The sequence below is a fragment of the Protopterus annectens genome, chromosome 3.part0 (assembly GCF_019279795.1).
Source record: "Protopterus annectens isolate FY-2018-M chromosome 3.part0, PAN1.0, whole genome shotgun sequence".
Classification (NCBI taxonomy): Eukaryota; Metazoa; Chordata; order Ceratodontiformes; family Protopteridae; genus Protopterus; species Protopterus annectens.
In genome coordinates, this window is record NC_056731.1 from 1009836875 (window position 1) to 1009908963 (window position 72089).

Below are 72089 nucleotides of genomic sequence, written 5' to 3' on the forward strand. Positions count from 1 at the left end.
AGATGTTGTTGGCAACATGCCAGCCAATGGGGTACCTACCAACAATACACACTCTCACTCACTACAGGGTTCCAATCCATACATGGACATCGCATTGTCCCTGTGGACACATACATGGTACTGCCATGCACACGTTATGTCCTAGGACACTGTCCCAATGTCACCTCCAATCCCCCTAGCTGTTATGTCCCGCCAACCTGGTTGGTATGTGTCTCTGCAGCAGCCCACTGAATTAACTGCTAGCCTATTCATGGACGTTGTGTACGTTGACCACCACACTACCGCATCTATCACACTACACATGGGTGGTACTGCATTGCACATGTGGGACTGCATTCGTACACCCATGACTGGACCATTCAGTATGGCACTGGGGCACATCCTCACATCCGTGGTTCACACAGTCATTGATGACCTCCATGCCTTTACTGGCACCCTTGTTGGGCCTCTGTTTGCTACAGCATGCCACATCCACATGCTGGCCACCTGTCATACCATCGCATGGGTGGTTGGTGTGGTACAGAGGGTAACAGATCAGACATTATCCCCACATTGCCCTTCAGCACCATTCCACATTCTGGTATTGCCAATGTACACATCCAGCATCACATCATACCCTGTGTCTCAGGATGTTAGGCTATATGACTCCTGGTCAGGTCACACAGTGGTGCAAGCATATCATGCTACCTACTACATGTCAGGTACATGTGGCATTACACAGTCATCAGTCATGTGGCCCCTGAAGTTCACTATTTGCTTACATACACAACATGCTGTCACAGAGTACTGTCCATGCCTACATATCCCACATCTACATACCTGGCAGCATTCGACCTCCACCAGCTCATACTACTAACAACCATACAGGTGTCGGTGTGGCAGATATATCGTGTAGATGTCATTGCATCGGATACATCACACATGGTGCATACACATCACCTTTGCATAGCGGCAGTCATCCACTGGGTATCACATGGGTATTGTCCCCATACATGCATATCACATTGTACATGGTTGCTGTACACACACATGCCCCACATGGTGCTGTGGTTGCTATATTCCACTGTGGCGTGGGTACACATCTGCAGGGCCACACATATCTGTACTGTGTGTGTTGCTGGTACATCGGTAGCCTTTGTACCTGTGCCATACACACATCTACACACGGGCATGGTTACAATAACACATTCGTGGTGTACCTTCCACAACGGCTACAACTTTACATGCCACGGTATAGTCATGCCGTGATGTATACCAGGCTCAGACAGTTTACATATGCAGATGACAGACGGGGAACACATCTGAACTCATCTGCATACCACTTACACAGGGGTGTCATCTACTCTGACATGGGCCATGTCCTCCGCATTAGTGATGCATGTAGTACTCCTACATGGCGTTTGCAGTGGGCAGGGTGAATGAAGCACTCCTACATATGTGCACACATGCCACGTTGCTTAGCCTGGGCTTCTGTGTTACCTCCGCAGACTAGACACACACCATGCTGTGGAACGTAGGTCCTGTGCACATCCCACAGGGACACACTGTGGCACTGGTCATGTGATAGCTCCCTTGCTGATAGGGTGACACATAGACATGGTACCACCACAGTGGCAGTACTGTGTAGACATGCAGTTGACATCCACCTCTGCTGTTCAGTGGACACTACCATGGGGAGGTGACACTACTGTGTACATTGCACATGTGTTTACACATGGACCGGCCGGATGTCATTGTTGCACACATTGCACCTGCTACAGATCGTTTGGACATGGTTACTTGGTGTTCCTTCCATTCCGGGTGGCTATTCTGCTACTACTCTGTCCCATATGTGCAGGCCATACATATCCTGTTAGTGTACATAACAGTAGGCCATACCTCCATTATGCATGCTATGCCTGTGATACTGTGTATGATGTCTGAACATATCCATCATGACAGCTTTACATTACACATACTTGACATAGTAACCCCTACTGCGAGGCATACGTGCACGTCGTGCGCACATTACGTATGACATCGACGGTATATGCCCAAACACATGTGTGCTGTGACAGTATACATACATGTTCTATCCCCTGCTGTGGCACTTCCTTGTTGGACATCCACTGCCAGCATCGGCGTGGGTGGTGGCATTGTTCTGTGTTTTGCCCCCCTATGGCAACCCTTGGCTTATCCCGGTTGTGTACATGATGTCCCACTGCTGTGCACACGGTGTCCACAGTCGTTGGTATGCTCAGCGGGTTAGCACTACATAACCACCTTTCACCACTGCCTGCTTTATGGACAGGTATCTTTACTTGCAAACACCATTCACATACAGTGCAGCTTCGTCATACATATCATGCGTTACACACCAGTACATCTCGTGGGTTCTACATACCTTTCCTGTATTGACTTCCGTATTCCGTTCGAGTCTTGCTAGATACTTGATTCTCACTCTAGCCGTTTGTTTGGATTTGTTCGGTATGAACATACAGTTTGAATATCCTAGGAGTCTTCCTTATATCCATCGTCACCTGCGACATGTGGGTTCATGACACCAATAGCTGTTCCTCGGTGTGTACTTATGCACATATCACCTGTGCATCTCCTCCATTCGTACAGTATGCGTCGGAACTTGGGCATGGTTCATTCCTCGGCTGGGCGTTGGTTCTTTGCACTACCTTCGTGGGGATGGTATGTATTGTGTTATTTTATGTGTGACTGAAGCCGCTATGTGTGGCGTCAGGTACATTTCGCTGTGGTGTTAGCCGTGGATTGTGTGTGTTGGGTATGGTATTATGTTCAACATGTGGGTGTCCCTGTCCTAGCGGCGTCTGTCGATGGCGTTTTGCATTCGGATGTGTAACATAGCTCTTGTATTCCTTTACACAACGGATGCAGGTATGCATTTGCTGCTGATAGTGTTTCCCACGCGAGATGTTGCGGTTATGCCGCTGTCATTGACTGCCTGTATGTTTTTGCTGCTATTGCGGCTTGTATCCCTTTGATATGTGCGATGGTGTATATCGGTGGATGTGGGTGACGGGTACGGGTTGTGGGCCTTGCATTTATACATACACGGAATGCTTGTGTGTGTGCTCCATCCCTGCCTGGGGAGCTGCAAGTTACCTGTCTGTTCTAGGAGTGTAGGTTTTGTGGATGTCGTCTGGTGTCGGTATCACCTGCATGTGTGCTTCCTGCATGTATTCCTCCGTCACATCGGTAGTATATCTGCGGCTGTTCGTACGTGCTGACTATCCGTTGGCATTTTGTCACGGATATTTACGGTCAATGTGGTCCTGTACTTGGGACGGCCTGTGTGATACCGGTTGCCACCTATTCAGGTGGCGATTGCTTGTTTAACACTCGTTGAACACACAGCGGTGTTTACGGGACGATACGTGGCCACGATCGGTGCCGAGGTAGCACATGCGTATTTACGCGGTACATGACTATTGCTGTGCAATGTTGCTGACGTATCGTTTTGAAATTAACATATCGGTGCCATACATCCGGTCATGGTTTGTACATGCGTCCTTTGCATCTCATGTTGGCTATACTCCTGTGGTACATTCTGGGACATTTTCGCTTTGCATCATTTTACGTCGCCACGCGCCTAGCCAGGGAGGAGCTCTCAGTACTACTTTGTGGGTACTGCTGTACATACGCCTGTGGTTCCTATACTGTATGCCTACACATGTTATTCCACTCCGCCTGTCACATGTCACCTACATACACATTTTACAGTGGCACACACATTACACTCGCACAGCGGAACACACGACACCCTCACCTCACACATACACATACTGCTGTCGCAGGGACGGTTGAACACAGTACCTACGTTGCCCGCATCACCGGCGGCGGTGTCTACCTCCGCACTCATATCCTAAGAATATTACCCGCACATGTCCTGTTACTGTACCGTGGCCTGGCGATCATCCCGACTCGCGAATATGCATTTAGGTAGGTTGACCTTTCCATGGGTGGCGTTCCCTGTTCTGTCCACCCTCCCGGATACTCGGGTTGTCGTTCACTATGTTTACTAAGTAGAGATTTCGCGTCTTACTTCTCTGTCACCTTGCATCCCTGTGATTCCCTGTTTTACCTGTTGTACTTTCTATCTGTGTATGTGTACATATATTTCTACATGTGTAATGATATCTAGCTCCATATCTGTGTATGCACATATGTACATATGTATATACCTTGCGGCGAACGTGGCAGCATACGGCTACGCCGTCTGCTGTAGGACCTGCGTACGGTTGAGGTGTTGGCGTTCCATGCTCCGCTGGCTCTTGGGTCTGCAGTGTTTGGGTGCTACCTATGTTGGAGTCACACATAGGACCGCCCATACGGTACACATTACGGGCGGCCATGTTTGTGTGTCGTCCATTTCACTGTGTGTGCAGGTAGGGAGGTGTCAGTCCATGGGGCCTACGCTGTCAGAGTATGTGCTATACGTTCCCTCTTTGCCAAGGCATAGGCATATTGGGTACGCCTCCGTCTGCCTACTGGGGCTGGCACAGTGTGGTCATGGCGCTGAACGTTCTGTGCCTGTGCTTGCCTTGGCAGTTGTGGCGGGCTTGGCGGCCCTACACCATTATGTCCCTGCAGCAGCTGTTTCCGCAGGATCATATTATGTAGCATTGCACATACTATGAATATGTGGGCACATGTGCCTGGAGAGTACTGCAGGGCTCCACCGGATGTATCCAAGCAGCGGAACCGTGATTTCAACATCCCAAACACACGCTCTATGATTATTCTGGTTTGTGTGTGTGCCTCATTATGGCGATCTTGCATATGTGTGTGTGCATTTCTGATGGGTGTCATCATTCACGGCTCCAGTGCATAGCCAGCATCCCCCACAAGGTGTCCTTGTGTGATGTCCCCCCTGGCGAATACCTGATACAGCTGTGAGGCATGCCAGATATGGGAGTCATGGTAGCTTCCAGGGCTGCCAGCACAAACATCCATGATAATGCCCTGCGCATTGCACACGACCTGGCAATTGATGGAGGGGAATCCCTTGCGGTTTATGTAGCGTCTACCCTGCTCCCCGGGTGGTGACTTGATTTCTATGTGCGTACAGTCTATCGCACCCAGTACCTCCGGGTATTCTGCCACACGGTGGAAGTGGCGCATATTGCTAGCCAACTCCTCCTGAGATCTGGGGAAGTATATATACTCATGGGCATGTAGTAACATGGCATCCAGAAACTGGTGTAGTACCCTGGATGCTGATGCCTGTGAGATGCCCATTATATCCCCGGTTGGCCTTTGAAAGGTACCTATTGCCAGTATTCGCAAGCTTACACATACCTTTGTGTCCACTGGGATGGGCTCCCCTCTGTTGTCTCTTGTTCTCAGGTGTGGCCGGCACAGCTCCACTATTTGCTGTAATGTGTCCCTGTCCACCCTGTAACGCTCTACTATCTCCAGGTCTTGAAGCCCCTGGTAGGTTACCGTTGGTCTGAACACTCTCCTTCTCCTCTGAGGTCTACGGTAGTTGTCGGCACTCTCCTCCGCAACTCCGTCTGTCTCTGACACATGCCGATGCATCATGGCCACGGCGGCACCCAGCATATACATTTTAAAAGTTCCCCGTGTGTTTACACCCTAAAGTGCGGCGTTTGGGAATACGCGCTGTGTGTTGTGTGCATTCACACTTTATACTGTTGTGCTCTACACCCGGTGATGTCATTGGGTGTGTCTGTGCGGCCGTATCTGTGGATTATTTTCCGTGTTTTACCGTTGGCACTGCAACGCTGTTGCCTTTGGTGTTACATTACACTTGCCTGCAATGGTTTAGCTTTACACCTTACCTTACTGTTTCTGCACGTTGCACCTACTATTGCCTGTAGTGCATCCTGCAGGCACATGGCATATCATGCATTTTGTCTGCCGCCGCCGTTATGGTACCTCTCTACTTGGCTGTGCTGTATCGGTTCTTTGCTCATTGCAATTCTGCTACATCCCCTACTTTCTTTGCATTCATATGCCTCCCCTTTCCCGTTTTGAGGGATTCTGCATGCAGAGTTGTCAGCTGCCGCCGATTGCCCTTCATGGGTTGATTGGTGTGGATTGATCATTACGACTCAAAATTACACTGCTTCCGCATTTCCTCATATTCTCCGCATCACCTTCCTGTATCCGTGGTTGTTGATGGGGCAGCCGTCACATGACTGGGTTGGGGGACGTGTTCATCATCGTGCACATGCATCTGTGCGCGCATTGTGTACTCTCAGCGCATCTATTTCCTCACGCGCCGGTCCTGCTGCTGTGATGTGCATTGTACAGCCCATGTTTACTAGGCTCCAATGTGCTTCCTCCTACAGTGGCACACCCCTCTGCGATTGACATGTATTCCCTCTAGGCCACTCCTCGGTGTATTACCGCTGCGCCATTTGGTACAGCCTTACGCCGGCGGGGGTTTTGCAATTCAGTATTATCTGCCTCATTTGCATGGCATTGACTAGTAATACATGGTTATGGCGCCAGACACTGCCACCACTCCTTGGCAACCCTTGGGCTGTGGTTGTGGCTTTCCATGCATACTATGGTATCTTGTGGCTGTGAAGCTGATATGTATTATACTGCTCTTTTATGACATTGTCATATTATTTCATTGTTCCGCACCTTCCGCGGACATGTCCTGGGGTTCTGCTGTGGTTTCTGCGTACATACCATTTATGTCATTATTTACATTTTCTACATGTTTTCTTTTGACATTCTCGGTGTCTTTCGCCATTGGCATGTTGCACCAGTATGACACCTGACGTTGACAGCCTTCCGTTACTCATATGTCTTGTTTGGATATATGTAAACCGTTTTTTTTGGTTTACATTGCCGTGCCCTTATGCTATGCCTGCGCCACTTCGTGAATCGCTACATGCCTTCATTTGCATGGTGCAACACCTCACATGGGGTGTTTAACATACCTACGCCGGAGGCGGCGCAACTCCGGCACACGCCGGTGGTGCACGAGGAATTGGAGCGTATCTGAATCGCTTGGCGGCCATGTCTGGCGTTGTGGCGCCTACGCCATGCGTGCGCCTGGCGCAAGGTTCATGAATCCCGGGGTATGTCTCAGTGACTGCACAGATGTCAACATTCTCTAGGGTGAGGAATGCTTAAAGGAAGTTGAGTTTTTTGTTTAGATTCCTGGCATTAAGCTGTAGCACCTTTAGATTTTATTGGTTCTGATTTGTTATGTCAGAAGTACTTTTAGTTTGGCATTGCCTAAAAAAAGGCTATAGCTAACATTTGAAAAATTAGAGCCGAGAGATCCAGGCCATCCCGGGAAAAGCAGGATGGTCTGTTGACCATCTCCTTCCATGCTGACAAATCTTGTGCCCCTTAGAATGACACCAGGAACTGAGCCAATTATTAAAGTCAGTCCGATTCAGTTCATATTGTGGCATCATCCTTGGAGAAGGTAAAATACTGCTCAGTGCTAGACTCATACCAGCCTGGGACACATATTCCAAGAGCTCTGTGATGTCTCTCTTTATACAGTCTAGGGAGGTACGTCTCAGGTCATTTACATTCACATGGACTATGACTGAGTCATACTGTTATTTTTGTTACAATGGCCTGAGCGCATGGAGTAATGGGCAGATCCTAGCCCTGATAAGTAACTGACCATGACTTTCTTTTTATGCAGCCTAATGAGAGGGGCATCAGTGTGTCTCACAATGGAGTCTTCAATGATCAGAATGTTCTATTGTATAGTGGCTTGCCTTATGGGCTCAGAAGTAGAGGCTCCATAAGATATGGCTGTATGTGTTGAGGTGGATGTTATTTTGAAAGTGTGCATTCAGGGTTGCTAAGGGTATTTGTTATGTATACTTTATCTAGGAGTCTTTGTGGTTTAGGAAGGTTGCATACATTTAAGTGTCTCAGCATATGTGGATCTACATGTCTGCTTTGAACTGTGTGTGATCGGTACAGCGTGTGCTTTACTGACAACCTTATTGACATTAGGAGTGCATTTATGTGATAGCTTTGGCTGGGAGTGCTACAGAATCCTGAAAGCCCAAAATCCTGAAAACTCAAAATCCTGAAAACACACAGGATACCAACACTTACTATATCTATATTCCAGCACATGTACATACAGAAACAAATAAAACACAAACTATATTACTCTTCTCCAAGTATAAGCAGGGGGCAAGCCCCCCTGCATCCCCCATGTTGGGGGCTGTGCTCCCTACACCCCCTGGTACTTAAATATATCAACTCCGAGATTGTACTTAGTGTACTGAAGTGCAATCACAGAGTTAATTAAGTAGCAGGGTGTGCAGAGGAGCTTGCCCCCTGCATATAGTTGAAGGGTAATATGTTTCTGTATGTGCTTGTGCTGGAATATAGTAAGTGTTGGTATCCTGTATTTTTTTCAGGATTTTTACTTTTCAGGAGTTTGAGTTTTCAGGATTTTGGTCTCAGGATTTTGGTCTTCAGGATTTTGGTCTTTCAGGATTCTGCCAACGGTCCCCTTTGCCTCCAGTATAAATATATTTGGCACATACCTTATCATTTTTTCCCCATGCTGTTAACAAAGATAGCGGAAAAGTTCATATCCATGGCAACAAGCCTTTTTTTATTAATTATAATGTTGTAGAGGGAATATAAAGTAATATCAGGAGTATCTGTCTACTTTGCAACTCAGATGGCAGTGCTTGTCACTGCAAACTAGTTGTCTTGTGTGCAACTATGTATTCTTAAAATTTCAAGAGGGCTTTTACAGGAAAAATGCCACATCAAGGTGTCTGTATCTATGCATGGAACTGCCAAACACTTAAGGGAAAACTACTAACTAATCCTTGATGACTTATGGATAAAGTATTTAGGAAGATATTCTAAAGTTGGTTTGGACAGCATCTAATCAAGCACTACATACTGAAGAGAAAGAATTAGCTGTGTGAATAATGATAAAAAGAGGGCATTCACCTGATTAGCTACTACCTTCCTGCTACTAGATGGGTCTCACTGTAGCTTCATGCTGCTGGCATACAATGCCCCTTTTTTGTATGAAAACAATCAACTGCTTCAACTTACTAGTCTACGTTTTACACTCCCACAAATATACTGATTCATAAATATGCCAGGCCTCCTAATTGCACTACAAAGTATATCCCATTTTTGACTCAATACAAGTCTGTGTATGCATGTGCATGTCTGTGTGTGTGTGTGTGTGTGTGTGTGTGTGTGTGTGTGTGTGTGTGTGTGTGTGTGTGTGTGTGTGTCTGTGTGTCTGTGTGTCTGTGTGTGTGTGTGTGTGTGTGTGTGTGTGTGTGTGTGTGTGTGTGTGTGTGTGTGCATGTGTCATGCAGATGTCCCTTATTCCTTTATAATGATCAGAACAGACTCTCCCCCAGATTCACTAATCTTCCGTGCAGGACTAGCATAGTCCTACATGGAAGTGCCCGTGTAGGAGGGGGGTGGTAGCATGCCATGCATATTAATGAAGATGCGCTGCCCTACCTCAGGGCACGGGGCATGTCTCAGAGCAGAGCTCTCCGAATAAACACTCTCTTGCAATGTTGAACAGCAGAAAGTGGAAATAAATGACCAAGACCGCTCATAGGTATCCACATATCCCCACCAACAGTCCCCCATGTGTACAACAGCAACAGGACATAAAAATTAAAAGAAGAAACCCCTTTATTGTTTTTTAAAACAACGAGGCCAGCTAACCATAGGTGCATTGGTGTGCCCATTGCTTTGCTATGATTAAAGCAGCTTAAAAGGCTGAAGAGGATAACAAGGAAGATATATGCAAATAAAGCAGTGGGCAGAGCATTCGCCTAACGGGCAGGCATTCCCAGTTCAAGTCCCACTGCAGCACAGTGTATTTTACATAGCAAAGCATGGTATAACCATTATTTTATTGCAAAGCCCACTAAATAACATATATTTATGAACTGGAGTACTGCAGGAAATGCACATGTGAAGAGTCAGTATCATAATGAATAAGGCAGCAGTAGGCAGGTGTAAGCACAGATAAGCAGTAGTAAGCATATGTAAGCACAGATAAGCAGTAGTAAGCATTTGTAAGCACTAGTAAGTGTGTTTAAGTGCATTTGCGTGGGGGTAAGCACTGCCTACACAGATTAAGCAAAGGAGAAGCTTACTGAGTGTAAGAAACTATGACCGGAAGTTAGCAGTGCTTCCCTCCTCGCAAACCCACACAAACCCGCATACAACTGCTTTAAAGTGCCTTAATCACTCTGTATCCAACGGCCGGTGTTCTGCTCAGCAACAACATAAACAGCTTCTACAATGCTTTAACCCAGGACCATGCACACCATACACAAAATGATTTTCCACTAAGCCATGCCAGATATGCATAAATTTTATGTTTTCAGAAACATAACATCCAGCCTAGTCATGCAACAGTACAGAGACTGTATACCTACATCTAGATGTATGTGTGTGTGTAAATATATTACTATCTATATATGTAGTTACATATATATATATATATATATATATATATATATATATATATATATATATATATATATATATATATATATATATATATATATATATATATATATATCCAGAAATATATACATATATATACAAATATACGAACATATATACATGCAAATGCAGACATCTACACATATATATGTCAACACCTATATGTCCACATACACACAGCAAGTTACATATATGTACGCAGATATATATCTCTGTAGGTATATACGGACATAGTTATAAATATGTAAGCAAATATATATATACCCATATAGGTATATATGGCCAGACATCTGTAGATAGCAATGGTAGATCAACAGAAACATATATGTCTACATGCACCATTAATGGGGTTGAGAGGCCCCAAACAATATATGTCTCGTGCAAACTGGCATACCCACCCCCAGCCAAACACATCGGCTCTTCAATACACTACTAAGTTCATTTTATTGTAAGTGTTTCATTTAAATAAGGATTTAAATTAGTCTTATTTTATGTTTCATATGTTTATATCACATTCCCCTCTCCCCCACCCACGAGGCGGGCTGACCAGTACAGGCCCATCCAACCCAGGCCATCCTTGACCCATACATTCATTACCATTCATTACACACAGTTCCAATCCTCCCCTGCTGCACACATGCAGTCACCATCCCTTCTCTGGTTACTGGCCTGTAGCTACCACACCACCACACATTGCCCACCCTCCACTCCTCCCCCCCTCGGGACTCATCCTGTATGTTGTCCCGACCCATGTATTCTAGTTCTGCCACACACTGTAGTCCATGCAAATAGCCATGCGTACCTTTGCAGCCATGGCTTTAGAAGAAAGTATAATACCCAATTTTTGGGTTGTCCCGCATGGAATTAATGTTTCCCTGGTAATAACAATAGACTTCACGTGTGACTTTGTTTCCACTAACGGCTTTATTTGTAGGTATCGCAAAGCATACGTGGCACACAAGGTTGCCCAGTATGCACACATAACCTAATAGGAATGTCTAATTCAAGTACACAGGAAACATACACGGATTTAAGCCTGTTTGTACAGGGGTACGTACTGCCTACACAGGTTAAGCACTTTAGAAGCTAACTGAGTTTAAGACACTGCAACCGGAAGTTAGCAATGCTTACCTCTGTGCAAACCAGCGCAAACCTGCTTACAACTGCTTTAAAGGGCCTTAAGCACTCTATATCCAATGGCTGGTGTTCTGCCTAGCAACAAAATAAACAACTCCTGCAAGTCTCGCACCCAGGACCCTGCATACCATAGGCAATGTGATTAACCACTAACCCACCACAGATATACAAAACCCTGACATTTCCACAAACATAGTATCCAGCAATACCAGTCAACATTACACATAACTAAATAGATATATACCTCTCCCTCTCTGTAGTACATATGTATCCATATATAGGTATACATATATATATATAAACACCCACATATAGATATATACATATGCAGACAATCATACATCCACATGTCTTTATTTATACAGCTATATATATATATATATATATATATACACACACACACACACACACACACACACACACACACACACACACACACACACACACACACACACATATATATGTGTGTGTGTGTGTGTGTGTGTGTGTGTGTGTGTGTGTGTGTGTGTGTGTGTGTTTGTGTCCATGTATGCTATGCACATGTGTGATTGTGGGGTTGTTCATTCATCTCAATACACACAGATATATATATCTATGATATGATACAGCACATAATAATGACATATAATCACAGGCACTGCCAATGGGGGTGAGTGGCCCAATCAACATACGTGTAACACGTACCATTACCCCCCAGCCAAACAGGTGAAACATACAAACAAACACACAAAGTAAACCATCCACTGCTCCCCAAACCGCAGGCAGAATACAGCCAGTAGGGGAAACACTGTGGACCTGCTAAGTCTAATCTAGAAACATAGACAGGAATGTCCCTTGTGGTACAACCCAAAAATTACTGGGTAATTGAAGTCCCATTCATACAATGACTCATCAAGGCAGGGTGCATATGTACTCGGACTACAAGGTTGGGAAAGCCTGATGACCCATGGGTCGAGACAACATATGAGATGGGTCCCGAGATCCAGAGAAGTGGAGAGTGGGCAGTGTGTAGTGGTGTGATTAGACCCAACCTGCACCCAGAGTAAGGATGAATGCTGCAGAGGAGGGGTGCGGGGGGGGGGACTATGGGTATGAAATTATGGGTTGAAGCATGCAGGTGTTGGCTGGAGAAGTTCTAATCGGATCGCTTCATGGATGTAAGCAATAGTGTGAATTGGGCAGAGCTGTCACCTAACGAGCAGCCATTTCTGGTATGAGTCCCACTGCAGCACAGTCTAATTTACATGGCAAAGTACAGTATAACCAGATGTGCTGTTGCAAAACCCACTAAATAACATCAAAGAACACATGGTTGCAACACCCCACTGTAGGCATGTAAGCCAATCTAATTGGCATCACAACTTATTATTGTTGTCCTCACCCCCACCCAGGGATGTGAGTGCCCAAATCTACCTCCAGATTCATTGTATATGCACGGCTGTTGCTGTAGAAGAAATGGCCAGCTATGGACCTTCCCTTCAGCCTTCGTGCACATCCGTGGCTATTTCCCCTACTATCTTTCCCTCTTTGTGCCCCTTTAACACCACTTACCTATCAACCCCTTTTTCATTTCTATTAATGTTTAAAGCTACAAGTAGGTGACACCGTCTTCCCCAACTATATTGGCAGAATCTGGAACTCCCTACCCACATGTATTACCTCAGCTGTCCCAAAGGACACATGTAAATAACACTTGAAGGAACACCTCAAGCACACTTGGATCAGCACATGCCCACCACCTGGCTAACCCCCCCCCCACCTTACACTCTATACCCCAACATCAACTAGTGAAACCGACACCTCTTGTCCTGCCTCACATACAAATTCCAACATCCTTCACACCTTCCCTATTGCTCCCCTACCAATAATTCCAACAGCCTAGTATACAGTTACAATGTCTTCTCCTCTACCTACCTACGTGCTCCTTCACTATTCTCTTCTACTCTACCACACAGGTATGGAATAACTAAACCTAACCCGAATACCTGAGTGTTACCTATCCAGAACTGTTACACTGGAATATAACTTCACCTTAAACTGACCTTTGTCAACAGTCATACCTGACATGTAAACCTGACCTAAGCATGTATAATACTGACATGTTAGCGCAAACTAAGCAGGAAGAATGAAGAATATGTTACATAGCTATGTTAAGTCTGTTACTCTCTATGAATGCGAATACCTCTGTATTACTTGTAATAAGTAGCTGGGGTTTGCTGTGGAGCTCCACCACTGAAAATGGACAAGCATCCAGTCAGATTGTCCCGGTCAACAAATGTAAAATAAATACATAAAGTAGCATGGGTTTAAGCAGGAGTAAGTGGGTTTAAGCCTGTTTTGCCGGCAGTAAGCAATGTCCACACTGGTTAAGCAATGTAGAAGCTAACAAACCAGTGCATACTCACTTACAATTGCTCAAAAGTGTGTTAGTCACTCTGTAGCCAACAGCTCTCATCATGCCCAGTAATAAAATAATCTGCACTCCCAGGTAGCAACCCCCCGACCCTGCACACTATAGTCAAAGTAAGTTACCACTAAGCCATGGCAGATACACATACAGGTGCTGGTATCAACACATCATCCAGCACAGTCATTCAACACTATAGGAAATGTATGTAAGTATGTAGATTAATACCAGCAAACATGTGTATATTGCTCAATTACAGTATTTCGAGCAGTCTATGTGTATCAAAGAACAGTGCCTGTCCAATCATGCTATGGGAACAGTAGTCTTGCATAATACTGACTATAATAATAAAAAGCAGTGCACGCCGTGGGGGCATGTGGGTGTGCTTCATGCACAGAATGTCACAACTGGGACATCGGTTCCGTGGAACTGGGAGATGAGGCTGGTCAGGTGTATGAGCAAACCGCTGCTTCTCAAACCCCTGGAAGGATGCTACCAGTGGAAGAAATAGTGTAGACCAGCTAAGTCTAATCTTGACTCAACAACAGGTCTGTCCCTGGCGGGACGAACCACAAATTGTGAGTAACATCGATATCTTCACCAGTATAAGAGTACCATCATGCCAAGGCTTGTACGTACGTGGCAGCTTGGGTCGAGAGAGTATACTGGAGGAGTACCGAGATGTGCAGAGAGGGCAATGTGTGGAGGTGTGGTATGGCTGGGCTAGCAACTGGAGAATGAATGGATGCTATGTACGTGGAGCTCGGGGTCCAGGGGAAGGAACCATGGGTATGACATTATGGTAGACGTATGCAAATGAAGCAGAACAGCAATAGTGTAATGTGCAGAACATCTGCCCAATGAACAGGCATTCCTGGTTTGAGTACCACTGTAGCACAGTCTATTTTATATGGCAAAGCACATTATAACCAATAGTTTTGTTGCAAAATCCACTAAATAGCATATATATATATATATATATATATATATATATATATATATATATATATATATATATATATATATATTAAACTGGAGTACCGCAAGAAATGCACATGTGAAGTATCAGTGTCAGACTGCTAAGGCACTAGTAAGCAGGTGTAAGCACAAATAAGCAATAGTAAGCATACGTATTTCAGTGAAAAGTATTCTTAAACATCTTGCCCTTAGAAGATAGTGGTGGTAATTTGAAATTGGCGTCCCTTGGTTATTGGTACATAATTTGGGGTTTGTGTCATTGTAAGTAACACTGTTTGTGTATGGGACTCTAAAGTAAAGTAAGTTATTTCATGATTTTTAAGATACATCTATTTATTTTTTTTTTGCATAATCATATATATTTATTTATTTATTTATAATATATTTTTGTATATATACATCCATTTGGTTGCCCGATAGTATGGATTTCTCATGATTTAGTTTATTAGCTGCTGGGTTTATAATAACATTGTTTTAATTTGCAACTATTACGAAATATTTTTTAATAACTTTAGTAGAGTGTTGCTGTTTTTATGTTTAAAATGCAACTTTGTTGCCTAATTAGGTTTATGGTTACTACTTTTTATATTTATATATTTAAGATGTGGTTAGTGATGACGTTGTCCTGGTATGGGCTTGTGTTGCCGTACAATATGTCCATACTGAAGGGTGGCTGTTAGGCTCCTTTAAGGGATTTTTTAAGTTTATTGATTTCTTAATTGAATTATTGTTGTAGCACTGCTTTTATATAAGGGTACTTAATTAGTTTGGTTTTTGTCTGTAAAAGGAGAGGCATCAATCTACTCCGAAAGCACTAAATAAACAGTCTGAAATGTTATTGTTGTGACTGCTCGCTCTCTGTTTCGCCTTTTGTGGTTTTTGGAAAGTTTATTTTTTGTTTCTTGGTTGTTTTTGTGTAAGCATATGTATGCACTAGTAAGCTGGCTTAAGGCCTTACAACTGCTTTAAAGTGCCTTAATCACGCTGTATCCAATGGGTGTTTGTCAGCCCAGCAACAAAATAAACAGCCCCGCAGGTCACGAACCCAGGACCCTATTCAACATAGCCCCAGAGAGCTATCCACCAAGCCATCACAGAAGTGCAGACGAGTGATGTAGTAGTAAACATGTCCTCACCTTAGTATAACCAAACTGAACCTGTGAAAGGCAACAGTATACAGTCATATGTGCCATAACTGACTACATAACATACATATGTGAACTGGAGTACTGCAGTAGGTCCAGATGTGAGGTGTTATTGTAATGAAGTGTAGAAGTTCCCAGGACCCCATACAGTGTACGTACACATGACTCAAGGATACAAGACACATATTTAACATGTAATGAAGGGGAAATCAATGCCAAAAGGCAAATATCATGCAAATCAAATAATAAGCACCGCTAAGCATAGCACAGCACTGCTTTCCAGACTACTGCTGGGATACTACCAGTTGGAGAAACAGTTCAACTTGCTAAGTCTAATCTTGAAACAAATGCATGTTCGTCCCTGGCAGGTTGACCCCAAAAATACTGCTAAAAAGAGTCTTCAGAGTAACATAGTATGCCTCAAAGGTAAGCAAAGAAGGGTACGTAGGTACATGGTCTAAATGCTCAGGAAGCCTGAAGATCCATGGGTTGAGACAACTTATGTGATGTGTCCTGAGAAGTGGAGAGTGGGCAATGTGTTGTGGTGTGCTTAGATTCAGCTGGAACCTGTAGAATGGAGGACTGCTGTGGACAAGGAGCATGGGGGTGGGGTGAGAGGAACTATGGGTATGAAATAATGGGTCTAGGTGTGTGGGTGTTGGATGTATGCAGTATGTATATGTCTATATGTAGATATGTATAGATATGTGTATGTGTATATATATATATATATATATATATATATATATATATATATGTATACACACATATATATATATTATATATATATATATATATATATATATATATATATATATATATGTGTAATATAGAGAGGAAGAGGTATATATTTAGCTATAAATATATGGACACACACACATACATCTTCATATATCAATATGTTTCCCATACTGATGAATGGTATTGCTGGACGCTATGTTTGTGAAAACATCAGTGTTTTGCATATTTGTGATGGTCTACTGGTAAATTGCATTGATTATGGAGTGCAGGCTTGTGGGTTCAAGCCTTGCAGAATCTGTTTAGTTTGTTGCTGGGCAGAACAAGGGCGGTCAGATACAGGGTGATTAAGGTACTTTTAAGCAGTTGTAAACAGGTTTGCACGAGTTTGCATGACGGTAAGCAATGCTACCTACCAGTAAAATCTGGTTACACCAGATTAGCCTTAAAATTGCTTACTTTGTGTACGCAGTGCTTACCATCTTGCAAACCCACACAAAGCTGCTTACTAATGATTAAAAGTGCTTACTCCCACTTAACCCCACACTAATTTCCTTTAAAGAAAAGAAAAAAAGGGTCGATAGAGCAGTGGTGAAAAAGGGACACAAAGAGGGAAAGACAGTAGGGAAAATAGCTAGGGGTGTGCAGGAAGGGTGTAGGGATGGTCCATAGTTGCCCATTTCTTCTACAGCAACATTTGTGCATATGCACTGAAGTTGGACGTAGGTTTGGGCACTCAAACCCCTGAGAGAGGGTGAGGACAACAATAATATGTTGTGATGCCAATTAGACCACATTACATGTGCCCAGTGGACACATGTACGGAATGGACAGTTATGTATGAGATGAGATATTATTTGGGAACAGATTGCCCTTTTTTGAAGGTGCGAGTGGGATGTTGGGGAAGGAGAGTAGGTATGCCTAAGGAGGATAGGTTGGGTAGGATGACAGACAAGACAGACAAGACAGCATACAGGGGCGGTATATGACACATGTGGGAGGGACACTATGGAAGGGGAGGGGTGTTTTGAAGTTGCAAGCCCATCAGCCCCCAAATGAAAACAGTGGGACTGAGGTTCCCCACCCATGGGCAGTCACCACTGAACCTTTACAGCCCCAAAGGTGAATGTGCTGGGGGCTGGGTAGGAGGTGCAGGCTCACCCTCTGAGTGCACCATGCAGCCCTCAAGCTGGTGTAGGTGATCTTGAAACTCTTTGCTGAGCTCCCTATGGACTGGACCTGATGGGGGGTGACAGGTTCCTGTCCTCCCCCGCTCCCAGGGGGGGGGGCAAGCACCATCACCTGCAGCAGTTCTACTCAAAGGTTGTGCATGGACAATGGAGGAGGAGGTCCCAGGCTGGGACCCAGACCTTCTGGTGTCTGGTGCCATGGCCAGCTGAGGTGGGACAGGTGGGTCGACTGACATCGGCATTCCCATATGGGCTATGGTGTTGCCATTTTACAACAGCTAAGGGACAGTAATAGTCAACAGCAGTCTGAATTACTTATAACAGCATGCATAGATATTTCTATTACCACAAGACACCAGCTCTAGAACAGCTGCAGAGCAAGGGGAACACATGCACATATCCTGCATGACATATGTACAAAGGGTGACAGAGGTGTGAGTAGTGCTATGAACACTGGCACAATATTGGCATGCTGCTGTGGTAACCTCAGACATTTACTGTCATACCACTGTGTTTTGTGAAGTATGTCCAATCTGGGATATGAAGTCAGTAACTCTCATGGCTGTCACCATGTACTGACTCCAATCCTCACACTATGCTTCAGCCATTCTCAGATAGGTGTTCTGTGAGTAACGCAAGGAACAAAAGGTTCAACACACTAACCAGTCTCCAGATGACCCTACAGATTGGGATTTCCTCACCAACATTGCACTGTCATGACAGATCTTAAAACAGGCAGACTATCCATAACCACACACACCCTGTTAAACCAGCACTACTCTAAATTAGGAACAGCAGCACTTACATTCTGTAGTCATGTCTGGCACATCCTCTCCTGTCTGTTGGCCATTTTCCACAGTGTATGTTGTTGGAGGTAAATCCCAAACCCATCTGTAATGATGTTTGCCAAATGCCAGATCTAGGTTCCACTCAGTGATTTTCACGGCCCAACACCAATATGATGTTCCTAGGTATTGTAGTGTGTTTCCATGCAGTTGGCTTTGAGAATGTTACCACAGCTGTGTCAAATTCAATCAGCTAGAGGAGGACTGCAATGGCTGCAGAGGCCATCAGCTAATCATGACAAACACTTACAAAACACTAGCTGCTGCCTAAGCAGAGCAGGTATACATATCCACATCCACCAGGGAGCATGTGGGAGGGACAGACAGAGACAAAGCATGTCAGGGAAGGTGTGGGAGAGTAAAACTAAAGCATGTTTGTGTGACACACACACCAGTACAGGGATTCAAACCCCTGACTGACAATGCATTACTATTACATGTATATGCAGTTATTGCATGCACCATATAGCTTATATGTTGGTGAGCTGTTCAAAAATATATGTGATGATGAGTGACATCTGCAACATTGATATTGTACAGATACAGTAGGTGTAGCACAACTGCCTGTCCACATTGACCGGTGCCAGTGGCAACACAGCCACACTCTCTAAGGGACTCATACACATTGCTGCACTTGCCAGGGTCTTAAATTCGCTCTCTACCTAGTTATTTTACCACAATACAGTACTGTGCAGGTATCACATGCACCACAGGAGCTATTGTACTGTACTATGGGCAAAGGGCATGTGAAGCTGTCTGACATTAGTCAGAATGCTTCAGTATGCTGTACCAGGTGTGAATGTTGTTGGAAGCATCACACACCATGCACAGGGACACAGGGTGTCAGTATTGACATGCATGTGTGCATTGCTTCATGGGTGTGTAGCAGTTGCCTGTGCCAGAAGGCTGTACAAGGCTAGGTGAGGGGTATACCTTGGCATCAGGCCACATGACAATGGTCTACAGTGTGAATCAGGTGTGTAGTGTCAGAATGTCCCACACAGGTGGGTATTGTATTCACCATCCTGTCACCTGGGTTAGTATTGTGTGTGGCCAGTGCTGTGCAATGCTTGCCATGTATGTGTTCTATAGTCCATGACATGAACAGTGTCTGGGATGTGCACACATCCCAGATTCATGTACAGTGACATGTGGAAATGTACCTGGATTGTCAGGCCCATGTTATGTGCACAGATTGTTATCATCACATGTGCCACTCCTGACCTATTGTGGCATGGTGTGCTCATGGACAGTCCTTTGTGGACCACATGGGATTGCACCACAGATGTTGTAGGCATCCATTGAGGAACATAGTGAAGGTGCACTTTCAGTTATGTGCCTATTGTGCTGATGGACAGGGTGCCATGCCCTCTGTAGTCCACTGCAATCACACCATGCTTGCTATCTGTTAACAGTATGCAGGGTACTACCAACATAGTGGTAGCTGTCTAGGCAAGTGTGTTTGTGTATGAGACACAGGTTCATAGTGTACTCTGTGTAATTCTAGTGTTGCTTACTTTGTTCACCAGGCCTTGTATCACATTTAGGGGTGTGGATTGGCACCCCAGCATCTCCGCTGATTGACATCTGTCATCCTTGTAAGGTGGACATTGTGACATATAATATGGCCACCATATAGGAAATTAGAAAACCAGCTCTTCAATAGGTCCAGATGTAACACAGTCACAGCAACTTCCACACAGGTTACATATTACAAACACCTACCATGATATGGAAATAGAACCTCTACCTAACTAGTTTATCACACTGCATAATAACGCAGTTATAGCACATGCCACAAAGTTATTTTGCAGTTTATGATGTCAGCAGACTTGCCAAAGTAGGGCAATGGAGGTTGTAGTGCCTGTGAATGTCCTCTAAAACATTGTGCCCCACTCTGACAAAGGAACACACATAAACATTCACACTTCATGTCTTGGTATAGAACCCCTACCTGACTAGTTTATCACACTGCAGCATTACACAGTTACAGTACGCATCATGGAAATTACTGGGATTCTGTTTAGCCAAAGGTGTATTTCACACAGAAAGACATCAGCAGGCTTGTCAAAGAAGGGCAATGACAGGTGTAGCAGGCCTGTCAAAGAAGGGCAGTGACAGGTGTACTGACTGTCGACAAAAGCATTGGGCTCTACACATACAGTTGCCATGAATGAAATTAGAACACCTAATACAGCACATTAGGGCATTACACAGTTACAGAACATGCCACAGAGCTTACTGGAATACTTCTTCACCAATGGTGTATTTCACAGGGAATGCCATCAGCAGGCTTGTCAAAGAAGTGCAATGACAGGTGTACTGACTGTCCACAAATGAACTGAGCCCTACACATATGCATAGACACACACAAATAGTTGCCATGAATGGGATTAAAACACCTACCTAACTACTACAGTGCATTAGAACATTACACAGTTCCAGAATGCACCTCAGAGATTAGTGGGATCTTCCTTCACCAAAGGTGTATTTTACAGTGACATCAGCAGGCTTGTCAAAGAAGGGCAATGACAGGTGTAGTGACTGTCCACAAAAGCATTAGGCCCTACACATACGCACAGCCACACAGTTACCTTGAACTGGATTAGAACACCTACCAAACTACTACAGCACATTACAGCATTATGCAGTTACAGAACATGCTACAGAGATTACTGGGGTACTTCTTCACCAAAGGTGTATTTCACAGGGAATGACATCAGCAGGCTTGTCAAAGAAAGGCAATGAAAGGCGTACTGACTGGAAGGCTACCAGGAACAATTATGTACAGTGATGGACATTTGCACATCATCTGTTTTTGCAAAATGGGAGTGTGCTGTGTGGGACAGGCCTCATGAGAGGGGAGCTGTCTATCACTCTCTTCCCACATCTATTATGTGCATGTCTGAGCTGTTATAGTGTGCTGTCCTTGGATATATGTGCATATTCTCATCCATTGTGTGTGCAGAGCATGACTGGTGTGTAATGTGGAATGTTTGCACAGACATCTGTGACTGACTGCTGTGTATAGTCCACAGTTGTTTTCAGACATGGGCTTCATTTCTCTAAGTGTGTTAGCATGGCCAGTATGACCCTTCTGTAATTTGTTTTCTGACATGGTGCTTCACTTCTCTAAGTGTGTGGACATGCCCAGTATGAGTGTCTGTATTGCATGCATGACTCCATTCCAGGTAGGTTGTACTCCAGTGCAGGTATTTGTGCTCTGGATATCTGTAGATTGGTTGACAATGTGGGTCAAAATTGGGCAAAGGCTAGTGAGATTGTTGCTAGTTGTGTCTGTTTTGCTTCTGCTACATGGTTTTGGTGTTGGCAGGGATACTCAGTGATATGTGTTGTTTTACCTTCTGATGTTTTATGTCATCAACTACTGGCAGGTATACAGCTTTGCTGGCAGCAGATTCCTGGGGATTACAAGTTGAATGCAGCTTTGTCCACTACTGTGGTATGCAACCTACATATTCTTGCACACTCATGTCATTCTGGCTTGGAAACTGCAGACACTTGCTGATGGGTCTGTATATATAGTCCTACACATTGGTGATGTTGTGGCTGTGGGCCCCATACCAGTACAATTATCACCATGACAGGATGGCCATATCATGCTGTGGCCATACCTCCCAGGTATTCAGACTCATTGAGGTTATCCAGAGGCAGGGCTCATTATTCTGCTCATTAACCCTTCACAATTTGGTTTGCAAGCAGGTTTGTGGCCACCCATCCCAGTGTTTGTAGCCATGATAAGTATGTGCACACATCAGGGTTTTACCCTTCACACACCCCGTGGTGGCTATGCTACCCCCCTGTGTTAATCTGTCCTCTTCCTACCATTATGCACATGATATCTGATAGGTATGCCACTCCATCCCAGCAGAATGTACAGGTTGGCCCACAGTTTATGCACTGGAACATGCTGGGCATACTACTGGGGTTTGTCAACATGTCCTTGCATTTGCAATCTGTGGACTGTGGTTTGTCATTATGTGGGAGTCCATGGGGTACCATACAGTGGCAGTATAGGTGTGACACAGACCTGTGACAGAGGACAGTGGGGCATTGGGTACTGATACAGGCTATATGTTGCAGGCCAGTGCATTCTGTCAGTTGTACAGACCCAGGCTGCAAGGCAATGTATTTTCCTGGGTTGACAGGATAGGTGTGCAAGGTGGTGATGGCAATTGTTTCTGTCCTTATCTATCCATTGGTGTGGATGCTGGCAGGGTGCATCTTACAGGTATGGACACACCTACATGGGACACCTCTTCAGCATGCTACATTCTGTGAGTATTCACATAGTAATGTGGGGATCATATTGTACTCATTCACAGCAGCAGGGAGGTGGCCTGTGTGTTACTTGAAGCTGATGTTTGGCCAGACTGGCTGCATGTGTGCTAGGGTAGCAACATGCAACTGCCTCCCAGGTATACGTGGCCCTTTCCCCTGCTGGTGGCTAGTGTGTGGATGCCAGCAGCTTCTGCATACATCATGCCTCTGCATTTTGTGGTCTGCCATTGTTTGCCCACAGTACATCTTAGTTCCCCATACAACACAACCAACTGATGTGCTGTGAACCTATATGTACAAACAGAGGGTGTCTCTATTTCACTGTGAAATTTTAAACAGTCTCTCTCTATGGTACTTCCACCTGTGTACTGTGTGTACATCTGGGCCAACACTCATGCCATGTCCATCTTCCAGATGGTGAAAGTTGTGACATCTGTACAAATCATATGGTCTACTGCTGCAACATATCTTGCTGGGATACCAGTCTGTTTGGCATTGCAGTTGTGTGGACTTGGCCCAGTCATCAGCAGTACTGACCATTGGACACCAGGACACACCATTCATGGCTATTTGCTGAACACTTTCACACAGCATACCACTCAGAACTACCTAACACACAGAGCTTTGCCTATTGTAGACATGCAACTATCCATCTTGCTGATTTGACCAGCACAGGTACTCTGTGCTCACTGTTATTACTCCCACACATGGCTGGTAATACATTTCTACATAGGGTTGGTGAGGGAACACATCACAACTGTGGACAAGTCCTGCAACCACCTGATATGTCAGGTACTCTGTTGGCTTCCACACAATAACCTGCATATTGTACACATGCAACATTTCATCGTTATAATTGGGGCAGCTCAGGTACTCTGTGCTCTGCTGCTGTGATACCCACACATAGATGCTACTGCTATACTACATAGGGTTGGGGGGGCACACCTGACAATTGTAGATATTTCTGCTATACTCGCCTGCTATTTCAGGTATCCTGTTGGCCTCCAGACATCAACCTGACACTCAGAGCTCTGCATATTGTACACATGAAACAATCCATCCTTCTACTTTGGCAAGCACAGGTACTCTGTGCTCACTGTTATTACTCCTACACATGGATGCTAATATATTTCTACATAGGGTTTGGGGGGGGGCACACCTGCCAACTGTGGACATTTGCTTAGACCACACTGGTATTTCTGGTAGTCTGTTGGCTTCCTTTGAAATATGTATTCTGACCTATCCTGCAGACAACAGGCATATCAGTGTAGTACAGTTTATAGGTTTTATTGACCTACTTTGCCATTTCAGACTTCCTATTCTTCATGAATAACATACTACTTCCTGACCTGTTATACTCAGTGTAGGTCTGGAGGGAGGTTGATCTCCATTGCCATACCTTGAGGACCTTAGCACAGCCTTTCCTTGTGTTCATCTACACCTGTCCTGCTGGCTGGGTGGGACTGTTGTTGGGCATGTGAACCTCCATGACATGCATGTGTGTGCCCTATGGCCACACATTTGGGCCAGCACATGTCCTGCAGTGGGCTTTTTCACCTTGTCTGTTATTGCCTACTTTGTTGACACCAGTATTTGTTATGGTTTCATGCTGCCCATATAACTGTCCACTATCTGCTGCCATCCCATTCAGCCACCCAATTCTCTTCCTTGCATTTTCACATCCACACCATTGATACAACTAGCAGACCATACTACTGCATTCAGTGATTGATAGAAAGGGTGACTTACCTTGCGGCTGTGCCAGTATTGAGGATGGTGCTGGAGAGCTGTCTATGTCAGATGCACATAGTACACTCCTTATACTTGGTAAAGCACAGGTAGTGTCATTTTTGGCATCCATTTTACTGTATGTGCGAGTCAGAGAGAGTTTCCATTCCCTGGGTTCCTAATGTGTCAGTGTGTGTGCTATGCATTGCCTCTTTGCCAAAGCCATGGCGTACTGTGCACGTCTCCTTCTACCTACAGGTGCAGGCTCAGATTGTTCCTCCTCTAGGGCACTTTGTGCCTGTGCTGGCCTTGGCAATGTTGGGGGGCTGTATGTCCCTGCCACTTGCTGTTCCTGCTACGGCTGCTTCCATAGGATCATGTTGTGTAGTATGGCACATACCATGAAAATTTGGGTACATGTAGCTGGAGAGTACTGCAAGGCTTCATCAGATGTGTCCAGGCACCGGAACTGTGACTTGAGCATCCCAAACACACACTCTATTATGATTCTTGTTTATACATGTGCCTCATTATGGAGCTTTTGTTCATGTGTGTGTGCATTTCTGATGGGTGTCATCAGCCACAGCTCCAGTGCATACCCAGCATCCCCCACTAGGTGGCAATATGGGATGTCCCCACTGGCAAATCTGTGGTACAGCTGCATCAGATGCCAGATGTGGGAACTGTGATAGCTCCCAGGGCTTCCAGCACACACATTCATTATAATGCCCTGTGCATTGCACACGACCTGGCAGTTAATGGAGGGGAAGCCCTTAAGGTTTATGTATACCCTGCCCTTCTCAAGGGATGGTGTTTTTATGTGTATGTGTGTGCAGTTTATAGCACCCACTACTTCAGGGTATTCTGCTATTTGTTGGAACAGATGCATATTGCTGGCCAACGCCTCAAGGGTGTTGAGAAAATATATGTGCTCACCGGCATGTGCTGACATGGCATCCAGGAAATGGTGGAGTACCCTGGATGCTGATGCCCGTGAGATCCCCATGATATCCCCAATTGGCCTTTTGAAGGTACCTGTGGCTAGTATTCTTAAGTCTACACATACCTTGGTTTCCATTGGGATGAGTTACCTTCTGTTGGTTCTGTGTCTGAGGTGTGGCTGGCAAAGCTCAACAATATGCTGTAGGAGGTCCCAGTCCACCCTATAGTGTTCTACTATCTCCAGCTTATGTAGCCCCTGGTAGGTTTCCCTGGGTCTGTACACTCTTCTCCTCCTCTTCATTGTGTGTTGGTCATCAGCATTGACATCCTCACCACCCTCGGCCTCTTGCGCATGCTGGTTTATGATAGGAAAAGCAGCCCCTGACATTTTTTTCTCTTGCTTTCGTTTTGTAAAATTTCCCCATTTGTATACACCAGTGGTGCAGAGCTTTTGGGAAAAAACAAGAGGGAAAGGTGTTTGCATAGTTTATAGTGGTGTAGTGGGCTGGGCTGGTCTGCTGCCTGTGTAATTGGCTAATTCTGATACATTTCACCTGCCAGCTAAGCTAGATCTCCTTGATTACCTTCCTACTGCTGATTTCCCTTCCCATTGTCTCCATGTTTAAGCCCGTGTGTGCACCGCACAGAGTGCTTATATATCCACACCGCTGCTATTTCCTGGTTTAACTTCTTTGTTCTTCCTGTAAAATACGGTGCGCAGCGCGCACACCTGCTTACACTTTGTAAAGAGGGCTAGGCAGGTTTAGACACACCCCCTAGTTTAGCTGTGCTAAGCTAGGAGCAAACACGAGCCACAGGCTTCCAATTAGCTTACAGGATGCCTGACACCCCCCCATGATGTCACCTACCTCCTAGTCTTGCACCCAGCTATTCATACTATTATACTGTTGGGACTTGCCTCACATGCTAGGGAAAACTGGAATTCACTACCCTTCCCCTCATTTGCATAGGATTACATGCTAATGCATAGTTACATATCTCACACTGAGCCTCCCCCCTTAGCAACCACTACTCACTGGCCAGGTTGTCTTCTGCCTGCCATTGGCTTGCATGGCAGAATACTGATTTTAGTTAGAATGCTTATTTTAGGTTTATTTTCTTATTCCCCCCAATCCTGTTTGTGCCCCGCTGCCTTATGCTTAAATAGCCGAGATCGGCAAAACAAAAATAAAAGTTGATTTTTTTATTTTTTGTATTGTTAGCAATGCCAATGGCCTTATACTTGGCTTCCTGGAATACAAAATCACCTCATTTGCATGTATTTCACCTGCAAATGGGGTGATTTGCATACAAGGGCTTAGTCCGTGCAGGATTAGTGCAGGAGTGCTCGTGCATGTCCCTGCAGGCTGTTCCTGTATTGCATGGCAGACATATTGCCTGCATGGCCTCTTGCACCAATTTTGCACTCCGTGCAAGCTTTTATGAATCCGGGGGTCTGTGTCTCTCATAACCATGAATTATATCTGTGTATATACATATATATATATATATTTATAGAGTTATATGTATAGAATATATCTATATATATTTATATATATTTATATATGTATATATGTACACACACATATACACACTATATATATATATATATATATATATATATATATATATATATATATATAAACACAAACCCAACGAAATTCCGGAAGGACCACAAGAGCAGCTAAAATAGCGTAATAAAATCACTTCTTCACTTCAAAGTTAATAAAAACAGGTTTAATAAGAAGGTTGTGGCTTTTGAGAGTGCACCTCTGCTTCATCAGACATCAAATAAATTCAACAACAGGAACTATATACTTCATCAATTAGTTAATTAGCCAATGAAAATGTTTAAAACATTTAAAATGACTACCACACCTATTCCTAAAGTAATATACCCTCACAATACAAAACATTTCCCATCAAACACTTACACTTGTTGTATATAAAATACTTTCAAACTTAATAATATTAATATAACTGATACAAAATACTAACATTTATACTATTAAAAATATATATGTATGTTTATATATAAATAATGGGCACACTTCTTATAATAACACTATGTCCTCACTATATATTTATATATAATTAAAATAAAAATAAGCTTGGGATAAACATGACGTCAGCTTAGCGTAATCTCCTACCTTTAAGTATTGGTTTTACACTAACATGGTCATTTAATCCATACCCCCTATGTGAGCCTAATCTTAAAATCCACCTTGTTTCAGCTTGTTCGGTGAGATTAACAATATCTCCTAATCTAATGTTAGGGTACTGAATGTGTAGCACTTGAAAATGAAACTTATGATCTTCGCCTTCATTTAAAATATGTTTAGAAATAGCACTATAGTCATGACCCCTTGCCACACAATAATAATGATCCCTGATTCTTTCTCTAAGGGTTCGATTGCTTTTACCTAAATAAAATTTAAAGCATTTGATGCAATGGGCTACATATTCTATATTCCGGGTACGACATGTGCTATTATTCTTGATTTCCCAAAGTCGCCCGGTATTGGGGTCCCTAAAAAACCTTGACTCATCCACAAAAACACATTGTGGACAGGACCCACATTTCTTAGTACCCCCTATTGGTGAATTAATATGTCTAGGTATACTAGTAGTGTTCCGATAACATAACTGTTGTTGCAGATTTTTCATATTACTAAAAACAAAGTTTGGTTTTCACCCACAACTGCTCTTGTCTGGTCATCAACAATTAAGATGTTCCAATTTTCATAAAATATTCTCTTAAAACCACTAACATTAGACCCAAAAGGAACAATAATACTCACATTTTGATGAGACTCAGTATTGTCAACTTCTTTAATTTGTACATTATTACTAGAGAAATATGGTTTGGCTCTAGTATTACGCTCTGCTAACACTTCTGATATTTGGGTATCTATCAGAATTTCATTATACCTTGCTAAAAAATATAATTTTAAATTTTCCAGTTCCTCATTTAATAATGATTGATCACTACATAACCTACATATTCTAAAAACCTGTCCCTTAACTATGTTAGCAAATGTTGATGGTTTGTGCATACTAGTAGCATGAAGGAAAGAAGCTCTATAGCACTCCTTTCGACTGACTGTTGTATTATAACCTCCATCAGACCTTAGAATCAATACATCTAAAAACTTCATTTTATCCCTTGAATATTCTAATGAAAATTTAAGAAATGGACTGCTATTATTTATTTGCTCATGGAATGTTTTTAAAGATGATTCATGGCCATGGCAAAGGGAAAATAAATCGTCTACGAAACGCTTATAACATAAAACTTGCTTATGCTTAACAATTTCTTCCTGTTCCCACGCTACCATAACTAAGTTAGCGTAGGCATTAGCGCAACTCGTGCCCATCGCAATACCACTTTTCTGTATATAAAAGTTGTTATCAAACAAAAAGACATTATTTTCTAGTACTAATTCAAGTAAAGTACAAATAAAGTCTACTCGACGGGCATCCATCCATTCACATTTTGATAATAGCTCTCTAACCATCCTTATTCCATCAGTATTCGGAATGCACGTAAATAGTGATTCAACGTCCATGGTGGTCAAGATATAATCATTAGACATATCTACGTCATTAAAACTCATATAAACTAGACAAAAATATCTTGTATCAGTCAGTATATAATCATATTGTTTGAGAACACGTTTCAATTCTGAATCCAAAAATATTGAGATAGGTTCAGTAGACCACCCAGCACCAGACACAAAAAGTCTGTATGGTGGGTGGTATCATCCCATGAATTTTTGGTGAACCATAGAGTTTAGGTATAAAGGGTGTTCCACTCTGAAAAATTCTGATAATTCATCAGTCAGCAAACCATGAAGTTTACAGTCAAGTAAAGTATCATTAATTTTATTAATGATAGAACAAACTTGGTTAAATGTTATTCTAGTATACGCTTCACTTGACAGCATCCCTTCCATGCTCTTTAAATAAAATGAAGTATCCATGATTACTGTAGAGCCACCCTTATCAGCAGGTCTTATTACTATCTCTTTATTTTGTTTAAGTTTTTCTAAAGCTTGTCTCTCAGAAACGGTCAAATTATCTGTCAGTTTGTGATCTTTTTTCTCAAGTCCGGCATATATAGATCTTTCTATTGCTTTAACAAACAGTTCAACATTGGAAGGTGAATGTGGTACAAAGTCGCTCTTACGTTTGAACACACAGGCGTTGGCTGAATTCTCTTTGCCAAACAGTAATTTCAATGAGACATTCCTTGCAAATAACTTAGTTGCTAATAGAATCTCACCAACGTCCGTTTCCATAGTGGGAACGAACTTCATACCTTTGTTTAGTAAGTCAACTTCACTATCATTCAGCACAACACTTGAGATATTCCACACTAAGTTGTGTGGTTCCATAACTCCGTTAAAGTACATACCTGCTGACCTGGGGCTGTTCTCTCTTTTTCGAATGTTTCTGTTCCTCCACATCCAGCGGCGTTTCCTTCCCTGTCGAATGGGAAGTGGTGCTAAAGGGAAGTTTTCAGCAACAGATTTCTCCAATGGAATTTTCCTTCTAACATCTGTCCCCAAGTTTACAGGTTTACCAATAACTGCGTTGTTCCTTAATATTTAAGCGTATCTGCAGGAGTAGTATATACTGAAGGTGGTCCTTCCGGGACTGAAGGTGCATAATGGATGTACTGGCACCATTAGTATCCGATTCCTTATTGACCAACGATTGTATTCCTACTTCATCGATCTCGCCGACGTTAGTTTACTTGGTGTTAGTCTTTCCACATCATTTGTAAGCGATACTTCACCATTCCTTCAGTAGGATTTTCGCCATACAAATACATTGTTATGTTTGAAATCTTGTAAATCTCTAATAAGTTTGCGTTTTTAGTTTCAAGTAAATTATTTTCATATCTCTGCACCATCTATTATATCATGCAGAAATAACTCTGTTTGCTCATAGCCAATGGCATCATTTAATTCAGTTTGTTGTTCAATAATCATGTCGCAAAGAGAATTCTTCTGGTTGAAAGTAGTCAAGTAATAGCTGCATGCGCCTGGCTGGCTCCTATATTTATTTGCTGCCACTTTACTAGGAGTTCTGGATACAAGCTTCCGTAGTAGGCATATTTAGGATCCTTAGACCCCTCGGTATCACCTTATATTGTAAGCTGGCCTCAAGGTGATACCTCTGACATCTTAGCAGTATTTATATATATTATTTTCAATATCTTTCTTTAAAGTTCTTATAGTTCTTTCATTAGTGTCCTCCATAGTTGCCGTAGGTAGCGACTCATTCATATTGACTGCAACAACAGTTCAAATCCATAGCAAGAAAGTTCCTCATTCTATTATGTGTATCAGCATTCTCCAATAAATTCACCACTTCTTGCCTTGTGTCTTCCATGCCTCTTCTCCCGATAGATGTATATAACCAAACACACCACAAGCGATAATTATGTAAACACAAACCCAACGAAATTCCGGAAGGACCACAAGAGCAGCTAAAATAGCGTAATAAAATCACTTCTTCACTTCAAAGTTAATAAAAACAGGTTTAATAAGAAGGTTGTGAGCGCTTTCGCAGAGTGCACCTCTGCTTCATCAGACATCAAATAAATTCAACAACAGGAACTATATACTTCATCAATTAGTTAATTAGCCAATGAAAATGTTTAAAACATTTAAAATGACTACCACACCTATTCCTAAAGTAATATACCCTCACAATACAAAACATTTCCCATCAAACACTTACACTTGTTGTATATAAAATACTTTCAAACTTAATAATATTAATATAACTGATACAAAATACTAACATTTATACTATTAAAAATATATATGTATGTTTATATATAAATAATGGACACACTTCTTATAATAACACTATGTCCTCACTATATATTTATATATAATCAAAATAAAAATAAGCTTGGGATAAACATGACGTCAGCTTAGCGTAATCTCCTACCTTTAAGTATTGGTTTTACACTAACATGGTCATTTAATCCATACCCCCTATGTGAGCCTAATCTTAAAATCCACCTTGTTTCAGCTTGTTCGGTGAGATTAACAATATCTCCTAATCTAATGTTAGGGTACTGAATGTGTAGCACTTGAAAATGAAACTTATGATCTTCGCCTTCATTTAAAATATGTTTAGAAATAGCACTATAGTCATGACCCCTTGCCACACAATAATAATGATCCCTGATTCTTTCTCTAAGGGTTCGATTGCTTTTACCTATATAAAATTTAAAGCATTTGATGCAATGGGCTACATATACTATATTCCGGGTACGACATGTGCTATTATTCTTGATTTCCCAAAGTCGCCCGGTATTGGGAGGATTAGGAAGCATTTGATGCAATGGGCTACATATACTATATTCTGGGTACGACATGTGCTATTATTCTTGATTTCCCAAAGTCGCCCGGTATTGGGAGGATTAGGAGATTACGCTAAGCTGACGTCATGTTTATCCCAAGCTTATTTTTATTTTGATTATATATAAATATATAGTGAGGACATAGTGTTATTATAAGAAGTGTGTCCATTATTTATATATAAACATACATATATATTTTTAATAGTATAAATGTTAGTATTTTGTATCAGTTATATTAATATTATTAAGTTTGAAAGTATTTTATATACAACAAGTGTAAGTGTTTGATGGGAAATGTTTTGTATTGTGAGGGTATATTACTTTAGGAATAGGTGTGGTAGTCATTTTAAATGTTTTAAACATTTTCATTGGCTAATTAACTAATTGATGAAGTATATAGTTCCTGTTGTTGAATTTATTTGATGTCTGATGAAGCAGAGGTGCACTCTAAAGCGCCACAACCTTCTTATTAAACCTGTTTTTATTAACTTTGAAGTGAAGAAGTGATTTTATTACGCTATTTTAGCTGCTCTTGTGGTCCTTCCGAATTTCGCGGTTTGTGTTTACATAATTATCGTTTGTGGTGTGTTTGGTTATATACATCTATCGGGAGAAGAGGCATGGAAGACACAAGGCAAGAAGTGGTGAATTTATTGGAGAATGCTGATACACATAATAGAATGAGGAACTTTCTTGCTATGGATTTGAACTGTTGTTGCGAGTCAATATGAATGAGTCGCTACCTACGGCAACTATGGAGGACACTAATGAAAGAACTATAAGAACTTTAAAGAAAGATATTGAAAATAATATATATAAATACAAGCGTTTGGCATGTCAGAGGTATCACCTTGAGGCCAGCTTACAATATAAGGTGATACCGAGGGGTCTAAGGATCCTAAATATGCCTACTTACGGAAGCTTGTATCCAGAACTCCTAGTAAAGTGGCAGCAAATAACTATAGGAGCCAGCCAGGCGTACATGCAGCTATTACTTGACTACTTTCAACCAGAAGAATTCTTTATGCGACATGATTATTGAACAACAAACTGAATTAAATGATGCCATTGGCTATGAGCAAACAGAGTTATTTCTGCATGATATAATAGATCGTGTGCAGAGATATGAAAATAATTTACTTGAAACTAAAAAACGCAAACTTATTAGAGATTTACAAGATTTCAAACACAATAATGTGTTTGTATGGCCGAAAAATCCCACAGAAACACGTGAAGTATCGCGAGATGAAACAGCAGAGACTAGGGAAGGGCGAGACGAAGGAATGGTAAATCGCTTACAAATGATGTGGAAAAGAGACGAACACCAAGTAAACCAACGTCGGCGAGATCCGATGAAGTAGGAATACAATCGTTGGTCAATAAGGAATCGGATACTAATGGTGCCAGTACATCCATTATGCACCTTCAGTCCCCGGAAGGACCACCTTCAGTATATACTACTCCTGCAGATACGCTAAATAATAAGGAACAACGTACAGTTATTGGTAAACCTGTAAACTTGGGGACAGATGTTAGAAGGAAAATTCCATTGGAGAAATCTGTTGCTGAAAACTTCCCTTTAGCACCACTTCCCATTCGACAGGGAAGGAAACGCTCGTTGGATGTGGAGGAACAGAAACATTCAAAAGAGAGAACAGCCCCAGGTCAGCAGGTATGTACTTTAACGGTTATGGAACCACACAACTTAGTGTGGAATATCTCAAGTTGTGCGTTGAATGATAGTGAAGTTGACTTACTAAACAAAGGTATGAAGTTCGTTCCCACTATGGAAACGGACGTTGGTGAGATTCTATTAGCAACTAAGTTATTTGCAAGGAATGTCTCATTGAAATTACTGTTTGGCAAAGAGAATTCAGCCAACGCCTGTGTGTTCAAACGTAGAGCGACTTTGTACCACATTCACCTTCCAACGTTGAACTGTTTGTTAAAGCAATAGAAAGATCTATATATGCCGGACTTGAGAAAAAGATCACAAACTGACAGATAATTTGACCGCTTCAGAGAGACAAGCTTTAGAAAAACTTAAACAAAATAAAGAGATAGTAATAAGACCTGCTGATAAGGGTGGCCCTACAGTAATCATGGATACTTCATTTTATTTAAACAGCATGGAAGGGATGCTGTCAAGTGAAGCGTATACTAGAATAACATTTAATCAAGTTTGTTCTATCATCAATAATATTAATGACACTTTACTTGACTGTAAACTTCATGGTTTGCTGACTGATGAGCTATTAGAATTTTTTAAAGTGGAATATCCCTTTATACCTAAACTCTATGGTCGCCAAAAATTCATAAGGATGCATACCACCCAGCATTCAGACCTATTGTGTCTGGTGCTGGGTGGTCCACTGAACCAATTTCAATATTCTTGGATTCAGAATTGAAACGTGTTCTTAAACAATATGACTACATACTGACTGATACAAGACATTTTTTGTCTAGCTTATATGAGTTTCTTAATGACGAGATATGTCAAATGACTATATCTTGACCACTATGGACGTTGAATCATTATTTACGTGCATTCCGAATATTGATGGAATAAGGATGGTTAGAGAGCTATTATCAAAATGTGAATGGATGGATGCCCTTCGAGTAGACTTTATTTGTACTTTACTTGAATTAGTACTAGAAAATAATGTCTTTCTGTTTGATAACAACTTTTATATACAGAAGAGTGGGATTGCGATGGGCACGAGTTGCGCTAATGCCTACGCTAATTTAGTCATGGTAGCGTGGGAACAGGAAGAAATTGTTAAGTGCAAGCAAGTTCTATGTTATAAGCGTTTTGTAGATGATTTGTTTTTTCTATGGCATGGCCATGAATCATCTTTGAAAACATTCCATGAGCAAATAAATAATAGTAGTCCATTCCTTAAATTCACATTAGAATATTCAAGGGACAGAATGAAGTTTTTAGATGTATTGATTCTAAGGTCTGATGGAGGTTATAATACAACAGTCAGTCGAAAGGAGTGCTATAGAGCTTCTTTCCTTCATGCTACTAGTATGCACAAACCATCAACATTTGCTAACATAGTTAAGGGACAAGTTTTTAGAATATGTAGGTTATGTAGTGATCAATCATTATTAAATGAGGAACTGGCAAATTTAAAATTATATTTTTTAGTAAGGGGGTATAATGAAATTCTGATAGATACCCAAATAGCAGAAGTGTTAGCTGAGCGTAATACTAGAGCCAAACCATATTTCTCTAGTAATAATGTACAAATTAAAGAAGTTGACAACACTGACTCTTATCAAAATATGAGTATTGTTGTTCCATTTGGATCTAATGTTAGTGGTTTTAAGAGAATATTTCATGAAAATTGGAACATTTTAATGGTTGATGACCAGACAACAGCAGTCGTGGGTGAAAAACCAAGTTTTGTTTTTAGTAATATGAAAAATTTACAGCAACAGTTATGCTATCGGAATACTACTAGCATGCCTAGATTCATTAATTCACCAATAGGGGGTACTAAGAAATGTGGATCTTGTCCACAATGTGTTTTTGTGGATGAGTCTAGATTTTTTAGGGACCCCAATACTGGGCGACTCTGGGAAATCAAGAATAATAGCACATGTCGTACCCGGAACATAGTATATGTAGCCCATTGCATCAAATGCTTTAAATTTTATATAGGTAAAAGCAATCGAACCCTTAGAGAAAGAATCAGGGATCATTATTATTGTGTGGCAAGGGGTCATGACTATAGTGCTATTTCTAAACATATTTTAAATGAAGGCGAAGATCATAAGTTTCATTTTCAAGTGCTGCACATTCAGTACCCTAACATTAGATTAGGAGATATTGTTAATCTCACCGAACAAGCTGAAACAAGGTGGATTTTAAGATTAGGCTCACATAGGGGGTATGGATTAAATGACCATGTTAGTGTAAAACCAATACTTAAAGGTAGGAGATTACGCTAAGCTGACGTCATGTTTATCCCAAGCTTATTTTTATTTTGATTATATATAAATATATAGTGAGGACATAGTGTTATTATAAGAAGTGTGTCCATTATTTATATATAAACATACATATATATTTTTAATAGTATAAATGTTAGTATTTTGTATCAGTTATATTAATATTATTAAGTTTGAAAGTATTTTATATACAACAAGTGTAAGTGTTTGATGGGAAATGTTTTGTATTGTGAGGGTATATTACTTTAGGAATAGGTGTGGTAGTCATTTTAAATGTTTTAAACATTTTCATTGGCTAATTAACTAATTGATGAAGTATATAGTTCCTGTTGTTGAATTTATTTGATGTCTGATGAAGCAGAGGTGCACTCTGCGAAAGCGCTCACAACCTTCTTATTAAACCTGTTTTTATTAACTTTGAAGTGAAGAAGTGATTTTATTATGCTATTTTAGCTGCTGTTGTGGTCCTTCTGGAATTTCGTTGGGTTTGTGTTTACATAATTATCGTTTGTGGTGTGTTTGGTTATATATATATATATATATATATATATATATATATATATATATATATATATATATATATATATATGGCTCTACTACACAAAAATGAAAGCCCATTACAACGAAACCCAAAACAACGAGACCACATGCATGAAACCACATAACACTGAACACTCACAACAACGAAACTCAAAATCATGAAACTGTAAAACACATTCAAAACACACACACACACACACACACACACACACACACACACACACACACACACACACACACACACACACAACTGCCCCAAACACTCTAACACAACATCCTACAATAGAGATAGGCAGGGGGCAAGCCCCCTGCATCCCTCACACACCCCCTACTTTAATATTCAAACTCTGAGATTGCACAGACAGACACACAAGGCAAACTCATACCCACACATTACAGTCCCTCACACGCACACACTACAGTCACAGCACACACTTACACAAACCAATACCCCTCAAAAATACACTTACACATCCATAATTACCTGCACCACAACACCAGAAGCACTAACTCAAAATCCCGTAATGTCGAGATTTTGAATTCTGAGCTTCTGGTCTTTTGGTGTTATGCGGTTTCTTACATCTGGTCTCAGTGTTCTGGGTTTCGATCTTCTAGGCTTTCATGCTTTTGAAATAAGTAGACCCATATATATATATATATATATATATATATATATATATATATATATATATATATATAGATAGATAGATATATATGTATATATATATATATATATGTGTGTGTGTGTGTGTGTGTGTGTATGTGTGTGTGTGTGTGTGTGTGTGTGTGTGTGTCTATATATATATATATATATATATATATATATATATATATATATATATAGATAGATATATATAGATATATATTAGTGTTTCCATTTTTTGCTAGTTGTGTTTAAAGTGCAATCAACAACTCATAACTAGTAAGAATGAATTAGCAAGAATGATACAATCAGTGATGACAGTCAAGTACATAGTAAATAGATTAGAACTGAGTGCAAAAAGAAATAGAATGAAACCTTTTTTTGCAATACATGTGATGAAAGCAGATATCTGACTAACCAAGCATTAGCTATCCACTGCATGTGTCAGACATAGGCAGACCCATAATCATAAAGAAATATGCAAAGGGCAGGACACAGTCATCATCACTTGCATGGTGAGGGGGGCAGGGTTACAGGAAGACAAGCCCACGCCAAATAAATGAGTTTGTGTGAGTAAGATATGGGTTTTTCAGCAAACTTACAATTTTCCAACCCAGTAGCAACAGATTGTTGTCATATACTGGTAATTGTTTATATAAAATATGTGTGTGTGAGGTAGTATAGACAAGATGATCTTTAATGTGTGTAGGTCTGCAGGAGCACAATCAAAGTTCCTGTGCTAGCCCTATGTCCTTGCATCTCAGACAGGTGTGATCCATGCATGGTATATTAGTCAGTTCACCATCGTCACCTGCAGCAATGAGAATTGCCTCTGCCAGGAGTTACACTCCTACTTTTATGGCCTTGATAAAAGGGCTTTTACTTGAATGTGAACAGTGCCTGCTGTACATCACAATGACATCCAGGACCAATACTATATTATCTGCCATATATGGATGTAGACACCTCACCTACTGACAAAGCAGTGGAAGTATAGCAACTGTGGTTGTGGGATTTTCCATGGCCACACACCCACTGCTAATTAAATATTCCAACTCTGAAATTGCATTACAGCAAAGAAAATGGAAAATATACTGTTCCACGCTGTATCCTGTCTCCATTTAAACAGTCTGAAATTTCAAAACTTCAAGCTTATAGTCTCAACCATAAGAAATATGAAGTTTTGAAATTTCAAAATTTAGAAGTAGACCTATATATATATATATATATATATATATATATATATATACATACATGTGTATATGTTTAAGATATATATAAATGTATATAAGACTAACAATTTTTTTATTTGGCATATATGGAAGTTCAGCACTAGACACTCTTTAGTTGCCCTCTATGTCAACAACAGAATCAATGACTCTTTGTGAACCTCCTGCTGATAATTCTGGATCTTTGACATTGGACAGGTACTCCCCTCTCTCAGTCAGTGGTGGTTTGGCAGCAGGATCACCACCAGTAGCCATGCTTTCTGGGACAAATGTAACTGCCCTATGGTTGGAATTTGTATAATAACACTGGCATGATGTCTTATTTTCTGATAATCTTTGTCATGTCTTCTAATTCCAGTAATGTCATTGAAGCCCTGCTCCCAGATATAGTTAGTGGAGGATTTGTTAGCTCCACCCCTAATAGCATGATAATTTGATTCTCTGCACCTGTGTATGGAGGTTTACAGGAGCAATATGTCTTGGGTGTCATAACCTGTATGAGATGAAACATAAGAAGAAAAAAAGAGGGAATTAAGCAAAAAGTGGGAGTGTTAATAAAATAAATTTGTATGAATTTATTCAAGCATCATGCACAAAACTAATGTAAAATGCAATGCTCTCTCAAAGTACATACAAGAGTAATACAGAAATATAACACTCCCCCCCCAACAAAGCAAAGGAAATGAAAGGAATGGATATAAGTCTAAGGATGATTACAACTCTGTAACGCTGTATTACAGAGCAACATTACAAAGGTATTTCTAGCTAATTAAAATGAATAAAGTGATTTGAATATCCACTTGCGTTGATGGAAGACATATATCACAGGCTTAACTCATTTGTTGGACTACATATGTAAACCATTTGACATTCCTAATACTAATATAACACATTTTGGAAAATGTATTCATATTCTCACAGAACTGCTTCTATAATGGCAGGTAACATTTACATCAAATATTCTTTTTAAATAAAACAAATAACATGCTATTACAACAACAAATGGCAAGCAATCCAGACAGGAAATAATGGTATTATGAAATTTAATTTATCAGTAATGTCAAAACAAATCCCTCTAAGAAACAGCAGCATGTCTTTACAGAAAATCAGTTTTAAAAGCAGAAATAAAATTGAAAATAAAATGACAGTATCTAAAAGAGTGTGGATGGGTCCAGTCTACCCTACTATAGTCCAAGTACATTACCTACATGATTAGCCTACATAGTGCAGATTCAGCTCAATGAGCATTGTCAATATGCCAATCAGTTGTCAAATCATTAGCATTCATGAATACCACAATCTGCACTGAGAGCTGAGAAGGTAAAGATGATATAAGGACCTACACAATTCTATGCACATGCCCTAGCAGAGCAAGAATGAGCATTGATAAGTCTTGTGTGCTAAGGGCGTACAAGTGAGAATGATTAGTGTAACTGCAAGAATGATTAAGTTTATTACACTCTTGCTGCTTTGATATACAATAGACTGAGGATGTGTCGGAGAATAGACTTAGCAAAATGTTAGGGCATTACACTGACTGACGCAGGAGAGAGAGACCCTTTATAACATTTGTATTATTAAATGCTTAAGATGCAACTGTACCTGTGAGTAAGAAGTTGTTGTCTATAATTCATATGAAGTACTTAACAAGTGAATAATAAAAATACATATAAAAATAAATGCAAATGACATTGCATGCATGTCAGACTAGCATACAAAGAGTAGTAATGCTAACAAGATCAAGGCCAGTAAGAACTTGAAGTATTGCAAACACTTTTGCTATTGTGACAGGAACTACCATTCATCTGCACATCTATTGGGAATTTACAAAGGACAACTATAAGAAAAGGCTTACAGAGGACCATTAATGCAAAGTGATACACTGTCATCTCTTGGGTATATGTATACTACTTTCTCTGCTTTATAAATATGTCTGTTTTCTGTGGAAACTAGTGAAAATAATCTCAAATGTGTCATGTTTGTGGCATGGTATTAAGGTTCAAATCTAGACATGGTGTTTGTTTGCTATTAGTAATGTTCATATTTTCATTTAATAATACAGACAAGGCTGAAGGAACACCACAAAGACACATTTGAAAAAATGTTCTTTTTTTAGCATGATACTTTTTTTGCTGCTTGGTATAGCACAAAAGGAATAGGCTGCAGTCACTAGCAGGGAATGATAGCTCACTTACAAATGGCAAAAAGGGACATTTTAATTTGGTCTGCTTCCGATAAAGAAAATAAGCCTGGGGCCATTGCACTGTTATCAGCACTCTGGAAAGTACTGAGTAAAGAAAATGTGCCTGTCATCTACCTATCTGTATGGCAAAATGTGTAATTGCACTGAAAAAAGAGAATAGGTTTAAATCCAGTTTACATTTATCTGAGTGATTCAGAATAACAACTGACACACATTTTTGTATATGAATGTTTTGTTGGAAACTCAGCTTTTCCCCATATTAATAACATGTGATATGCTTGAGGTGAAATATGGAATTTTTTAAATAGTGAAAGCACAAACACAGTATATGTGGAAAACTATATTATATATGATGCATTACAGCAACATATCTCTCAAGTGATAATACTGAGTGACAGAGCTTTTCTTTAAAATGATGTCAGTATTAATGATATCTGTACCCTGTGATTGTTTTCATTTCATTTTCAATGCTTTTTTCATTTTGTATTTGTGTGCCACTTGGCAGTGCACAACCATGGTTAATGGCTGAAGGCAGAAATGAAAAATTTTATTTGGGCTGTATTCTGTAGTGCAAATCAGCCTGACACCATTGCAAGCTGTTACAGCACTCTGAACAATACTAAGTGAAGAAAATGCACCCGCCAGCTAACAATCTCTGTGGCACAAGGTGTTAGTAAAGTGATTTAAAGAAAGGGGACAGGTAATGCATGGCTAAAATCCAATTTACAGATATTTTTAATTAGGGATCTGAATGACATTTGTCACACACTTTTGGTTAAGAATGTAACACTAAATACATATGATTAACATAAATATAATTTTTTTGCAATAAAGTTATCATTAATGCTTACTATATTATAAGCACAATATATGTGTAAATTATGTTAAACATGACAATGATGAGGATAGAACTGTTTAAACAATGACCCCACTGACAACCAAACAAAAAATAAAATACTAAAATCACTGTGTTGCATCCAAAACTCTCCACAACCTTCCAAAGGTATCAAACATTTTATTGAGACATAAAAATGTTTAAAAATTATTCATTGAGCACTTTTGAGGCCTTTAAATGCATTTGTGTGGCTATGATGTCATCAACACATTGGGCTATAAATGTTGGACTTAATAGAAGGCATGCATTCTGATGAAGAACCCGTTCTGAGGGGACGAAAGTGCTCAATGAAAACTTTTTAAACATGTTTATGCCTCAATAAAATTGATACCTTTGGAAGGTTGTGGAGAGTTTTGGCTGCAACACAATGATGAGGATAGCTAATTTTAAATGAAATTGCATGAGTATATTGTGCACAGTAGCTTTGCTATAATTCTTATGACTCATCACATATCGTAAGTATGAATTTAGGACAGTATGTCATATGAAGTAAGTATGGGACATACCCCAATATGTGTCATTCAAGAAATGGATCTCCATGCCTCTGAAGTATATTTATAACCACAAATTTTGTTTTTTACATAGAAATCTAGGACTATAAGCAGTTCCAGTCACACATGTGCAAGCATCTCTTAAGTACATCCCCCTTCATTTTGAAAATAGTATATCTCAAATGATCATGTTAAAAATGAAGTTCTTCTGTGGCATTGGGAGGTTATAAGCAAATGTTAACATTTTATTCTCCTTTTTCTCATGAGTTTGATTCCTAGATGGCACTACTAAATTTGGATAGTGTGTAACTCCCAATAGACCATTATGTCACAAGTCATACTATTTTACCTTCAACCAACAATGTTTAAAAGAAACACCATAAAACATGTTGGTGTTTAACATTGGAACATGCATAAATAGGTTAACCATCACACATGGCCAGATCTCACTGCCATATTTCAAACCTTTATAGTTTTTGCATGTGACTATTGCTAATTTATCTGCCAAGCAATTTTTGTGATTTCAATTGTGGAAATGCAAATAGCAAGTCTGTATGTCTTTATGCACAGGCTGTTTGTTACATGTGAGACCTGAATTGGGCTCCAATTTAGACGCATAGTGCTAGCTTGATTTCTGTAGAAATGGGTTGCAAAGGTGAGCATAGTGTTCCATTTATAGCACATAGGTGGGTTGTTGAGGAGTCCAGAATTTTTGTGGCATTCCTAGTCAAATGCACAGACATAGATTGCTTCATAGGGATTACACTGGGTCTCACTATAAGGCTGGGACTTGGACTAGGTGGGTGAAGGCAATTGGTATTATACACACTGGGGGAACAATGTCATCACCATTACATTGACATGAAAAGGTACAAGCAGAACATCCTGAGCTGGCAGGAGGAGGAAATTAAGACAAGAAGCACCCCATCATTTGTACAAATATAATGACCCATTACCAGTCAATAATATAGCATGGGTTAAATGGCCAGTACAGTTGTTTAGTTTGCTTTCATATTTTCCCCTACTGTGCAGATGTAGAAGACATAGCACAGAACCATGAGGTGCATTGGTAGAGTCTCACTCACCTCACAGAGGCATGGATAAGTATGCCTCAGGTATGAATGCAACCAGATAATAATTTTCAGTCCATCAGTCCATAATCTGCTTAAACAGGCATATGTAAATATTTATGTCAAGCACACAAACCATCTCCAACACCTCTTGGAAATTGCATTAGGCAATGAGTACATCAGCTTAGTTTTGTAGAGGTTCAGTTCCAAGAAGCAGAAATTAGCTTTTATTGCAGGAAAGTATTTCCAAAATATTAACTGCAATATATTAACTTGAAAAGAATATATCTGACATGACATAATCAAATAAATGTTTCCATTTCTTATATAATAGCACTAAGACAGATTTATTTTATGACACATTAATGGATTCACGTCATATCTGGATGTGTCAGAGGTGAACATATTTATGTGTCATATTTATTTATTTATATATTTTATTACATACCATTGATCATATTCTCTCTGTTTTGCTTCCCTCAACCCTATCTCTCATTCTCTCTCTCTCTCTCTCTCTCTCTATTTGGGGGGGAGGGATGTTTTGCTGCTAAAACCAAAATGACCATGAACACACAGAGCTAGACTGACCACCACAGTTTGGCCCACCATGCATCCACAGGTAGCTGTGGTGGCCGCATGACAGGTAGCATAAACACCCAGCACATTTGGGTCACAGCTTGTTAGTTTTGCATCCACAAATCCTGCCCTACCTGGTCCATCTGTGTCACATAACTCTTGGCTGGTTGATGGTGCAGTGGTACACTCCGGCAGCATTACTAGTGATGATAGCAATTTTGTCACCCATCAGAAGCTGACAAGGCTGATCAAAGACATAATGGTGAGGGGCCTCAGTGCCCAAATCATCATAGTTTAAAATATCCTGTGTCACATTGCCAAATCAATGCCATATCCAGCACTGACCCAGAAAACTGACGTAGGAGACAGTGATGACAGTGCTGAGGGTGAGGACAAGATTCTCCCTGTGCTCATGCTGGACACCAATGTGTCCCCTATGTCTCCTACCTATCGCCAGTCATGGTGTTTCCCAACCTTTTGTGTCCATCAGCATTCCTGTCTGTCTTGTATCTCTTCTATGTCTGTGCCTGCTACATTGCCTATTCTAGCTACCTAACCCTCTCATTCCTAAGCACCTTCCCCAATAGCCTTCTCTTTCTCTCTCTCTCTCTCTCTCTCTCTCTCTTGCCACAAAAAACAGAAAAAGTGGGCACCTGTCCTACAAAAAAAAAAAAATGGCACCCCATACGTAGAGCTCCTATTCACCTAAATATCACAGTGATACATTTGATTTGGTCCATTTGGTTATGCAATATTATTCTGTTGTTGTTACCCATCCCCAGTGAGGTGACTCTCTGAATTCATCAACTTCTATATACACTTCTACATGTATGTTGTATAGAAGTGGATAGCCATGGTGCTCTCCCACTCCCATCCTGAAAATTCCTGTATTCTTTATCCTGTATCATCCACTGCCCTCTGCTTGCTCGCCCATTTTCACCACTGTCTTATACACTTCTTTTTCACATATTTAATCTGGTCAAAATATAAATTAACATACAACATATTACCAGAAATGGCCCATACTAGAAGCCTTCACTTTTTGTACTTAGATTTTGCATGGAGTTTAGCACTGTGTACCAACGCTGAGTGATGGGGAGTGGTTTTCATGTCCTATGGCAAAAACTGGTGAGTTTTTGAAATAGCCTGCATTAATCTGATTATCTTCATGCACTTAAAACCCCGAGCTTTAGAGATACAGAGTGAAACCACTACTTTCAGACAGTTACTGTTACACTTATTAAGCTGATGGATGCCATGAAGGTAGAAGTCCTTTCTGGTCTGTTGTGATAATTCATGCATCTATAGACTGATGTGCTAGTGTAGTGTCAGAGGTTCAACTCGAGAAGTATGTCAAGATAGTGTTTATTTTATATTACTAGTGTATGGATAAGTACAAACATATTTACTTCTCTCAATTGAAGGCACATAATGAACCAATCGAGAAAATGAAAATAAAACAGAGAAACTAATTTTAACAGTGAAGTGCTAAAGCATTTGTGGTGACTGACTAATCCACCATTATCTGCCTGATGTCTTAATTATGCTTCTACTCTCCCATCCCTACTTGCTCCCTATCGCAAATACTTCCTTGTACAGATGCATGGCCGATTAATAATGAGGGAACACATAAAAATGTTCCATAAACCAAACTCTGTGTATGTCTCTCTCCATCTCTCTCTCTCTCTGCACCCCTTCAGTCTTATCCTTTTTTATCATTGTAAATTTAATAGGCTGATAGATGTGATATTCATTATATGAGTTGTTACTAGCATTTTTGTGACAAAGTCTAATGATTAAATCCTCCCTTGCTTCAATAAGTTGTCACTGTCATTTTGTGAAGTAGGAGTTCCTTTGTGATGTTGAGATAATGCTCAACTCCATAGACTGATTTTTGCTTATTGATAAGGAATCTAATCCAGAGCTATGTCAAACTCTTATTGACTATTTGTATAAGACTAATTTATGTGCAGCTGTTGTCTACATATTGCATACAACTGCCAATATCCTGCTTCTGCCATAGTCTACTCTCTCCCTTCCTCCCTCTCCCCCTGTCTGCCTCTTTACTCCCTTCTGGGTTATCAGTCTGAATCATCAGTATTTGTACAATAACTGGCAATGAGCAGCAATGCTAACTGATGCAGGTCACAGTCTATAGAAAAACACTATTGAGTTTTTGCCTTAGAGAGCACTATTTCAGTTACCTCTGCACAAATATGCTTAAGTCCACTACAATATAGCAAAACAAACAACAAAAAGCAAAGTGTGATACAGATACTCTTACATATCTATTATGTACACCCTAAGGGGTGGTACAGTTGATATAACTGTGATGGAAACTGATGCCTATATTCTTCCTTTCTTCAACCTGGTGTCAGTGTCCCTTAAAATGTCTGATTCCTACACAGGAAAGTATGATAATCCACTTGTCTGTACATTTTTTATGAAACTGTCAAGAGTTTGAATCCAGAAGTTTGTCATGCAATTATGTAATGTACTTCCATATTAACAGAATGTGTGTAACTGTGTGCTACATATGTTATGAACCCACCACTATCCTCTTTACATCTTCATCATGTTTCCAGTGTTCTGCCCCTTCTTGATCAATAGTGAAAACATTTTATTGTACAAATCAATACCTCTAAAGTGTAGAGATTTTCAAAAGATATCCACCCGTCTGCATCTCAATTTGTGGTGTGTTCATCACAGCATATATGAATTTCAGGCAAATCTCTGAATATTGAAGTCATTATGTAATGCCATATACTTGATTTTCAGACCTTCTATAGTTCATGAAAAGCATTATCCCAGGAAATGTGTAAGTTTATCAGGGAAGTATTCAAAAATTGTCCCTAAGCTTTGGCTTTTGTCAGTCAATATTTTTGCTTTTGCATGTACAGAGCCTGACAGAATAATCATGATGACATCCCTAAGAGTAACACACCGCAGAGATGTGCAGAGATGTCCCATAAACAAAGCTCCCTCTCCCCAGCATTTCTCTCATCATTCATTTCTCTCAGCATTTGCATAATGCCTAATGCTGAGCTGCACCTGTAATTTATGGGAAATGGCATTACACAGCTAATAGCAAAATCTTTTTGAGTTTTTTTCCTTCAGCTGCTTTAGTTTATGCCTTCATACTACTGTGCTTAGGCTCACTACGCTATGTAAAGACAAGCTGATATTTTTAGGAGAATGAATGAAATGTACACATTATGAGATTTTACAATTGTCATGAGTGCAACGAAGACTAATGCATACATTCTCCTTTGATTCATTCTGTTGTCAGATTTTAAATTTGTGAAGTAGGACTTTGTATGTGTCGTGCTGAGGTCTTTAGACTGCTTATTGTATACTATGAAGGTTCAAATCAGGAAGTATGTGAAAGTGTTATTGAATGTGTATTACATGACTGCTTTGAGTGTAATGGTTGATTACATCTTTTAATAACACATCATTATCCTATGGCTGTATTGCTCCCTATTGTAAACACTTGCTTATATAGATAATGATACAATAATTATAACGATAAACATAAGTGAAACAGAACACAAACATGCAGAAATGGCCCATAAACAATCTTCCTCTGTACCTGTACTTGTCTTCCGATCTCTGTTCCCCATATTTTGTCCTTAACTTTTCCTTGGAGCATAGCATTGCACATCAGTGCTGCCTGACATTAAATGGCATCTCAGGTCTTATGACAAAAGCTGAAGATTTTAATTTTGACCGCACTAGCACAGTTCACACTACAAACTATACCAATGCAGCTTGATAACAGTATTCTGAGACACTTACTCTAACATACTTATAAGTCTGCTCGATGTAATATACACATTATGGGATGTTACAATTGTCATCATTGTGATGAAATCTGATCCCTCATTTTCCATTGCTTTAGTCTATTGTCATGGTTTCTTCAAATGTGTGATTTTAACATAACAATGAATGTCATCCTATGTGATAAGATGAGATAATCTTTCAGTTTGTACACTTTTATTTCATACTGTCAAGAGTTTGAATCCAGAAGTAACTCATACAGTTATGTAATGTTTTGCCATATTAATAGCACTTGTGTAACTGCGCTGCAAATATTATTAACCTATGACTATCCTCCTTATGTCTTCATCATGTCTCCACTGTCCTAACCCTTTCTGACTCAAATCATAGCACATGAAACATTAACATAACACATATCTGCTATGGATTTCAACAGATTCTTAATGGTTTGTATGTCTATAATCCACATTTGCAGAGGTTGACACTGAGTGATATAAAATACTGCTAATTCTAGTTATAAGTTAAACATCTCAATATATGATTTCACATATTTTAGACTTTGCCATCAACTGTGCAAATGAGCTTATCAGTGTTTCACTTCATGGAGAGAATTAAAAAAAATGTATGTAAGCGCATTACACAACTTCTGTATGTGTTAATTGAGTGTTGTACTCAGCATATGTGGATTTCAGAGTGATATTGTATGAACACATAATTCTGTGATGTTATGTCTGCACTCCAGCATTTACGCTTGGAAATGAAGTACAATGTTGTGGAACATTTCCTCACATTTTTTATCAGTGATATTCAGTAATGAACTGTCATATTTTTGACCTCTGCGGCTGTAATTACAGTGCACATTGTCCTCATAGCCGGCCTTAGGCATAGGACAACTAGGCGGCCGCCTAAGGTGCTGGTCTAGCAGGAGCACTTTTCCAGTATTTATTTGGTGTAGGTAGACCAGGATGGGGCACCAGGTAGTGCGGCGGGGGAGGGGGGTGCCGTGGATCCCTTTTGCCTAGGGCACCAGTTGACCTAGGGCCACTCCTGATTGTCCTGTCTTGAGACCATACAAGTGAAAATCACATAAGAAATGATTACTTTTTGCACACTGTCATCACTAGATGGATATTCATGAATGCTTAGCTGCCAATCACACTTGTGATTTTCATTAAAACACCATCCTAAGAAGCAGGTGCATTTCACTCATGTAACACAATGAACATGAATGACAAGATAAGTAAATTAGGTGAACGCTACGAAATTACTTGGGATTAGCATGCTGGTTTTACTTCTGCATGTTAAGATATAGGGCTTTTGACCAAATCTGTGATGTATATCAGCTTATTTGCAAAACACTGAAATGATAATCCTTACAAATATGCATTTTTACACATTTAAAGTCAGACCTCTTATGTGGTACTTGTAACTGATACTGTGTTCTCTAAATTGTGTAATTGATAGGTAGATAGGTGATTCAAACCAAGCAGTAGTGAACCTATGTGCATACCTCTAATGTCTTTTAAGTATAGGTTCAAAATATGAGTCTCTGTGTCCAGTCCAATTCAAGAGAAATATTTACATGTGGAGAGGGCTCCTTCCACACTTAGAAACATCTGGTTTGCAGAATACAGATGAGGTCATCCTGTCAAAAGTGTACTCTCTCCCTACCGAAGCCAGACTTCTGCTGTGGCACTTACAATTGATGCTTTATTTTCTAGATTGTGTAAGCAGATAGGTAAGTGGTTCAAATCCAACAGTGGTAAACTTGTGTGCACGGCTCTAGTGTCAGGTAAGTAGAGCTTCAAGAAATGATGCACTGTGTCCACTCCTACTCAGGAGAAACATTTATATTGGAAGTGATCTCCCCACACACTTGAAATTCAGACATCTTTCCTGCAGCACACTGATGAGGTAATCCTGTCAAAAGTACACTCTCTCCCTGTAGAAGTCAGACATCTGCTGTGGCACTTGAGATTGATATTATGTTCTCTAGATGGTGTAAATAGGTAGGTAGTTTAAATCCAGCATTGCTTATTAGTGTTTTGTCATGTACAGCTGTCACTACCACAACACCTGTTATGCACACTTACACTTAGGAGACATTCTTTCATTAGCATCCCAAGACAAAAGGCAGTTGTGAAATGCATTATTTCACATTTGCAATATGACTTCACCTGTGTCTCTGGATGTTGACACTGTATTCTGTAGACTGCTTAAGTAGATAGGTAGTTGGTTTGAATCCAGCAGTGACTGACGACTGTGACAGTGCATTTCTCTGTAATGCCATGTAGAAATGTTTTTTTTTTATTCATTTTATTTAAGTTTGATGACCGGGGAAGTCCACTGGGCCATGAAGAGCCCATTTTCTGTGGAGGTCCGGGGAGAAAAGCTCCACAATAATTGTAAGTTACATTTTACATTCTACAAAAGGACATAGTTCATACAGCTAATTAAATATTTACAGATAATCTCCATGATGTTTGCTCACAATATTACAAAAATGAAAAGACATAATTCTATATAGAAATTTCAATATTTACATAAAGTGAATATTTTTGTTATAAACTTAATTGTAGGTTTAACATTTCAAAATATATAACAACTAGCCATTAGTAGGTTCGGAAAATATTATGCATGGAAAGTGTAACAGTATATATGAGACTGGAGAGTATAGTATAATAGCCAGTCAACAAATGTAAAATGAAATAAATAAATAAATATTAGAGAGAAAATTAGTTTTTAGTAGGGGAGGGATTGTTTTGGGTGGGATGAAGTAATAGTAATTACTTAGTAAGTAAAATATCTTCAAATACATATATGATATGTGGTTGTACAGTGTTATTGCGCTCCTCCACCACTTCCTTTCATTTTTAGCAGAATCATCACCCTATTAAACAATGGTGATGTCATCCCTTAAGATGTGCTTTGTCACAGTTGTACAACAACAGCATGTGTGGCTCTTGTATTTCATGCAATGTTCTCTAGCTTGCGATCATAGTTAGTTCCCCAGTTCTAATTCAGCTATTACTCCTTACACTTAGTTGTGTTGCTATCACTACTAGTGTACATGTACCATGGATTAGTCTAGATAAGATTCATTCAGCTGGCAGATCTAGTAGACACTGTCTCTCTGATAGCTTCCTTGTGGGATGAATAAAGACGCCATGTTGAAGTTTCAAGTTGTTTATTCAGTTAAGCAGGTAGATGGATGAGGGTTATTCTGGTCACATAGGTATGTTTAAAACCCACAGAGAGTGAATGTTCAAGAATACTCATACTTCTAGCTACTTAACTGAATTAACTACATGAAACTTCAACAAGGTGTTTTTATTCTTCCCACAGGGTGGGTATCAGACAGAAAGAGAGAGCCAGAGAGAGTGTCTTCTAGATCTGCTAACTATAGCGATTTTATCTGGACCAGTCTCTTGTACTCTGTTTCTTGTTAGTCCTGTCATTCTCTGAGTCACAGGTCGGGTAATAAATCTGACTCAAGCTTTCTGGAATATCTGTATTTTCTGAGAATGTACATATAGGTGGCAATGTTGCCACCTATCTGCCATGTGCATGTATAGCTGGAGATTCCTCTTACAAGAATTTCTAGCCATTTTTCACAGACAAATGCTTTGTTTAACAATGATGATGATATTTGCTAAAATTTGCCATTTGTAACATTAGAAGTAAGCCTTCTCCTCAGGCATAAGGAATTGAGACAATATTCTGTATGTTGTTGCATTAGTAATTCCTGGGTAAAATATCTGTGACTATATACAAATGTGCATGCTTAGCCTTCTACATGCACAATTGTAGATAGTCACAGATCTTTCACACAATGATTACTAATGCAACAACATACAGAACATTGTCGCTTGCAACTTCTCCCATGCAATTAAATTATGTGTTACATTTGTTGTTTTCAGTTTTATGGTAGCAATTTCTTTTTTACATAAATACTTCATTGATGAATAAACTCATTGCTAAAAGAGAGAGTGGTCTCATTTTTCCAAATCTTTGTAACAACTTTCCTTGCTACTACTGTAATTGACCACAATACATTTGAGATTTAGGTCCATTATCTGGAATTGGGACATTAAATAAGAAAAGAGAGTCAGTAATATAGCAATAACCCACGCCCGAGTGTGGGTAATGCTGGATTTACCCACGGTTGGCATGGTTTGGTTCGCCCTCGGGGACCAAACAAAAACAACCGTGGGTAAATCCAGCATTACCCACACCCAGAAGTGGGTTATTGCTATTATACTATGGTGTTAGTTTGTTTTGTATTATCTTTGTATTGTTGTTATTTAGGTTTTTGTTTGCTTTTCTTTGTATTCTTAAACTTTTTGTGAGATAAAATAGTCCACACTTTCAGTTTGTGTTTATTGTTTATTTCTGTTTTAATTTAAATACATGTTATTTTTTAATTTTTCAGGAAATGTTAGGAAATAATTATATTAGTAGATATTTTTTTTTTATTATTTTCTATCTATGGTGTCTCTTGTTTGGGTGGTTTTTCCTGTCTGAGTTTGTAGTGTTTCTGTTTAACAGGGCTCGTGCAGGTTTTTGAAGGGATGTAATCAAAAGGGCTAGGTGGTGCTTGGTATAATATAGTTTAAGCAGTGTAGAACTTTATAACGTGTAGTTATGTTTTAGTACTTATAGGTATGTTAGAAATGTGGTGTAGTTTTAATTTGTATTAATTTTTTTAAAATATGTAGTTTTACTAATTGGTCACTAGATGGTGGTGTTGTATGCGCTTTTAGAAGGTGTATGCTGATGTGGAAGTTAGGTATGGTGTGTGTTTTTGACTTTGCGAGGTATGTGTGCTGTGTTTACTTTTAGTGTGTACATTTTTGGAGTTGTTTGTGTATAGCTATTGTAGGGAATATAGCTGAGTGAATGGTTTTATCAGAATGCTTGCTTTTATTGTATTATAAGTGGTGGTTATGTAGTGTGTGTGGTGTATTTGCAACTGCATGACATTTTATTTTATTAGTATTCGAGGTGAGGGACTGAGGACTGTAATAAGGGAATTGGTTAGTTTTGTGTGATTAGGTGTAATTGTTAGGTATTTTTGGTGTTACATTTGGTTATGTTTATTTGCTGTCGCCGCAGCATGATATTTTCGCGACCGGACTTCTTCCGTTATTTGTTGTACGATTTACTATGTGCACGCTGGTTGGATTAGCCAATCAGCGTGCACGTTTATCGGCTTTTGCGAACATCGCATGGTATAATATTCCATTTATCATTCCATAATGCTTTACAAAAAGATTTTAAAATCATTCCAAAATGAGGATAGTTTTTCACAAGTAGCAATCATATGTAGCCAATCAGCATTTACTGACTTACATCTCCAACATTTTGCCTCTTTATTTTTATACATTTTTGTTATTTTTTTGGAGTAATGAAACATCTATGAAGAAATTTCCAAGTATAAATTCTCCATTGAATGGAGGCTGTTGTTTTTCCTACTTACTTTAAGTGTAGTTTTTTTGTTGTTAGTGGTAAATTCTTATTCATTTATTTTAACAGAGTAGTTCCAAAAGGATGCATCTATAAAACAAAAATCTGATCTAATAGTTCTGTATAGTAAGGATATAAAAAATGTACCTTTACATACCTGTATATCTAACCAATGTATGTTTTGTAAGCTATATCTAGCTATTAAGATGTCAATTGAGTGTATTTTATTATTAATTAGAAATTGTTTCCAATACGTCAATCTTTTATTCTTAAAATCTAACATTTTGTTTATATTAAAAGAGATTAGACAGTCATTTGAAAAGGCAATTGGAACAATAGCGATTATTACATTTTTGGTTAGGTGGTGGGAGAAAATAAGCCTTTTAAAATGTAATAATATCTGATTAATAAGCGAGCAGAATTTTAACTTTTGTTTATTATTTTGTATGTAAATTTTAACCGCCCAAATAAAAATGTTTCTATCTATTAAAGTAAGTGCTTCAAATAATAATCTGTTATTTTCTAATAGGCAAATGTCATAGGTTCATAGATTCATAGGTTCATACTAGGCTATCTGCCCTAGGGCATTTATAAGCCTAGCCAGAGTGTGTTTGGCTTTTGCCACCCATTTTAAATGAATTTTGCTATGCCCTTTTTCGAGTTAGTATACTGTGCCTCTGTCTAACAGTGACACAGAAGTGATACCTGGGGTAAACCTACTATCTCCCATCCACTCATCAAGATTCCTCTTGAAGAGAGTCAATGAGGGACTCAACCTAACCTGGACTGGGATTTTATTCCAGAGTGAAGGGAGCCTCTGGGTTATGAATCTGTCCCTCCAGCATGTCCTATTTATTTCAGTGCTGAGGTTCAAGTCTCTCAAGCGAGTAGCTCGATGGGATTTGGATTTTCTGAGGTGCAGCATGTCCATTAATTCAGGGTTGGACATGGCTTTATACGTCAGGCACAGATCGCCTCTGAGCAGGTGGTATGCCACTGAGCAGAGCTGGAGTTTCTTTAACCGGGCAGCATGTGGCATCTGTTTGAGCCCTTTGATCCTCTTGATGAGGTACTTTCGGGGTCTTTCCAGTTGCTGCAGGTGTCTGGTAAGGTACATCCCAAAAGGGGCATTGTACTCAATTATGGGCCTGATGAGGGTTGAGTAAAGAGGCACGATGACCTCCCCTGATCTAGATGTGAATCCCTTCATGATTAGGTGGGCTATATAAAATGTTTTTCTAACCACTTTGGCCACGTGGTTGTCAAATGAGAGATTGCTATCAACTTGGGTCCCCAGGTCCCTAATTACTTCTTCCGTACTTAATGGATTACCACCTATGTGTTAATTTGTGGGAACTTTGTTTTTGCCAAAGGGGATGACTATACACTTTTTGGTGTTTAGCTTGAGTCCATGGCTCTGGCACCAGTTGTCTGTTTCTATGAGGCCCTTTTGTAGGATGCTTGTGTCGGCTGGAGAGTCTATTATGGCGCCCAGTTTGCAGTCATCTGCAAACTTGGTCAGCCACAGTCCTTCCATGTTAGCCTGTACCTCCGAGAAATATATACCGAACAAGAGAGGTCCCAGGATTGAGTCTTGTGGGATGCCACTTGTAACTGGTTTGGAGTCTGACATGGCTCCAGCAATTCTAACCATGTGGGTTCTGTCCTTGAGCCAGTTTTCAACCCATCTAGTAACACAGGGGTTTATATTTAAGCTGGTGAGCTTATCTATAATGCCCGAGTGGGGTATTGTATTGAAGGCTTTTGCAAGGTCCAGGTAGGCTGTGTGGACCACCTTCCCCTCGTCAATGGCCTTGGTGACTGTTTCAAAGAAATCAACCAGGTTTAAGAGGCAGGATCTGCCCTTAACAAAGCCGAACTTGGTAGGATCCAGTGTCTGTAGGTCCCCAATATCTTTATTTATGAGGTCCATGATGATCCTTTCCATAGCTTTGCAGACCAAGCTAGTCAAGCTTATGGTGCGATAGTTTCCAGGATCCATTGAGGCACCACCTGTTTGGAGAGGGACCACTGTTGCTGTACGCCACTCTTTGGGTACATATCCTGTAGTAAGGCTGAGATTGAACAGTAGTTTTATGTTTGGGTTTAGTTCTTCTTGGAGTTCATGTAGGACGCAGCCCGGGACACAGTCTGCTCCCATTGATGCTGTATTTTTTGCTTTGGAGAGGGCAGCTCTTACCTGAGCATCTGAGATGTCAGGGGGGCAGCACTCTGCTGGGATAGATATTTGCCCTTTTTGTGGGGAAGGGGAGAAAAGTTTGCACTGAACCTGTCAGCTAGGATGTTGGCAATGTCTGTGGGTTTGGTGTATTTTTTGTCATTTTGGACTAATTCTGAGCATATCTGGGAATTCCCACCCAGGTCTCTAATATAACTAAAGAAAGCCTTGTGATTATCCTTAGTGTCCTGTGCAATTTTTCTCTCGAAGCTGGCCTTAGACGATTTTATGAGTGCCCGTAGTTTTTTGTTAATACTGATCAGAGATGCCTTCCCTTTTTGGGATTTTGCTCTATCATGTAGTAGCTTCCTCCTTCTATTGTATAGTTTGTTTATGGCTGGGGTCCACCAGACAGGACGCCTAACTTTGGAGGATTGGGTCTTGGTTTTATTTGGGATTGCATGATCCATGCATTCCTGAAGGTGTTCATAGAATGCGTTTATAAAGGATTCTGCGGTCATGTATACTTTTCCAATAAGATGCATATGAGATGTTAAACCACACAACACAACATTTACAATGACAGCTTTTAGATATAAGTCGAAGTTGGGAAACCAAATACCTCCCTCTTCACAACTTGTTGTATGTTTTTGAAAAGATAGTCTTGTTTTGTTAGGGTACTAGAGGAACTTCAGTAACCTGTCATTTAGTTTTTTTGTAAACTTTTTCAGTGTGAGAATTAGAAAAGATCGGCATAGATAAAGAATTTTAGGTAGTAGTATCATTTTAATTAATGTTAGTCTATTTTCGAAGGTAAAATATTTGTTCCAATTATCTATTAAAGTATTAATTGAATTTATTAGGATTTTGTAATTAGTTGAGAGAGTTTCTTTGATGTTGGATTTGATATATAATCCTAGATATGTGACATAAGAAGAGTTCCAGCTAAAATGTTTATAGTTTTTCAGTTTATCTGTGATTTTCATGTTTAATTATAGTGACTGAGTTTTCTCATGGTTGAATTTTAGACCTAATATGTCTTCAAAGGATTCTATAGCACTTATTAATTGGTCTATTGAACTTTTGATGTTCCAGTTGTTATCAATAAGTCATCAGCAAATAGTTGAATTTTGGGGGATAAGTCATTGTTGAGGTTATAACCTTTAATGTTAGTATTTTTCCTGATATAATTTGCAAATGGTTCAATAGCAAGGGCAAAGATTAAGGGAGATGGTGGACAACCCTGTTTTGTACACTTCAAGACCTTGAAAGGTATAGATAAAAAAGAGCCAATCTTAGCAAAAGAAATGGAGTTTTAATATTTTTTTTTTAATTAAATTGATAAAATCTATGGAAAAGTAATATTCTTGTAGTACTTTAAGTAGATACACCCAACCCAGGAAATCAAAGGCTTTGTTTATATCAAGACTTATTATGGTCAGTTTTCTTTTCTCTTTGTTTGCTATGTCTAATCAGCTTATCCTGAACTTTTCTGTTGATTATAAAGCCTGTTTGGTCATTGTCTATTAAATTGGTTAACATTTTATTTAATATATTTGCAAGAATAGTCATGAAAATCTTATAATCTATGTTTAAAAGGGAATCAGTCTATATGAAGAGCAGGAAGTGGGGTCTTTGCTGAGTTTTAATATGAGAGATATTAGAGAATATTTCCATGATGGAAGAGTATTTGATGTGTTTTTTAACTTTTTGTAATGCATTTAACAAGATTCTCAGTATATTATCGGGTAGTAATTTATATATTTCTGGAATTAAGCCATCTAATCCTGGTACTTTGTTGGTTTCTATTTTTTTTTTATTTGATCTTTTAATGCTTTGAAAGTAAAAGCCTTATCTATATTAGTAAAGTATTTGTGGGTTAGTTTCTTTGAGATATTCTCTTTTAAAATGTATCTAGTTTTTTTTTTATCAATTGCGTCTCGTTTTATATTATTTAAGTTATTGTAATGTATCTTAAAGTATTGCAATATTGTTTTCAGGTCTGTTGCTTTGGTTTTCTTTTTGTTTTCTATTTGTATAATTTCTTTCAAATTATTTTTTTTTCATTTAGGAGCTTTGATCTTATTGCTATTTTATGTAGGCTTTTAGGAGGAATTGAATAATTGTTTAATTTATTTTTTTTCTAAATTTATAGAGATCTTTTGATGCAGGATTTCTTGGTATTCTTTATTTAGTTTATTTTATCTGCTTTATGTGTTACTGATTTATCATTGTAAGAAGGGGTTCGTTTTAGATTATCAAGTCCTTTTTGTATGTCTTGTAGTCTTTTATACCACTCTTTTTTTTTTTTATATGAACCAACTCTTGGTTTTCCTGTATAAGACAACTTTAAATGTATTCCATAGGATCATATTTGATACCTATCCATTGTCGTTTGTTTCTAAAAATTGTTTAATTTCAGTGAGGATCCAGTTTTGAAACCCTTTTATTTTAGTAATGAAAGCTGGAATTCTCTGTAAGGTTAAAGTCTCAGTATGTAGGGTTATTTCCATAGTAACAGCATTATGATCTGACAGGTGGCAAGATATATTTCTACATCTTCTATTTCTGATAGTAAGGAATTTGTTACTATTATTTTGTCTATATTTGTCTGTGTGCCGAATCTATATAAGTAATGTTAGATATTTAGAGAGTGAGGTAACTTTATGTTATATGTATCCTTTAGATTCCTAGAGTTAATATAATTATTTAGTTGTTTAGCTGTGGGAGAAATTTTAAATGATTTGGGGTTTGTTGTATCTGTTGAAGATAAGATACAGTTAAAATCTCCTGCTAGTATTATCTCTCTTTTAGAGTGAGGAGTAATAATGTCTAAGTATTTTCTAAGTGATTTTGTGTCAGTTCCTGGGATCCAGTAAGAATTAATTAGAGTATAATACTTTTTCTGGATTTTAATTACTACTAGTGCAAGCATGCCATCTTTATCTGTGTAAGAATCTAAAATCTCGGGTGACTGTAGGCCTTTTTTCCAGAGAATTAATACGCCTCTTCTTTTTTGTTTGAATTAAGAGCCAATCAGCATTACATAATTCTGTTATACATTTCTTAATAGTATTATTGAATGGGATGGGGGGACAAACCATAGTTTTCAGAGGAGGTTATTAAATATGGAATTTAAATATATTATTAACTTCAATACTCTCTATCCTAATGATATGAATTTGGAAATATGAATAATATTGGTGGATGTTTAATGGGAATTATTGTGTTATTTACTATTTAATGTAAAAGTATTTAACATGCAATAAATATAGTTAAAAGTGTTTAGTAGAAGTTTTGTAAATGTGGCTTTAAATTTTTGAAACAATGTTAATTGATTTCAATTAATGAAATGTAAGGTGGTTCTTATAGGCTTGTTTCTGAGTATGTAAACTATTCCATTTGAAGGCGAAGGCCGAGGTACCAGAATCACAATTAAATTTTATTGATTCTTAGTCTGTGCTGTTATTTCCGTTGCTGTGGAGTTTGGTGTATTTGGTTAATAGTGTTATTGAAAAGATTCACCTTAGGGCTATATATTGTTTACAATAGACTGCATTACAATTAATACTTTAATACATTCCTTCAGGTCAGCATGTATGGTTTGGCACTTACATGAAGGACATAGGTCATATAATTGTTTTTATTAACACAAATGCATCACAGTCACAAATAATATTAGCCTGACAGCTGCTAAAAGTGCCCATTAGCTGTTGTCTTCATAATATACTGTTGGCATGGACTTTTATTTTGCCCATGCCTTCTGTGGGATACATATACGTTTGTAATATACAGAAAAATATACATTAGGCATACTGACATACATTATTATATTCAGAAACACAACCCATTTCTCATGGGATGGATGTTCCTTGACTGAAGCTTTGATTCATGTGCATCTTCACATATACCATATTAGCATGACTCATCTTGCATGTATGTATGTATGTCACAACTGCTATAGTTAGACAAATGATAATATGGATAGCATATCATTGTCCTGGTCCCCCTTCAATAAACACATCACATCGATTGACATTTAACTACCTTTATTAAAACTTTCATAACATAGCTTTGTTCAACAACTTTATTATTTACAACTGAACATAATATCATTGATTCTAAACACAGCATAAACATCCTTGTAATGTTATTCAGGGCACTTACCTGGTCTCTCTGCCCCAGTAAGCAGCGTCCATACCTCTGCTCACTTACTTTACTTATAAAGTGCCGTCCTTCTAATGCTAATCAGGGCAGCATACTTACTCTCCCAGCTTAGTAAGCAGGGTACATACCTCTGCTTGTTTACTTTACTTATGAAGCAGCATCCCAACTCACTTCATACACCATTCATTGAATTACCTTCAAGTAAATAAGCAGCATCCTTACCTCAGCTTACTCATCTATTCAGCAAGCTTCCTTCAGCTGCTCATATTCCTTTCCCCAGCTCCTTGAAGTGAACATCCATATACCAGAGGAGGGACAGAAGAGGGCAAGCCTGTCCCTCTGCTCCAACAACCAGGCTGACCAAGCTGTTCCCCCTCCCTTCTACCAAAAATTGTTACCAACAAACTCCCATAACAGGAAGGGTTAAGCCAAACATCATTTGGTGTACCCATCATCTGTAAAGCCCTTAGAATCCAGCATACCATCCCTGAAATCCAGCCTAATGAAACTAAATAAAGTAGAATTACCCATGCCTCCACTGTATCACCGGGACATCCACTCCAAGAGAATACATTCCTTTTAAACTGCTTACTTCCAGCAACTAATCATGGCTCAACCTGAACAGAATGGCAACCTATAGCCATGACCCTGTCAACTGTAGCATATCACCTTAGCCCACCAAACTACCCATTTCTGACTGTGCATTAACCCGATTACTGTAGGGAATAATTTAACTTGAAAACTTTAATGCCCTAACCCTAAATGGCAAAAGACCGGCACCACTTGGCCTAGTTCCTGAAAACTCGCCTATTTGCAGCAATAAAGTACTCTACGTGCTCAGCCATAAACACCCCCAATTCACTCATTACCAAATGCCAATATGTACTAGAACCCAGGCCACCCCACTCAGAACCTCCTACCAACCGTCCAAGCTAGAACACTGAAACTATTAACCATCCTTAACCACTGCTTGTCCCTGGCCTTTCCCCTCGACGGTTCTCTTTCCCTATGTTACCTCTACCTGTAGTAAGGAATTGAAACCTGACCTACGGCTGCCCTATTCTGCAATCAATCTTCCCTTAAACCTTCTAGCTCCCATGCAAGCAATGCACCCTGAAGCAAGGATTAAACTTCACTGGCTTGCAAAATCCATAAGGCATTAGCCTAATAAGTTCTTGTGCTTCTATGAATCTCATAACTCTACTCACCCCGTGGGATCCCTAGACTCCCCATAAACCACCCCAACAGTTTTTCCCCTGGTCCCCCTACCTACCTCTTCCTTACTTGCCCCCTATAACAACGCAATAATCAGCTCCACTTAATTGAACACAGAGCTCTACCATGCCTTAATAAGGTGAATACTCAGACCTTCATTGTGTTCCATTCCAGTGGCAAGAACACCCATCCTATCAAAAAGCATCACCTTTCAGATCACCTTTTCAAGCCACAGCATGGTGCCTTCTGCACTTCAACAATTTCAGTCAGTAACTGTTGCCCACTTGTGCTCCCCGTGTGTACCCTCCTTGCTTGCCACTGCTTCCATCATCTGCAAACTCACTGTGTAGCACCACAACTGGTACTCATCACGCCACCATCTACAAAGAAAAGGACAAAAGTAAATCCTCTAAGATGTAAAGAAAAAGCTCCACCTTATACCCACCTATTTCAAATTATAGGAGCAGTGTTCCAAAACCCCCATCTGCAAGAAAGAAAAGACATGTAAATCATCTGAAATACATAACGCACATTTCAAGACATCTTCAAAAACAACCTCCTGCCAACCCGGGAAGGAGTGTAACCCGCCACACACATTTATGACAAAGAAGCCATAACTGAAGCTATGCCTCCAATGAATCTGTCAAACAACCACTATAAATTTAACTGCCAATTGGGTATATTACAACTAAACCCCACACCTAAAGGGACCTATCAATATCCACAACCAGGGTAACCTTGCGATTCCATACCACATCACTTAGCGCACTGTATAAGCCAAGCAACTCATATTGCAAAACCATCTGCCTTGCTCTTAACCTTCCATCTCCAAATGAGGCACACTAACCAACATAATGTCAAACAAATGGTCAAAATGTAGCAAACCTAATTGCATACTAGCAGCTTACAAAATACAGTTAGGTATTATTTTAAATATTCTTCTTACAAACTTAAAAGGATGATAGTACAGGTTTACTTAACCTAGATATTCAGAATGGTATGAAGTCTGCAACTCAAATGATTGTCATTCTTTGACATAAAACTGCAATGATTTGCTAGTGGGCCACAGTAAATTTCCCAGCAACAGACTCCTCCACTGCCATCACCTCCCCTAAGCCACCTTCACAGCAGTGGCAAATGTAGTTTCAAATTTTGTGGTGTCTGTTTTCTAAATGGTGATTAGGCATCTGGTGAAACTATAAGTAAAGTGGGGGAGTCCTCAAAGTCTTCACTCAAATGCCTTTCCTTGCCTGCACACTCCTGTTTTTTATATTTATAATTAAAGTAGACTTAAGTAGTGTCCAGTTTCTCTCAGCTTCTTAGTGCAAGAAATCAGACAGAACCTAAAATAGTGGGAAGAGAGGGCCAAAGGCCTATAATAGTGACAGATCACAGATATTATTCCTACCACCCCCTAATTGCTAACTTAACCGAACTGGTGTTAGCATACCTTATCTGAGATGTATGGAATCCAAAACTAATATGGATGGCACCAGACACCCTCAAAGTTTATGAAGAACAGACCAAAACTAAGGCAGCATCCAAATGTCATGTTGACGTTTGGAGCTATCAGCTGTTAATGAAGCTCTCACCAACCATTAATTGTGCTACACAGACGTGCAACAGCTTACAAGGTTGCTGTGCTTATACCCTCGAAACACTCCCATCATACTTCTCAACCTCTTCAAACTAAATCCAGACAAAGCCCAACCAATGGGAGATAAAGACACAGAACCCAGGACACTCCCCAAATACCACCCGTACAGATATGGAAGCAGATGAAACGATCACATGAACCCACTAAAGGGCATAGAATCTGCATCTCAAACCTCTGACACTCTCCAACCCAATTCCTCCATGAGTTGCCAGAAAATCCAACCTAACAAAAAACAGACAAAGCTTGAGGAAAATCCGGACACCCAGTGAAAATCTGTACCACTGAGAGGTCATCAAAATCTATTCAGTTGAGAGAGAGAGACATGATTCCACCCACCTGTGAACCCCCCCCCCTCGAACGGAATCAGCAGCCGACCGTGCTCCGTATTCACACCAATGCCAATGCCATCCAGTAAGGGGGGAGCAGGCCAAATCCTGTAATGGAATGTTCAGTGTAGAGCAAATCCTTTAACTTCCCTCCTCAGATTAATAGTCAAACATAAACCACATAATTTCAACAAAATAATCATGTGTTTCCCTGATCAACAAACAGTGCCACTTTCTGCTTCCATTTCTGCAATGAGACAGCAGTAAACCGCTTTGTCCCCATCCCCTTCTGGTGGCTTGAATCTTCACCTGCAGTCTGAGCAGAAGTACAAATTTGCACAGACAATACCTCAGACTTGGAAGAATTAATATACCAGTTCAGTAAGGGAGGACAGAAATACTTAATAGCCAAGGAAAACTATCAAGAGAAAACCCAGCTTTCCAATATCTACTTGCAAGTAAGGGAAACTAACAGTAATGATAGCACGTAATATTCAGCTGTTATTGCTAAATGGCTAAAATAACTCATTTTCATTATTTACTTTGGGCTTAGAAACTACTGATTTTTCCTGTATAATTATGTCATATACATTATCTCATTTTCTATTGTTTAAAAGTGAACAGACTATGACTATGTTAATTATGGTTAGAAAAAAAAATACAGTAACATGTAGCCCAGCATGTTTTAGCTCAGTGTAATGGAGTGTTTATATCATTCGCTCATGGCTTAAGATATTTCGAGTTATTATTCACATCTAGTTACACGTTCTCATTTCTGAATTCAATCTCCTTTGTGGAATTAGCTGTTGATTTAGAATTTTTGTGGTAAATAAGCTTATGCATTTTTACTCCAAGCCTGTCTTATAAGTAGTGGATTGTATCAATAATTGGTTCCAGAAAAACTTTCAGACACTGTTGAAGGTCACCATTTGTTACAGAACCTATGGGTTTTGGCCTAAGCCTAGAATAGGTATTTTAATAACTGCACAAAATAATAAAAATCTTAATAATTGTATAATCATGTTATAAACTGCATATGCTCAAACTAGCAAAGTAAACGTGGCAAACCTCATCACTCAGACTTCCTCAGAGCCCGAGAAAGAGAAAAACATACACAGCCTCCATTGAGGAAAATACCTCAAGATGCGAATGGCAAACTGATCCCACCAGAGGATCCTGCAACTGATCACAATAAACCACCACCACTAATGAGCTGAACAATTAAATAATTACACAAATAAATAAATACACAAACAAACAGGAAATAAACTGTGGTGCACCACCGACAATGGCTGCAGCAGGAAGGAAACTCTCAACCCCGCTGTAGGTAAGAGTGATACCTCTTGAAAAAACCAAGGAGGCAGAAAATCACTGAGAGTACCACAACCAAAGCCCTATGGCAGGAATGTAACCTAATTCAGTACCCACACTGCTCCATCCCTTACCGTGATCAAAGTGAGAGAGGAGCCAGCCCTACAGAAAGCTATCATCATGCAGCTGCAAATCATTAAAAATGTAAGGACTACAATGCCTAATAACCCAAGATGAAAACCATCCCACCTAGGCAACGTTCTTAACATACAACTCTGCAAACCAGTCTTTTCTTATTGGACACATGTATGTCATGCCACTAACCCTTCAGAAACAGCATCTAAGCCAACGGTTACCAATCAGGCTTCATATTCCACAGCAAAAGCATCCGAAAAGGGTTTACAAAGCAGGCTTTTTTTATCTTCTTCCTCTGTATTAGATCAAACCGGGAATTACAATATAAAATAATGGATGTATACTTTATTCAGTTATTTATTTTTGCATAATGAAACATAAAGTCAGCACCATTGCAAGGCCTGTAACGATGCCCACAAACAAATTACATTCACAACCCTGAAAAGCCGACAGTCTCTGTCTCACTCCAGGCCGCATTCTCAGGAACATAGTACTCCACAGCCTGAAAAGGAACCATCCTGTGAGAACTTCCTACCTCTCCTTTTTTATTTTTTTTTTTAATTTATTTATTTATTTATTTGTGTATTTTCCTGCCACAATCAAATGGTCTGTGCCTCTCAAACCACTAGCAACTCTAGGAATGGGAAGGCTGGAGCAGTGTTATCCAGTCAAAGTGCCCTACTCTCTCTCCCCTCCACTACTGAAATCATGTCCTGAGCCTCCTCATAACTTGCTGGAACAAAATTTAATGAAAGGGAAACTAATGTGGGGGAAGGGGGGAGATAGCAGCCTACATAGTGACAGATCTTTAGCGTGGTGCTTAAAACACTGTAACTGTTTAAAAACGGGCGTTGAGGGACCATACCACACTGAAGCAACATCCCCACTACTATGCTATGTGCCAAAACAAAACACTACTCTGACAGGACTGCCAACCATGTCAAGAGCATCCGTGCCCACCGGTGTTGCAACACTAACACTTTTACCCATGACTATTGCATAGGTATGTGGAGACAGAGTAGCAACCACTAAAGGCGATCACCAGTCAAAATCTGCTGATCCTAGGACATGTGAAAACTAGCCCAAACAGCAGGGCTCTTCAGCCCAGCCATGAAGAAATAGCCGGCCACTAACCAACGATCCACCCAATCACCATCCATGAACCCCACAAAACAACCATTTGCTAGTTGAAACCATAAAGCCAACAACGATCCCAATGCAACCCATGCCCCTACACCCAAATTCAAAAAATTCCCTAACAATTTTTTTTTTTTTTAAGTTCACAATTTATAATAGTACACACCATATATACCAGACCACCTGCCACCAACCAGTACAGTGAGACCTACTTTTTCTCCTGACATACCTACAGGTTGTATGGGCATCCTTGCCTTAGCAAGTTCATGCCAAGATTTGATTGATTACCCAGCTACACTTGTCTAATCCTATTAAGCCTCTCCCTACCTTTATCTCATTTCCTCCCAATCCTCCCTGCCGCCACTTAACCCTTTCACTTCCCCAACTCACCTAACACCCACTAATATCTATCTAACCCCTCATGAAGATGTCCCAGGACAACCTGGTTTGTTGCCAAACTTCATTTATTCTGTTTATATCCTGGTCCATGAAGGACCATGAATCATGCTTGCCAGTATTTATTCTGCATATCTACACAGCATGCATTAATAATCACTAACCTTCTAAACATTGACGACATGCATGCTGCCTACAACATTTCATCATTTATACTATCATTGGAAAGATTGCACAGGTGTCTGTGATTTTTCTCCATAGTGCCACATCGTCGCAGGTGTGGTCATTGCCATAACAGCTGTCAGTATTGTTTACTAAATACAGATAAGGCAATGACAGCCTTAGTATTCATTAACCATAATGCATGTTCTAAGATAATCGTGGATGTAATTTGTTTTCTTTAATCACTCTCATGGTATACATTATAATGATAGATTATTTCAGTACACCTGTCACATGTGTATAGCTAGGCATTCTCAATCCAATTACGAGTGACACAAATATTATTGATCATGCCCCACAACACATATAGTGGCAACAGTACATCTAGGTTTTGTGATTATAATTATCCTCATGTTTACATTTATCTTAATGTACAACATATGCTTGGCTAATACATATGCTTAAAATGTGCAACAAGCTTTCTATGGTTTTAAGTGCTGACAAGTGGAATGGAAATGTCCCTTTCTGAAGTATATCACACAACAGATGTAGGGTTCATTTATTTGTGTTTATACATGGTGAACTTGAGAATACAGCATTCTGTCATTTACAACAGATACACTTCTGTATAGACATCTGATCTGCAATAACTGCAGTATATGCAAATATACACTAATGTATCTACTGTCATTTATAACTGTTCTCTGAAATCAGCATTTGTATATCAAGTCCACGTTGTTACCATTTTGCTTGGTATCCATCTCACATCATTAGACAGCATTTCCATTTTTATTTATGTACATGGGTAAATGCAGTGAGCAGAATTATTTTTAATTCATCAATGCAAATAATTATTTCTGACAAATGCATTCTTTGTACAATAATCACATATTAACTAAATACAGTTTGTTTTCTGTTTAGCTTCCCCTGCTTTTTGTTTGTACACGATTCCCTATATCTGAGTGCAGTTTTCCTATTTAACTTCCCCTTTATATTACTTTTTTTCACTAAAGTTGCTCTTGCCTGATATTATGCTGTCTGTGCATGCTTGCTCACTAAGCTTACCTGCAGGCAATAACTTTTGTTTCCATTTTTTGCTTGAGCTTATATACACATTTTCATGGCAGCTAATATGCATGCAGGCCACAGACAAGTGCTACTAAATGTGTAAGCTTCTGTAGCACCTTGCATATTAAATGAGCACTGCTGTTAATCACCCTAACTGGCTTAAATCATGCAGGCTTAGTGCAAAGTGGCCATGCTTGTTAATGAATCCCAGGGCCTGTCATTTAAAAATAACACTGTGAAAAATGTCAAAAGTGCAACAGTTTGTAGTAGATGTTCTGCTAGTGAATAGCAGTAACGGAAAATCGAAACAGATCAAATAAAATTTTGTTTTAAAAAATAATGTGTGTGTGCCAGCACTCATTTCCTTATTTAACTGCTGCTTTTTGTATAAATCACTGCCTGGTTTGCCAATGATTGTGTTATTGTGGGAGATTTCTCCCTTCTCTGAGTTGGTGTAGTTGTGGAGTTGGTATATATATATATATATATGAGTAGCGGAGGGGTGGGGTGCAGGAGAGCTTTATCCCTACATAAACACAGACACTGGTAATTGTTTTTCTTTTTGAAGTTTTGCTATTATCTTGAGAGAAAATCAGGACAGCAAACTAATTAGGATTTATTCAATGCCTACAGAAATGAAATTTAGATCTAGGGTATTGCATATAATTTTAATCATAATCAATCTTATGGAAGATGTGGAAGCTTGGTTTGTTAATCCTTCTACACAAGGGTACAACATGCAGCATTTCATGTATGTTTTTTTCTGAATCACAGGGCAAAACAAATCACATTTTAACAAACTGTCTGTCCTAAGTGCACGTGTTTGCTGCTTGTATTTTGAGTATACTCATCTCTTACATGTGTATGCAGTGTTATTCAGTTCTAATTCTTCTTCTTTCGGCTTTTTCCCGGTTTGGGGTCGCCACAGCGGATCATCTGTCCGCTCATGATTGGCAGTGGAGTTTTACAGTGTTGAGTTGCCAGCCCAGTGGCCAACCTTCCACAGAAGGCACACACATGCACACCTAGGACCAATTTAGAGTGTCCAGTCCACCTACTGCATGTCTTTGGGAGAAAAACTGAGCACCCGGAGGAAACCCAAGCGACCACAGGGAGGACATACAGACTCTGCACAGAAGGCACCCCAGCTGAGAATCAAACCAGAGAACTTCTTGCTGTGAGGCAGAAATGCTAACCACTGCACCACCGTGGTCACCCTGTTATACAGTTCTAATTATTTAGGGAAAATCACTGACCATTCTCTTGGCATGTAGGTCATTTACTGGACAGGAGAAACAGCCTGGTGGAACTCCATTTTGTGACAAAGCTGATTTACTGGTTCACTGGTTTTGAGGCACAGCAGATATTTCATTCTGACTTCATTATGTATGCAGGCTTGAGAGCTGAATTAGAATAGCCAATTGTTTTCTGTTTTATTTGGTGCCCTCATTTCATGCTGGGGGTTATGGCATTTAGGGCAGAGAGACTGTTGACTATTATAAGTTAAAATAATGAGGCTGTGCTTTGAAAACTTTATATTTGTGCTTTTTAAAACTCAGATTCATCTGCCTGATTCCCACATATTGATTGAACCACTTCCGGTGGGACAATAACCTAGGTAATAAAAGTGTTAAGTTGTAGGAAAGCTTGAGATTTTTCTAATCTCTATGTGTTGATTATGTTAGACCAACCCCTAGATTCTCCATGCCCTGGATGGCATGCAGGATTAGTGCAGGAGCTCCAGCAGGCAATATGTCTGCCGTGCGATCCAGGAATAACCTGTAGGGGCATGCACGAGCACCCCTGCACTAGTCCTGCATGGACTCAGCCCCTGTATGCAAATTACCCCATTTGCAAGAGAAATACATGCAAATGAGGTGAATTTGCGATACAGGAAGCTGGAAACCAAACGTGCAGGACTAGTGTAATCTGCAGAAATGTACTCCACTAGTAACGGAGTACATTTCTGCAAATTACAAAACGGAGCCATGACAGCTCCAATTAAAGGGTGGATATCATGTATAAAGCATGCCAATGGCCAGCTATAAGGCCATTGGCATGGAAAACACTTGCAAAAAAAAAAAAAAAAACTTTTATTTTTTTTAGCCGATCTCGGCTGTTTAAGCATAGGGCAGTTGCGCGCAAATGGGATTGGGGGAAAATAAGAAAAAAATAAAATAAAATAAGCATTCTAACCAAAATCACTATTTTGCCATTATACTCAATGGCAGACAGAAGACAACATGGCCAGTGAATAATGGTTGCTAAGGGGGGGAGGCTCAGTGTGGGACATATAGTTATGCATTAGCAGGCAATCCTATGCAAATGAGGGGAATGTTAGTGAATCCCAGATTTCCTCTGCATGCTAGTCAGCACCCAACAGTGTAAGAGCAGGAATAGCTTGGTGCAAGCCTAGGAGTAAGCTGACATCACAGGGGTGTGTGTCAGGCATACTGTAAGTGGATTAGAGCCCTGTGGCTCCGATTTGCTCTTAGCTTAGCACAGCTAAGCAAGGGTGTGTGTCTGAGGCTGCCTAGCACTCTTTACATTGCCTAAGTGGGTGTGCACGCTGTACACTGGCTTTTAAAGGGAAAAAAAAGTAAACCAGGAAATAGCAGCTCTGTGCACATTTGAGCACTGTGCTTGCACGGCACACCCCCGAGCTTAAACAGGAAGGCAATGGGAAGGGAAAACAGTAGTAGGAAGATAATCTAGGAGAACTAGCATAGCTGGCAGATGAAATGTATCAGAATCAGCCAATTACACAGGCAGCAGACCAGCCCAGCCCAGAACACTACTATAAACTATGTAAACACCTTTCCCTCTGGTTTTTCCCATACTCTACACCACTGGTGTATACAACTGGGAAACTTTTAAAAACAAAACAACAAAATGATAGGTGCTGCAGCAGCTATCATACAACAACATGTGGAAGAGGCTGAGGGTGGTGAGGATGGGAATGCTGTCGACCAAACCACAGTGAGGAGACGTAGAAGAGTGTACAGACCCAGGGTAACCTACCAGAGGCTACATGAGCTGGAGATAGTGGAGTGCTATAGGGTGTACAGGGACCTCCTACAGCAAATTGTTGAGCTGTGCCGGTCATGCCTGACACACCAAACTAATAGAGGGGAGCCCATCCTAGTGGATACCAAGAAATGTGTAGGCCTAGGAATACTAGCCACAGGTACCTCCCAAAGCACAACTGGGGATATCATGGGTATCTCACAAGCATCAGCATCCAGAGTATTCCAACAGTTCCTGGATGCCCTGTCAGCACATGCCGGTGAGCATGTATATTTCTTCAACACCCATGAGGTGTTGACCAGCAATATGTGTCTCTTCCACTAAATAGCAGAATACCCTGAGGTAGTGGATGCTATAGACTGCATGCACATATGCATCAAAGCACCACTCGGGGATCAGAGTAGGGTCTACATAAACTGCAAGGGCATCCCCTCCATCAACTGCCAGGTTGTGTGCAATGCCCAGGGCATTATAATGAATGTGTGTGCTGGCTGTCCTGGCAGCTATTACGATTCCCACATCTGACATCTGCAGCAGCTGTACCAGAGATTTGCCAATGGGGAAATCCCTTACGGTCACCTTGTGGGGGTTGCTGGTTATGCACTGGTGCCGTGGCTGATGACGCCCATCAGAAATGCACAGACACCCAAGCAAGAATGCCATAATGAGGCACATGCACAGACCATACTTATAATACAGTGTGTGTTTGGGATGCTCAAGTCACGGTTCTGGTGCCTGGACACATCCAGTGGTGCCTTGCAGTACTCACCAGCTACATGTATTCAAATTGTCATCGTATGTGCCATGCTACACAATATGATCCTGCAGAAACAGCTGCAGGCAGAACAGCACGGGGCAGGACTATACAGACCTCCACAAATGCCAAGGCATGCACAGGCACAAAGTGACTCAGAGGAGGAACAACCTGAGCCTGCCCCAGTAGGCTGATGGAGGTGTGCCCAGTATGCCCTGGCCTTAGCAAAGAGGCAACACATAACACATGCACTGACACAGTAGGGACCCAGGGAATGACACCTCTCTCTGACTCACACATACAGTAAAAGGGATACCAAACATGACACTACCTGTGCTCAACAATGTATAGGGAGTGTACAATGTGCATTCAACATAGGCAGCCCTCCAGCACCATCCTCAGTACTGACACCCATAAGGTAAGTCACTCAACCTAACAATTGCCAAATGGAGTAGAATGTGTCATTACCTGTATCTATGGTACGGGTGTGAGCATGAAAGGGAATTGGGTGGCTGAATGGTATGCCAGCAGATAACAGACATCTATCATTACACCATGAGATCTGTAACAAATACTGGTGTCACCGTATTAGCCAGTACTACACAGGGTGACAAAACCCACTACAGGAAATGTGCTGGGCCACATGTGTGCCCATATGACTCACACATACCAGTCGGGGAGGTTCACATACCCAACAACAGTCTCAGCCAGCAGGACAGGTGTAGACAAACACAAACTAAGGCTGTGCTATGGCCTCTGAATGATGCCTATGGGTAAACCCCCAAGCCCTACACAGACAGACTACAGCTGGTCAGGTAGTGGGATGTTAGTTCTGAAGGGTATGAAGTCAGAAACTAATATGCAGGTCAATCAAAGCTAAGACCTGTAGTACACTGACATGCCTCTAGTCAGCATGATAGGTTAGAATACAGAATGAAATGGAGTACCTGACATACCAGTACAGTCATAGCAAATGTGTACAAGTGTCAGGTGTGCCCCCCATCCTATGTAAAAATGTAGAAACAGTCAGGTGTGCCCCCCCAATTCTGTGTAGAAATGTAGTAACAGTCAGGTGTGCCACCCCAATCCTGTGAAGAAATGTAGAAACAGTCAGGTGTGTTCCCCCACAATCCTATGTAGAAATGTAGTAACAGTCAGGTGTTCCCACCCCACTCCTATGTAGACATGTAGAAACAGTCAGGTGTGCCCCTTCCCCCAATCCAGCTTAGAAATGTCATAACAGTCAGGTGTTCCCCCGCCCAACCACTGTGTAGAAATGTAGAAACAGATGGGTGTGCCCCCTCCACCAATCCTGCGTAGAAATGTAGTAACAGTCAGGTCTGCCCCCCTCCCCCAATCTTGTTTAGGAATATAAAAACAGTCAGGTGCACTTCCCCCAACCCTACTTAGAAATGCAGTAACAGTC